This window comes from Helianthus annuus, chromosome 15 (assembly GCF_002127325.2).
Source record: "Helianthus annuus cultivar XRQ/B chromosome 15, HanXRQr2.0-SUNRISE, whole genome shotgun sequence".
Classification (NCBI taxonomy): domain Eukaryota; kingdom Viridiplantae; phylum Streptophyta; class Magnoliopsida; order Asterales; family Asteraceae; genus Helianthus; species Helianthus annuus.
This window is the reverse complement of record NC_035447.2, coordinates 136,180,011-136,252,099: the sequence shown is the minus strand read 5'-3', so window position 1 is coordinate 136,252,099 and position 72,089 is coordinate 136,180,011. Positions and strand designations below refer to the sequence as shown.

General features: G+C 39.8%; 1 protein-coding gene and 1 long non-coding RNA gene across 2 annotated transcripts; one reads left to right on the top strand and one right to left on the bottom strand.

The window, feature by feature from the left end:
* Positions 1 to 34,902: 34,902 nt before the first annotated feature.
* LOC110910532 lies at positions 34,903 to 37,787 on the bottom strand. Its single transcript, XR_002576235.2, has 3 exons — positions 37,453 to 37,787; positions 36,419 to 36,508; positions 34,903 to 34,960 (listed from the first exon to the last, which is right to left on the bottom strand). It is a non-coding gene; the product is annotated as an uncharacterized LOC110910532 (long non-coding RNA).
* A 24,037-nt stretch (positions 37,788 to 61,824) lies between these two features.
* LOC110912614 (probable LRR receptor-like serine/threonine-protein kinase At4g37250) lies at positions 61,825 to 65,706 on the top strand. The gene is made up of 2 exons (XM_022157383.2): positions 61,825 to 63,721; positions 64,819 to 65,706. Exons 1-2 carry the CDS (start codon positions 62,038 to 62,040, stop codon positions 65,517 to 65,519), a joined length of 2,385 nt encoding a protein of 794 aa, XP_022013075.1. The 5' UTR covers positions 61,825 to 62,037; the 3' UTR covers positions 65,520 to 65,706.
* The last annotated feature ends 6,383 nt before the right edge of the window (positions 65,707 to 72,089 follow it).

Here is a 72,089-nt window from a genome sequence, read left to right as displayed (position 1 = left end):
AATCCGTGATGCCAATCATTAAATCTTTCGAAATAATAGTTCTCCTGTTCATCAAACACCATTGCCATTTTTCGCAAAAACCCGACACGTGTTTGTTGACAAATAAGCGAACCAAGGATGACGGAAAAGCGGACCAATCAGCAATTTGACACAAAGGCGGACCGGTATCTAAATGGGGCGGTGGGCTTAAACTTGTATTGGGCTGCTAAACATAATAGGGCGGTGCATCAATTCAATAAGGCTGTGATTGGATTACATGTGCAAGTGGGGGCGGTGGATCCAAACAACAACAACAACTTGTAGTGGGGCGGTGAACACAAAGAGCTACAATTGGGCCAAGATTTAATCAAGTGGGGCGGTGATGTCAAATTAACATTTCATGGGCTTGTGGGCGGCAACAGTGCAAACCAGAAGCTTACAATTATCACATGGGTGACATCAATTAATGAGCCGGTGCACTTTGTTTAAAGTCCTTTGATTGGGCCTTTATTTGTGCAATGGGCGGTGCAAGTTAGGTCAAAACAAACACGCAGCAGACAATTCAACTCGACCGACAAACTCTTAATAATCAACCGATAACGTCCTGCCAACCAATAATCAATTGTAGCCGACAATGTTTTTTCAGAAACTCACGTGAAGACGACGACAAAAAAGCGATCTATACTGACACTTGGAGCGGACCACAATGTCACATAAGCGGTTCAATAGTTTCCCTATGAGCGGTTCAAAGGGTGACACATGAGCGATTCAACTTCTGACCAAATAAGCGGACTCCTTTTTTTAATCTCTATGAGCGATCCTAAATCTTGTCACATGAGCGGTCCTGAATCTTATCACATGAGCGGTCCTGAACTGAAATTTGACGCGAATTCGGACGAAAAATTTCGATTTCTCCTAAACGGCATGGAGTTTCGAGCTGAAACTTGGTAGGGTTTTAGATCGGGTCTATGCGCACAACATATCCAAAAATCAGACGAAACGGACCGTGAAATCACGTTCAATTTGTCGAATTTTCGTAAAAACCGTAAGAAATGAATAGAAGATGAAGAAATCGATGAAATCGGATCTGAATCGGCTCTGAAATCTGGTACGAATGATGTGTTTAATCTTGCAATCGAGCTCTTAGCTCTGATACCAATTGTAGGACCGGTTTTGCGACCGTTCGATTGCGTAACGAACGTTTCACGTGCGGAATCCGTGAACGAACGTGACCGAACACACGATAACGTACTACTAATGTGATTCCATTGCTAAATTTGACGATTCCGGTACAAGATTCACGTTTACAATCACTTTCTCTTTCTAGACTTTCTCTCTCTAAACTTGGATCTCCAAAACCCTAAATGTGGAGGAAAGTCTTCAACTTTTCACTAACTACTAATCTAATGACATAACAAGCCTATTTATAGCCCTTGGAAATTAATGAGGATTCTCATTAATTACCAAAACGCCACCTTGTTATTTCTAATTGATTGGACATTATGATCTTGATTTCTTCCGGCTTTTCGCTACTACTTTGATTTCTTCCGGTTTTTCACTACGACTTGAATTGACGAAGGCGATAGACAAAATATGCATCAACACCACAGCCACCTCCCGAGCCTCCAAGGCAACGGAGGAATGCACGCATGTCAGTGTGAGGATGTCACACCCCCAAAATCCACCTGCGGATAACACCCGCTTCGAGGGCGTGACTGACCAGGATCCAGCCACCAATTATACTGAATAATTAAATTGATAACAAAAGTAATACTTACTAACCATAAGATTAGCAAATATCAAGTTCAGAGTTTAAGGTTTCAAGTTCAAACAGTATTAAGTAGCGGAAGCATAAATAAACAGTTTTAAACAATGTTCATAAGGTAAGCATGATAAATGCCCAACACACGGGCAGACGACCACTACACATCCCAAGCAGCTGCTCCAGTCACTGGCCACCTGCAAGCATGCAGTAAGGGATCAACAATAATGCTGAGTGAGTTCACTAGTTGTCCAGTTTTAATTACCAAAAACTTGTTTCACCAGTTAATTTATCCATTTATACATGCCATGGGGAGCTACCCCAAAAGTTAGCGACTAAACTGTTTTTCCAATACCGAACACTAGGTAACCGTTTGCGTTTCCGCAGGATGCCCCGATGTCAATGTTCTATCATCATTGACGGATGCCTGAGTACATTAGTTCACGACCGATCCCATACCATGGCACGGTGTGAGGTTGGTAAAACCTAAATAGCGCTATCAACTAATAACCCGTTCGCCTGGCCCCGGCGACTAATCGGTATTATGTAGTAGGGACTTGAGTGATAGAGTTGCGTTTAGTGCCGTTTGGTTGCATTCCGTATAAACAGTAATTAACTAAAAGGTTTCCCAATACAAGGGAAGGTAAAGTAAGTTTGTTCCCAGTAACTAGGGAAGGAATGTAAATGGTATCCCCTTTACAAGGGGATAGGGTTGTTTTAGTCTCGTGTCCCAAACCACCGGGACGCATGCTTTTAAGTTGTGAACTCACCTTGGGTTGCTCGGTAGATATTTTTACCCAGTCAAGTATGTTGGTCACCACGTCCTAACATGGTTACCAAATATGGGTCAAGTCGGGTACAAGTAAACACATAGCGAACACGTATGGCAATACATATAGCAAACACGTATAACATGCGAATACACAAACAGTTGGGTTATTGGTTCAGCCCTAACATATAATCAGCAGTGACAAACATACAGCCCAGTCAACAGTAAGCCCAACAGCACCAAAATAGCCCAGTCGAGATAAGGGTGGTTGCGACTCGCAACCGAGGTTACGACTCGCAACCGAGGTCTCGGTTCATCACGTTTTGGTTACGAGTCGCAACCAGAGGTTACGACTCGCAACTAGCGGTTCCGACTTAGCAGCAGTGGTTACGACTCGCAACCGGATTCGACTCGTGTTGATTGCGACTCGCAACTAGGAGGTCTCGACAAAGCTTGATGTGGTCTCGAGTCGCAACCGAGGGTTCCGACTCGCAACCGGCGTTGCGTGCACCTGAATCCTTCTAGAACCTGTGCAGTGTACTATCCAATGGTATTGCATTTTCATGTAATTTAGTACTATCCAATACAATGCCACAAACATGTTTTGTTGTCTGAATATACACCAAAACAGATCAAACAAGCAGAATTTCAAATATTCATCATGTTCATAACATATTCCAATTGTTCATCAAAATCACCAAATGTTCATCATGTCTAGACTATCCTTTAACCGACCCAAAACAAGTATTTTCCACTTTTCATTGTAATATTATCGGCATTTCTAGCAGCCCTACGTTACAAACATCCAAAGCATTCGAAACATGCCAAGTTACCCAACTAGATTTCATACTTGATCCTATTTCTAGCATGTATGACACAAGAACACATAAACACATAATATTCACCCTTTTCGGCTTCACATCTTTAATAGGAATGAATCTTATCACAATCAATAACATTTCTATTAAGCACATAACACTTATTTGGTTAACATAATTCATAAATCAACCAAGAAGTCATCAAAAATCCACTAACCGGTTGATTAAGAGGGATGATCTTCCTAATGAGACGTTCGAGTTGATCCGAGGGCTTGGTGTTTCCGGTTTGTATCCGAGTATGAAGAGGATGAAGGTGAATGTTGGTGCTTGTAGGGTTTTAGAGGGAGTGTGTGAGCAAGAGAGTGGAATGGGGGAGAGTGTTGTGAGAGGAGTGTTATATAGGGTTAAGGGATGGGAGGGTTGGTTTATATAGGGTCACGAGTGGGTTAGGGTGTGGTTGCGACTTGGGCTTCCATATGGCCCAATCCAAACCGGCAACCGGCCCTTAATAAGTGTACAGTTCACTCGAGACCAAGGGGTCTTCGAGTTGGGTCATGGTTTCGGCTCACCTCTCACACATGCACACACTCACACACTTTATCTATATATATAATACATACATGTTATCGACAATTAGCACGTCACGGGGAATCACAAACTTTCAATTAATATCATATATATACAAGTAGGTTGAATACAAGAATGGTTGTCCGGGAAAATCCGAAGTGTCACATTATCCCCAAGTTTTAAGAACTTTCGTCCCGAAAGTTAAGGCAGCCACTGTCAAGCTAGCGTAAGTGAAAGCGTTTCAACGGGGTGTCACATCATCCCCCCGTTAGTTTGGAATTTCGTCCCGAAATTCGGTTGTAGCTTCAGTGCTGGGGTTTTCGTTTGGGAACAACTGGGGATACTTGTGCTTCATCTGGTCTTCCCGCTCCCAGGTATACTCTGGGCCACGTCGCGAGTTCCAACGGACTCGTACAAGAGGTATCTGGCTATGTTTGAGGATTTTGATCTCTCGATCCGTGATCTCAATCGGTTCCTCAGTAAAGTGTAGCTGTTCGTCAATCGTCAGTTCCTTAAAAGGAATTACGAGCGTTTCATCTGACAGACACTTCTTCAGGTTAGATACGTGGAAGACGTTGTGTACCCCACTCAGCTCTTCAGGCAGGTTCAATCTATAAGCAACCTTACCGATTTTCTCAGTAATTTCGAATGGTCCGATATATCGCGGATTAAGCTTGCCCCGTTTACCAAAGTGAACCACACCCTTCCAGGGTGAGACTTTAAGTAGAACCCGGTCACCGACCTGGAATTCCAATGGTTTCCTACGCTTATCAGCGTAACTTTTCTGACGGTCACGAGCTGCCGCCATGCGTTGTCTGATCTGGGCAATCTTTTCCGTTGTGTCCACCACCATCTCTGGGCCCGTGATTTGACTATCACCAACTTCCGCCCAGCAGAGAGGCGATCGGCATTTACGACCGTACAATGCCTCAAAAGGTGCTGCCTGAATGCTAGTGTGGTAGCTGTTGTTGTAAGAGAACTCTACTAGCGGTAGATGCTTCTCCCAATTCTTGCCAAAATCGATCACACATGCTCTAAGCATGTCTTCTAGGGTTTGGATGGTGCGTTCGGACTGTCCATCCGTTTGCGGGTGATAAGCAGTGCTCATGTCTAAACGTGAGCCAAAGGATTTGTGCATAGCTTGCCACAATTCCGAGGTAAAACGAGCGTCTCGGTCAGAAATAATTGAGGTTGGCACTCCGTGCCTCGAAACTACTTCCTTTAAGTAAATCTCCACCAAGGTAGAAAACTTGTCTGTTTCCTTAATGGCCAGAAAGTGTGCGGACTTGGTCAATCGATCTACTATTACCCAAATAGTGTCATTTCCGCGTTGAGACCTAGGTAGTCCTGTAACGAAATCCATGGAAATTTGCTCCCATTTCCATTTCGGGATTTCTGGTTGTTGGAGTAGACCTGCTGGCTTCTGGTACTCTGTCTTGACTCTTGCGCAAGTCAAACATTTGCTGACGTATGTTGCGATGTGGGCCTTCATACCAGGCCACCAATACGTAGTCTTCAAGTCGTGGTACATCTTGTCCGAACCAGGATGTACTGAGTAGCGGGATTTGTGGGCTTCATCCATCACGAGTTCACGTAAATCTCCATAGAGTGGAACCCAAATGCGCCCTGTTACATAGTAAGCACCATCTTCTCTCTGTTCTAGTCGCTGTCTCGATCCTCGCAGAGACTCAGCCCTGATGTTTTCCGGTTTTAATGCTTCAACCTGAGCATGTCGGATCTGTGTAGGGAGGTTAGACTGGATGGTAAGTTGCAATGCTCGCACGCGCTTTGGTATAGTGTCCTTTCGGCTGAGGGCGTCTGCCACGACATTGGCCTTGCCCGGATGGTACTTGATGGCGCATTCGTAGTCATTCAAGAGTTCGACCCATCGACGCTGTCGCATGTTCAATTCCTTTTGCCTAAAGATATGCTCGAGACTCCTGTGATCGGTGTAAATAGTGCACTTGGTACCGTACAGGTAATGTCTCCATATCTTAAGAGCAAAAACCACTGCTCCCAGTTCCAAGTCATGCGTCGTGTAGTTCCTTTCATGCGTCTTGAGTTGTCGAGAGGCGTAAGCGATAACTTTCTCACGTTGCATTAACACGCAACCGAGCCCATGAATAGACGCATCGCAGTAAACCACAAAGTCGTCAGTGCCTTCAGGCAATGAGAGAATAGGAGCGCTACAGAGGTTATCCTTAAGCCTCTGAAAAGCAGATTCCTGCGCTTCATTCCACTTGTAGGCGACGCCTTTCTGAGTGAGTATAGTGAGGGGTTGTGCAATCTTTGAGAATCCCTGAATGAATCTGCGGTAGTAGCCTGCCAAACCCAAGAATTGGCGAACTTCAGTGGGAGTCTTAGGCGTAGGCGTAGGCCAGTTCTTTATTGATTCGATCTTAGCAGGGTCGACGTGAATTCCGTTCTTATTAACTACATGGCCGAGGAAATGGACTTCTCGAAGCCAGAAGTCACATTTAGAGAATTTGGCGTACAGCTGCTCGTTGCGAAGGAGTTCCAGAATAAGGCGTAGGTGTTGTTCATGCTCCTCTTGACTTTTTGAATAAATTAGGATGTCGTCGATAAACACAATCACGAATTTATCGAGGTAAGGCTTACATACGCGGTTCATAAGATCCATGAACACTGCCGGCGCGTTGGTCATTCCAAAAGGCATAACGAGGAACTCGTAATGACCATAACGAGTCCTGAATGCAGTCTTAGAGATGTCTTCATTACGAACTCTCAGCTGATGATAACCTGACCGTAGGTCGATCTTAGAATAGTAGCTCGATCCTTGCAGCTGATCGAATAGGTCGTCGATGCGCGGGAGAGGGTAACGATTCTTGATGGTAACCTTGTTTAGCTCACGATAGTCGATGCACATTCGGAATGTGCCATCCTTCTTCTTGACAAAGAGTACTGGGGCTCCCCAGGGTGATGAACTGGGACGGATAAATCCTTTATCCAATAGTTCCTGTAATTGCGTAGAGAGTTCCTTCAGTTCTGCAGGGGCTAAACGGTACGGTGCACGAGCTATGGGTGCTGCTCCAGGAGCTAGCTCGATTTGGAATTCGACCTGACGGTGGGGAGGGAGTCCAGGTAGTTCCTCAGGGAATACCTCGGGATAATCACGTACTACAGGAAAATCTTCAATCCTCTTTTCCTTTTCGTGGGTGTTGGTGACGAGTGCTAGGATAGCGGTGTGCCCTTTCTGCAAACACTTCTGGGCTTTTAAAAGCGAGATAATGCCTGTGACTTCTCCACCTTTGTTGCCTTGAACGATGAGGGGTTGGTCAGAACGACGAGGTATACGAACTGCTTTCTCTTGACAGAGGATCTCAGCGCGATGTTTGGATAACCAATCCATGCCAATGACGACGTCGAAGCTTCCAAGTTTGACGGGGAAAAGATCGATACTAAACGTATGGCCAGACAATTTTAGTGTGCAGTCGTGGATCATGTGCGTGGCCTCAATGTTCTTACCATTAGCTATCTCGACGACGTGCTTAGAACTTAATAATGCAGGCGGGTGCTTAAGTTTCTTACTAATGCGAAGGGATACATAACTGGCATCGGCACCGGAATCAAATAACACAGAAACATAACGATCATCAAGTAGGAACTTACCCGCCACGACGTTGGGATCGTTCCTTGCTTCACCAGCCCCAATCACGAAAGCTCTTCCCCTTGCACCATTCCCAGCATTGTTGTTTTGCTCATTGTTCCCAGCTCCCTGATTGTTGTTGCGATTCTGATTCAGTTCAGGGCAATCCTTTCGCATGTGCCCTGTTGCCCCGCATTTAAAACATGCTCGATTGTTTCCCTGCTGCTGTTGCTGTTGGGGTTGTTGCTGATTCTGTCTTGCTGGGAACTGACTTCTACAATCCTTGGCTTCGTGCCCCATCTTGTGGCATCGCTGACACTGGCCCTTGTTACATGCCCCATTGTGGTGCCTGTTACACTTGTTGCACTTACGGTAGCTTCCCCGGTAGCCACCCTGTTGCTGAGTGCCTTTGTTGTTGTCAGTTTTCCTTTGCTGAGCTGGGGCCTGAGTAGAGTTGGCATCCTTGCCATGATTTCCATCCCACTTTCGTTTACCATCACTGGAAGTTCCTTCCGCAGCACTGATCCTTTTGGGCAACCTGCCCTCCTCCACAGCCTGGTTAGTGAGTTTGTGGGCAAGACGAACCACGGGCTGTATGGCAGTGAGGTTGGCCGAGGTTACATGGCTCCTGATTTCCGGGACTAAACCCTTGATGTACAATTCGATCCTTCGGTACATAGGTCGGGACATGTTTGGACAAAGAGCAGCATAGTCGTTGGACAGCTTGGTGTAGGTCTCAATCTCTGACCCAACCATCTTGAGTTCATAGTACTCGTCCTCGAGTTTGTGGATGTCATCCCTGTGACAGTACTCTTCCTTGATCATATCCTTAAAATCTTCCCATGCAGTAGCGTTAGCAGTCTCCAAACCAAGCATTTGAATTTGCGCCTTCCACCACGAAAGCGCACTACCCTCAAGGGTACCAGTAGCAAACTTCACCCAATTAGCAGGGGGACACTCGCAGACTGCGAAGACAGCTTCGACCTTCTCGATCCAGTGTAGGAGACCTATGGCACCCTCAGTGCCACTGAATGGAAGAGGCTTGCAATCCATGAAGGTCTTGAAGGTACAGACACGTGGTTGCACAGGCGCAGGCTGACCTGTTGTGAGGAGTGAAGCGAAATAGGTTTAGAGGCGAAAAGACGATGTGGCGGTAGGATCTAAACATCCTAAAACAACGAGCTTACCTATAGGGTGAGCTGCGAAAGCTGCAGCCACCGTGTTGAGCAGGTTAGTGAACTAAGCCTGAGTCATGTTGACGTTTCCTCGTCCGCGTCCACTCATTGTCTTCATAACCAGAAAACATAGTATGAGTGTGATGTCGTAATATAGCGAGAATGAGATAGAAGAAGGGAAGCGTATCTATCTAATCAGACAAACTAGTACGTATAGTAAAGCAGAAAGCATAAGACATGTAAGCAAGTATATGGGTCCGAGCTATGAGGTCAGATAAGTCGAGCCTTGCACTTGGAGTGTAGTGTCGTCACGAGTCACGGGTTATAGTCTGGTTTTTCTCAAAAAGATTTTCCCCTTTTTAAAACCAAGTTCACTATAACCAATGGCTCTGATACCAATCTGTCACACCCCCAAAATCCACCTGCGGATAACACCCGCTTCGAGGGCGTGACTGACCAGGATCCAGCCACCAATTATACTGAATAATTAAATTGATAACAAAAGTAATACTTACTAACCATAAGATTAGCAAATATCAAGTTCAGAGTTTAAGGTTTCAAGTTCAAACAGTATTAAGTAGCGGAAGCATAAATAAACAGTTTTAAACAATGTTCATAAGGTAAGCATGATAAATGCCCAACACACGGGCAGACGACCACTACACATCCCAAGCAGCTGCTCCAGTCACTGGCCACCTGCAAGCATGCAGTAAGGGATCAACAATAATGCTGAGTGAGTTCACTAGTTGTCCAGTTTTAATTACCAAAAACTTGTTTCACCAGTTAATTTATCCGTTTATACATGCCATGGGGAGCTACCCCAAAAGTTAGCGACTAAACTGTTTTTCCAATACCGAACACTAGGTAACCGTTTGCGTTTCCGCAGGATGCCCCGATGTCAATGTTCTATCATCATTGACGGATGCCTGAGTACATTAGTTCACGACCGATCCCATACCATGGCACGGTGTGAGGTTGGTAAAACCTAAATAGCGCTATCAACTAATAACCCGTTCGCCTGGCCCCGACGACTAATCGGTATTATGTAGTAGGGACTTGAGTGATAGAGTTGCGTTTAGTGCCGTTTGGTTGCATTCCGTATAAACAGTAATTAACTAAAAGGTTTCCCAATACAAGGGAAGGTAAAGTAAGTTTGTTCCCACTAACTAGGGAAGGAATGTAAATGGTATCCCCTTTACAAGGGGATAGGGTTGTTTTAGTCTCGTGTCCCAAACCACCGGGACGCATGCTTTTAAGTTGTGAACTCACCTTGGGTTGCTCGGTAGATATTTTTACCCGGTCAAGTATGTTGGTCACCACGTCCTAACATGGTTACCAAATATGGGTCAAGTCGGGTACAAGTAAACACATAGCGAACACGTATGGCAATACATATAGCAAACACGTATAACATGCGAATACACAAACAGTTGGGTTATTGGTTCAGCCCTAACATATAATCAGCAGTGACAAACATACAGCCCAGTCAACAGTAAGCCCAACAGCACCAAAATAGCCCAGTCGAGATAAGGGTGGTTGCGACTCGCAACCGAGGTTACGACTCGCAACCGAGGTCTCGGTTCATCACGTTTTGGTTACGAGTCGCAACCAGAGGTTACGACTCGCAACTAGCGGTTCCGACTTAGCAGCAGTGGTTACGACTCGCAACCGGATTCGACTCGTGTTGATTGCGACTCGCAACTAGGAGGTCTCGACAAAGCTTGATGTGGTCTCGAGTCGCAACCGAGGGTTCCGACTCGCAACCGGCGTTGCGTGCACCTGAATCCTTCTAGAACCTGTGCAGTGTACTATCCAATGGTATTGCATTTTCATGTAATTTAGTACTATCCAATACAATGCCACAAACATGTTTTGTTGTCTGAATATACACCAAAACAGATCAAACAAGCAGAATTTCAAATATTCATCATGTTCATAACATATTCCAATTGTTCATCAAAATCACCAAATGTTCATCATGTCTAGACTATCCTTTAACCGACCCAAAACAAGTATTTTCCACTTTTCATTGTAATATTATCGGCATTTCTAGCAGCCCTACGTTACAAACATCCAAAGCATTCGAAACATGCCAAGTTACCCAACTAGATTTCATACTTGATCCTATTTCTAGCATGTATGACACAAGAACACATAAACACATAATATTCACCCTTTTCGGCTTCACATCTTTAATAGGAATGAATCTTATCACAATCAATAACATTTCTATTAAGCACATAACACTTATTTGGTTAACATAATTCATAAATCAACCAAGAAGTCATCAAAAATCCACTAACCGGTTGATTAAGAGGGATGATCTTCCTAATGAGACGTTCGAGTTGATCCGAGGGCTTGGTGTTTCCGGTTTGTATCCGAGTATGAAGAGGATGAAGGTGAATGTTGGTGCTTGTAGGGTTTTAGAGGGAGTGTGTGAGCAAGAGAGTGGAATGGGGGAGAGTGTTGTGAGAGGAGTGTTGTAAAAAAATGGTTAAGGGATGGGAGGGTTGGTTTATATAGGGTCACGAGTGGGTTAGGGTGTGGTTGCGACTTGGGCTTCCATATGGCCCAATCCAAACCGGCAACCGGCCCTTAATAAGTGTACAGTTCACTCGAGACCAAGGGGTCTTCGAGTTGGGTCATGGTTTCGGCTCACCTCTCACACATGCACACACTCACACACTTTATCTATATATATAATACATACATGTTATCGACAATTAGCACGTCACGGGGAATCACAAACTTTCAATTAATATCATATATATACAAGTAGGTTGAATACAGGAATGGTTGTCCGGGAAAATCCGAAGTGTCACATTATCCCCAAGTTTTAAGAACTTTCGTCCCGAAAGTTAAGGCAGCCACTGTCAAGCTAGCGTAAGTGAAAGCGTTTCAACGGGGTGTCACAGAGGAGGACCTCGTTTTAGTTCTCCTCGGGGTTCGAGTTCCTACCCTCCTATTCCAGAGGACCCACAAATGGGTGGGCCCTCGAACGCGACACCGGAGATTGATCCTCCGCCAGCTTCTTATGCACAACCTTAGCCGCCTATGGGTTTTGACAACCCTATCCCGCCTTACCCAGGTTCTTCTGGGTATAATCTTTTTGAAAACACATCGGGATATCCATCGGACTATGGAAACCAGGATCCCTACCTTACCGCTGCTCAATACCATCATCTTTACCCTTCTTCTTACCCTCCAGTTTATCCAACTGGATACCCAATACAGGATTATCAGTACCCGTCGTACCAGCAACCTCCTCCTCCCCAGCAGCTTCAGCAGCAGCAGCAAACTCAAGAAATCCTGTAGAGGTTAGATAGGGTTGAACAGAAAGCTAGGAAAAACAAGGAGAAGCATAATAGCTTCATGAATGGCCTTGCAAACCTTATCAAAGGGAAGAAGAAGTAGGGGATTGTTTAATTTTCTTGTGTTGTTGAAATCATGTCTTTGTGAGGACATTAGTTTAATTTTAGTATCAAAGTCCCTGCGTGGACTTATTTTCCTATCTCTGTAGCCCCTACGTGGGCAGTTTATCCTTTCCAAGTCCGTTTAGGGCATTTGTACTCGTTTCAAGTTTAATGAAGTTTATCTTTGGTTTTTGAGTAAACTGCCATTTTGGTCCCTGAGGTTTGGTCACTTTTGCCACTTTAGTCCAAAACTCAAACCTTTTGCATTTGGGTCCCTGTGGTGTCAGTTTTATTGCCATTTTGGTCCAAAAATGAAATCAGGTCATATTTATCTTATAAAATCCTGCAATTTTTTCATTTTCCTCAGGGGCAAATCAGGTCATATTTGTCTTATAAAATATGGTATTTATTTATAAAAAAGAAATGATCATTTTACCCCTGCGGAAAATGGCAAAATAGCAGGATTTTATAAGAAAAATAAGACCTGATTTCGTTTTTGGACCAAAATGGCAATAAAACTGAAACCACAGGGACCCAGATGCAAAAAGTTTGAGTTTTGGACTAAAGTGGCAAAAGTGAGCAAATCACAGGGACCAAAATGGCAGTTTACTCTTGGTTTTTAAATTATGTATTTTATTACATCCTGTTATATCTTTTCAATTTATAATTGATCTGCCAAGGAAGTTCTTAAAGGTATAACCTAGCCAAAATTATTAACTGGCTATGATGGTACAACCTTTTTAAGACAATAGAATCTCTGTTAACATCTGAAAACATGTTAGCATTCCTAGCTGTATGGTACGTAAAATCACACAAGCTTCCAAAGTGTACTTGGATTTTTCCAAGTCACTTATATATATAGCCTAAATGATCAATGCGAATCATGGCTAATAAACATCAATATGATGTATAAACCAAGACATCCATTAGAGATGTAGGCTTATAAGCAAAGGTGTAATAATGACAACAAAAGTTTCATTCATAAACTTCTTGCCGAAAAGGCGATGAACTTCGTTCGACCCTTAAAAGATCATTGATCCAAGAGATCGTTGATTATATTCTAATCGTCCCTGTGACGAGCTTCCTAAGCTATTTAAATGTCCTTCGAGACAAGCTTAATGTTAAATGTCTTATACGACATTGACAGTTGTGAATTTTATTTTCCCCTGTCTAATAAATATAAAGAATATTATATTCTATTGATCACTTAATTTGGTCTAAATGGTTTAATAAATACCAAGGCCATCTGATCATCAATGCGATGAACCAATATATATATATATATATATATATATATATATATATATATATATATATGTAATTTAAATATCATTATTGTTTGATATAGTACTCAGAAATGGCTGGTTCGGATGAGGCAAACAGTCATCCCGCAGAGGGCAACACCAGGATTAATATCACGGGTGCTGAGCTGCAAGCACTGATCACCGAGGCAGTTTCTCAGGCGGTAGATGCTAAGTTTAAAGAGCCGAGTGTTGTTCGGTCTCAAACTCATTCAAAAACCCATTCTAAACCACACACTCATAAAAAGAGTGAGTCTCAGCACTCATCTAACTAGGGTAGTGAACCCAAGAAGCAGTTAATCCTTGAGCCAACTCCTAGGTACGCCAAGGGTTGTACCTATAAGTATTTTGTCTCCTGTAAGCCGAGAGACTTTACAGGGGAAAGGGGGCGATTGACTGTATGAAATGGCTAGACGAGATGGAGACTGTAATAAACATTAGCGGGTGCGCTAAGGAGGATGTGGTCATGTTTGGATCTCAATATTTTAAGGGCGATGCCCTCACATGGTGGAATGCTCTAGTGCAGTCCACTGGGAAGGTTCACTTGTACAATCTCTCCTGGGAAAAGTTTGTTGATTTGGTTAAGGACACCTATTGTCCTCAGCATGAAGTAGAGCGAATGGAGACCGATTTCCTCACCTTAGTGATGAAGGATCTGGATTGTAGATCCTATGTGACTAGCTTCAATTCCATGTCAAGGCTTGTGCCATATCTAGTCACTCCTGAGCCCAAACACATTGTGCGTTTCATTGGTGGTCTGGCCCCTGAAGTAAAGGGAAATGTTAAGGCCTCTAAGCCAGCCACCTATAGATCCGCTGTGGATCTATCATTGTCCCTCACTTTGGATGTTGTGAGGAGTCGGGCGAAGAAGACTACTGAAGAGGGAAAAAGGAAAAGAGAGGATGACCAGTCTCCTCAATCAAACAAAAAGGGCAAGGGGAACTCTGGTTCCAAAAAGGGGCAGTCAAATGATAAGCCCAGGTGCAAGACATGTCATAAGAGGCACTTTGGAAAGTGCAACCGGGACCCACAGGCCAAACCATGTGGGATCTGTAAAAAGAAGGTGCACAAGTCTGTTGAGTGCCGGAATATCAAGGATGTAACCTGCTATGGTTGTAATGAGAAGGGGCACATCAAAACCAATTGCCCCAAGAATGCAAAGAAGCCTGAAGAGGCAAAGAAGAACAATGCCAGAGTGTTCCAGATGCAAGCAAGGGAAGCGGTGAATGACGAGAACGTCATAACAGGTACCTTCCTCATCAATAATATTTATGCTAGAGTCTTATTTGATTCCGGTGCTGATAAGTCCTTTGTAGACCATAAGTTCTGTAAGTTGTTGAATTTGCCTATTAAGACTCTAGACATAAAATATGAGGTAGAGCTTGCCGATGGTACCTTAGAAACAGCTTCAACTCTTCTTGATGGATGTTCTATATCCATTAAGGATCATTCTATTCCGCTATCCCTCTTGCCAATGAAATTGGCCGGTTTTGATATAGTTTTAGGCATGGATTGGTTGTCACATAACCTAGCCCAAATTGCCTGTCATAAAAAGCTTGTCCATATCAAAACCCCTCCGGTGAATCAGTCACTTTTCAGGGAGATACACAATATGGGTTGCCCAGCAATGTGTCTATTCTCAAGGTATCGCAGTGTTTAAAGAGTGGATGTGCCATCTACCTGGCACAAGTGACTATGAATGATCCGAAGCCTAAAATTGAAGACATTCCGATCATCTCTGAGTATCCTGATGTCTTTCCTGACGAGTTACCTGGATTACCTCCTGAGAGGCAAGTGGAGTTCAGAATAGACATCCTTCCAGGATCTGCGCCTATCGCACGGGCTCCATATCATCTAGCGCCTACCGAAATGAAAGAGCTCAGAACTCAATTAGATGATTTACTGGAAAAAGGTTTTATCCAGCCCAGCTCTTCGCCTTGGGGAGCTCCTATTCTGTTCATGAAAAAGAAGGACGGATCAATGCGCTTATGCATTGATTACCGTGAACTGAATAAGGTAACGATCAAGAATCGTTATCCTTTGCCCAGGATCGATGATTTATTCGATCAACTCCAAGGGGCGAGTTATTTCTCAAAGATTGATTTGAGATTTGGGTATCATCAACTCAAGGTTCGAACTGAAGATGTTCCGAAGACAGCATTCAGAACGAGGTATGGACATTTCGAGTTCTTAGTGATGCCTTTTGGGCTCACTAATGCGCCTGCAGCATTCATGGATCTCAGGAATAGAGTCTGCAAACCATATTTAGATAAGTTTGTCATTGTCTTTATAGACGACATACTTATTTACTCTCGTAGCCAAGTGGAACATGAAAAGCACCTTCGGTGTATTTTAGGACTGCTTCAGCAGGAGAAATTGTATGCCAAATTCTCCAAGTGTGAATTTTGGCCTCGCAAAGTCCAGTTCCTTGGACATGTTGTCAGTGAACAAGGCATCCAAGTAGATCCTGCCAAGGTAGAAGCTGTTATGAATTGGGAAGCACCAAAGACACCTACGGAAATTCGCAGCTTTCTAGGTTTAGCTGGATATAATAGAAGATTCATTGAGAACGTCTCAAGATAGCTGCACCATTAACCTCTTTGACCCGTAAGAATGTGAAATTTGACTGGGGTCCAAAGCAGTAGGAATCTTTTGAGATTCTAAAGCAAAGATTGAGTAATGCTCCGGTATTATCTTTACCGGAAGGAATTGAAGAGTTTGTTGTATACTGCGATGCTTCACACACCGGCATGGGGTGTTTACTTATGCAACGAGGCAATGTAATTGCCTATGCATCGCGACAGCTAAAGGTGCATGAAAAGAATTACACCACCCATGATTTGGAATTGGGTGCCGTTGTATTCGCACTAAAGTTATGGAGACATTATTTGTATGGAACAAAATGTGTAATCTACTCGGATCACAAAAGTCTCCAACATTTGTTCAATCAGAAAGAGCTCAATATGAGACAACGTCCTTGGATGGAGACTCTGAATAACTATGATTGCGAGATTCGCTACCATCCAGGTAAAGCGAACATGGACGCTGATGCTCTAAGTCGAAAGGAAAGAGTTAAACCAATTAGGATTAATGCCAAGAGCATTGAGTTGAAGAATAGTCTGAATGAAAGACTACTAGCTGCTCAGAAAGACGCTATTTTGGAAGTTAACTTTCCCAATGAGAAGTTAGGTGTAACTGTTGAATAGTTAGCACCTGGGAAGGATGGAATCCTCATAATGAATGGAAGAATTTGGGTTCCTATTCAAAGAGGACTTCGAGATGTGATCCTCCAGGAAGCCCACAACTCCAAGTACTCAGTTCACCCTGGAGGTGACAAAATGTATCAAGATTTGAAGTCTAATTATTGATGGATAGGTTTGAAGAAATCTATTGCCACACATGTAGCTAAGTGCCTGACATGTGATCAGATTAAAGCTGAACATCAAAAGCCATCAGGCCTACTTCAACAACCAGAACTCCCTAAGTGGAAGTGGGAGATGGTAACCATGGATTTCATAACCAAGTTACCTAAAACAAAACACGGAAATGACACCATATGGGTTATTGTTGATAGACTGACAAAGTCAGCACATTTCTTACCCATTAAGGAGACTCATAGCTCCGATAAATTAGCCCAGTTGTACATAGATAATATTGTAGCTCTTCATGGAGTACCGGTGGCTATTATCTCTGATAGAGATACTAGATATACCTCATACTTTTGGAAAAGTTTCCAACAATCTTTGGGCACACGTTTGAATTTTAGTACTGCTTACCATCCTCAGACCGATGGACAGAGTGAGCGTACAATTCAGACCTTGGAAGACATGCTTCGTGCATGTGTTATTGATTTAGGTGGTAGTTGGGATGACCACCTGCCATTGATCGAGTTCTCCTATAACAATAGCTACCATACAAGTATTCAGGTTGCGCCTTTTGAGGCATTATATGGTAGGAAGTGCAGAACGCCTGTCTGTTGGGCAGAAGTAGGAGAAGCTCAGTTATCAGGACCTGATATAGTCCTTGAAACGACGGACAAGATTGTCCAGATTCGTGATCGCCTGAAAGCTACCAGGGATAGGCAGAAGAGTTATGCCGACAAGAGGCGAAAACCTCTAAAGTTCGAGGTAGGCGATAAGGTTCTATTGAAGGTGTCACCCTGGAAAGGTGTGATGCGTTTTGGTAAAAAGGGAAAGTTGAGCCCTAGGTATATTAGACCCTTCGAGATAGTTGAATGTGTTGGCAGTGTAGCTTATAAGCTAAACTTGCCTAAGGAGCTGAGTGGAATTAACAATGTGTTCCACATTTGTAATCTCAAGAAATGTCTAGCCGATGAATCGCTAGCTATATCCCATAAAGATGTTCAAATCGATGAAAGCTTGAGATTCGTTGAAAGACCTATATCGATCAAGGATCGACAAGTTAAAAGGCTCCGAAGAAAGCATGTACCTATAATAAAGGTCAAATGGGATGCTCGCAGAGGTCCCGAGTATACATGGGAAGTCGAGTGCACTATGAGGCAGAAGTACCCTCACTTATTCCAGTAAATCTCGGGGTCGAGATTTCTTTTAAGGGGGTGAGGATGTGACACCACGTAAAAACGTGTCCAAATTATATATAGACACGTATCCTGAACTTTAAACATGTGGAAATTTTGTGAAGGACTTAAAATGTCAACATGCCAAACTTGAGCCTTTGATTGACACTGCGTGGATAATATATTCTTAATCGAAAGATTAATTGAATACAAGAAGCCATCTGTGTATATATATGAAAGATGATAAGGCTACGGGAACTAAACGTGTCAACATGTTAAGTTTACCTCTAAGTGACCTTTTTAAACATTCCCCAAAAGCTTTATAAATTATATTATACACATTGATAAATGGTTATTAGAGAAATTATAAACCTCAGCTATTAGTGATAGTTCATACTTCAATTCTTCAAATTTGAAGTTCATGTGTAATACCGACAAATCTTCATATAAGGCTAACTCCTATAAACTCCAAGGAGACACATTGCATGGCATGGTTATTTGAGTATTCAGAACTGACCATTTGGACTGATACATGAAATTATTGTTCAAGATTCGGACATTAGAAATGCATGGAAAAGTGTATGAAAGTTTTAAAATTTTTGTCCTCTGGTCAACGGTTACGGACCGTATGGCCCTAGGCTTACGGTCCGCAAGGAGGTAACTGGGCGATGCAAACCAGGTTCGGTTACGGACCACATGCTTTGTGACTTACGGTCCGTAAGATCCGGATACGGTCCGCAAGACTTTTAGCTTACGGTCCGTAAGCTCGTCGCTGGGCAAAATTATGGACAGATGTATGTTTCAGCTGTTTAACTGACTTTAACTGACTTGTTTCGAAACAAGGGACCATTGGACGGAAATATTAAACCACTAGGACACCTAGGGTTATGTCACGGCCCCCGACCCGGTTTGACCCGTTTCAGGAGCCGCGGGACAGAAATCCTGCGGTATTTAATTTAGGCGACAGCGGAAGTTTTTTTTTTAAAACAGGATCTTTAGTATTAAAACTGCTCGTTACATAATTTAGGGATAAAACCCAGTAATTTACAATAATGTGATTTCCATGGAAATCTTTATTTTTAAAACATGTTCTTTTATTTATTTACACTGAGCCACTTTTCTAAGCTGGTAGTTCTTCCTGGCACTTTTCTTTGCTCACAACAGATTACCTGAAACATGTTTGAAAAAGGTTTTGTCAGCGGGGAAATACTAAGTGAGTTCATTCAGGTTTTATGAAATGACTCTTAGTTATAAATTACAGCATAAGAGCGATTACAATGGTTCACATCTTATCTTTATCTGGCTTTCTGCCACAATGGTGACAAGTCACAATGGTGACGATGGTCATACCACTATTAGGTCAATGAACTCTAATAGTGACGTTCCTCCCTAGTAGGTCAATGAACCTAACTGGGAGAAATAGTAATGTGCACAATACCCCACTAACCCATAAATCAAGATATCCACGACTTAGTCCCTGTAATTATAACTTCTGAAAATACTTTGAGGTATTGTAAAACAGTTTGAGAAAAAGAGAATGACTCACATTGCAAATTTAACGAGCAAGATATAAGCCTACTGATTTGCCTGTGATTAACCTAATTTAAATAATAATACACACACACACACAAATGGGTTAGTAACTAATTCAGCAGTTACGTCAATTCACGAGATCAAACTCTCACATCGATTAACAAGTGCGATACTTAATAATTCAATCAGATTCACAGCGAATAACAGAGCATAGTTCGAATTCGAACAGCACTCAAGTATTCAAGTCGAAATCACGATGAATAATCAAAGTACAAGCTCAATTTGAGCAGCACTCGGACAATCGTTGGATAGTTATAATCGATCGGACGTTGAATCGTAATAGCGATCGAGTTATTACCCTGATTACGGCAGCGATTCGAGATCTGTGTGTGTTTTAATAGTATACAGGCGATATCTCCGTGTGTATTTGGAGTTTTATCGTCGTTTCAGTGCCCAAAATCAAGTCCTAGTGTCCTCTATTTATACTAATTTTTGGGACATGCTTACCTACCTGCTTGACATGCCTGCCTACTTGCTTGATTGACATGCCTACCTACCTGCTTGACATGCCTACCTACCTGCTTGACATGCCTACCTACTTGCTTGATTGACATGCCTACCTACCTGCTTGACATGCCTACCTACCTGCTTGACATGCCTACCTACCTGCTTGATTGACATGCCTACCTACCTGCTTGACATGCCTACCTACCTGCTCGACATGCCTACCTACTTGCTTGATTGACATGCCTACCTACCTGCTTGACATGTCTACCTACCTGCTTGACATGCCTACCTACCTGCTTGACATGCCTACCTACCTGCTTGACATGCCTAGGTGTCTTAATTATGGTTTCCTTATTGATTAATTATCATCCTAATTATTGACTTTAATGAGAGTTGTTACAGGTTATCCTAGGGCCTCCCATAACAGCTGGAGATGATCCAAACACTTGGGAGTTACTATATAAGAGGCACTAGTCTTAAGTTCATATGCACTTCATTTGCAAACATCTTCAAACCAACTTCTGGAGCATTACAAGGACTTGGAGAAGACTTAGAAGTGTAGAAAAGACAGCTTGGACCTATAGTAAGCTCCTAATTACCTGTTTAGTCCTTATAATTAGCTTAATTACTCTATAGTCAAACATATCGTAAATTTAGTTTGACTTTCGTTTTAATTACATATGGTTTAACCACTGATCAAATTGAAAGTGGTTATAAGACCACATTAGTGTAGGTGATTAACCCTTAAAAGGGTATCCCCTAATATTCTCGTTTAACTGGTCAATTGTCGGGTCAAAGTAGTTTGACAAAAGTCAAACTGGACAGAATGGTCAAAAATGATTAAAATCAATAAACCAAAGGTTCTAAATTATATTTTAACATTCTAATGACTTGGTAATTGATATTAAAACATGTTTTATCTGTCCTAACCCAACAATTAATAGTCTAAGGTCAGTTTATAACCGAAAGTCGTAAAAGCTTGACTTTTGCTTTGACTTTCAGTTCTGACCCGTTTAAACTTAATTCTTCCATGTTTTAAGCTTCCATTAGAACCACATTATTCAGTAGTATAACCCTCTGAAGTTATATTGCATGATGCCTAGTGGTTTGAATTATATGCACTTGATCGTAATTATGCTTAACAATGCCTTAAATGCCCTTTTGTCATATAATAGGAGTTGTGCTCAATAGCGTAATTAAGGAGCTTTTTATTAATTAAAAGGCGTAATTAGCATAAAGCCTATCTAAACCCGATTGTTGACACCAAACTTTTTACTTACTTATGTAAAATAATATTTTGGGATTTTTGAAGATTTTTATTTATTTTTAGGCTGAGCGTAATATAGGATTATAGCTTGATTTCGATAATTGTCGGTTTTACCTTTTCATGCATAAAATGAGTTTTACATAACTTTTCAATTCCAAACCTTTTGCTACTGATTCTATATGATAAATAGAATATTTTGAACCTTATAAACTGATCAAAAACTCAGATTTCCTACTTTAAGCCGAATATCCCTTTAAACCGACTTTCAAGCATTTTTAGCACCTAGTATGGGTCAAAACTATTTTTGGCATACAAAACTTATTACCCACTGATGTTTTAAGCTAAATTATAAAATTTTACAGTAAGCCAAAGTTTCAAATTCAGAAGTGTATTTTAACCTTTAAAGCCTAGGTAAAATTACCAAAATGCCCCTACGGTGCATAGTTCGGTTATATAAGATAAATTTCATTTATATAAAGTACTTTACTATTATAACTTGTAAAAATATATATTTTTACTAATTAGATCAGACCTGAAACTCAGTTTAATAATTAAACCCTTTTATGAGCATTAAAATTACCAAAATGCCCTTGTGGGACTTATTTTGGTTTAAATTACTTTTTGGGCATATATGTTAATATATTACTGATATATTAACATATCTTGAGCATAATAATGATTAAGACCTGTATATAATTTATTTGGTTAACCGTTACACGTTTATGCGTTCGGATCGGTTTACGTGACTAGTTTGCGTAAAATAGCCGAAACGGGCTTAACCTTATCATTAAGTTCTCATTTTCCAGCATGTGTTTAGTTTACCCCTATTATACAAGTATCCAAGCTTGTCGGGTCTAAACCACATTGTATTCTGGTCTCCGCTTAATCTAGCATTTAGAACCGTAAGGTTTCCTTCTAGTAAGCCGGTCTAAGTCCTTGACTTAATTAAAGACCCGTTAGCATCCTAATAGGTTAATTAAACCTTCTACACAGATTAAATAACTTCCGGTAAAAGGTGCCTTCAAAAGCCTTAGGAATTTTACTGCTAGCACCAGGTAAATACTTTTAACTTGTTTTCCCTTATACGGGCTTGGGATACGGTATTATAATAATACCGCTTGGTCGGGTATGGGATTATTTAGTCGGATTGTAATTTAATAAATCCGCATAGCCCGTTTTAATCTGTATTGTTTGATAACATAAACATTTGGGGGTTAACGACCGTGTCCTGGATATCCTCGGCTCATTTAAGTTATTAATGGCCACGGCCTATGCACGGGGTGCAGGCATGCACCTGACAGATGCAAATGCTAAATATTAAAATTATCCACAAGTTGGGGATAACTCCTTTGTGGGTTTTATAAGTGGTGAGTCAGTTAATCATGTCCGGCTTCCAAACCGGCCCCACATGTATGACAAACATGTAAAACTGTATACAAGATTTTATGAAAATTGTCCCAAGGTATAAATGAATTGTGCCACATGCACTCAAATCAATTTTCATAAATGTTTTCAAAATGAGTCAGTTAAATTGTATTTACCAGTGTAAACTGACGTATTTTCCTAAAGGTTGATTGACAGGTACTTCTCAAAATAGGTTGGAGCTATTGGGTGTCATAGAGGATCTTGCAAATCCATAAAATACCTGAAGTCTGTAGTTTTTGTTTCTTTGTACATTATGATCCGCCTGTGGATCTTATTACATTCCAGTCTGTATTATTCATATACTCGAACACTCAGACAGTATGGTTTGTAATAGTTTATTTACCCAGCCTTCCGCTGTGCTATATTATTTTGTGTATTGACAATGATGATATCAACTATGTCACGATACTCCCCACCAGGCCCACCGGTAATATGTGGAAATATTGGGGTGTGACATTAAGTGTCAAAACATGATTTATAACATACATATGATCAGATTATAACATTTACAAAAACTGACCCGTTTGACTTTTTAAACAATAAAACTCTGACCTGTTAATTGACCTAGTTAACGTGATTTTCAAGAGGTGCCCTTTTGAAGGATTAACACCTACCTAATTACGACCACGTAGCCATATTCGACTCGAGCAATGGCAGGATCATAATGGTCTAAACCTAAAGTCGAAGCAATTATCGAAATTGCTAGACTTTGGCTGTTAAAGCCCAAAAAATGAAAATGAAAAGGATGGAGCACTTACAAGTGGTTCAAGAGACTTAAAATAACTTAGTGGGAAGCTCCTTTCTATTCAAGAACCTCCAGAGGAGAAGTAGAGATGATTTTAAGAAATGGTGCACTTGAAAATGAAGTTTCAAGGCCCTTTTATAGTTGAGGATCATGATTCTGATCATCACAGGTGTTAGAGACCTGCTAGAGATCATTACAAATGTCTTGGGCCATGAAGCCCCTTGTTTTGATCTAGTGGTTTTCTTGGAGCCCAATCAAAAAATATGCCAGCAGAACCGCATACGGACCGTAAAGCCGATGGCTTGCGGTCCGTAAAGGGTCCTCAGCAAAATTTATTTTATAATTTGACACTTTTGGCCCCTCCATTATCAAACTATTATATATTATCAAAAATAGTCCCTCTCATCCAACAATTGGCACATATGAGAGTATGTTGGGATTGAACCCTACCAGAGGAACTGTTGGACCGTGTGCGACCCTAAAAGGTCAGTTAAGGCAGTTCATCTTCGTGTACAAAGGCGGAATCAATGTAAACAAAGTCACAACAGCTTTTCCTTTCAATTTCCTTCTCTATTAATGTTTTCTGAGTAAATTTTGACAGCAATTCGACACCTAGCACATGACCTGATTTCGCTCCAAACGTTACAAATGAGATCACACATAGGGTATTTATACTGATGCTGATTTCGCTCCAAATGACAGGAGCGAAACCCCATGTGATCTATTTAGGGCGAAATCACCTGGTAAGCTTTGGAGCGAAATCTCCTAGAAACCCTAGGAGCGAAATTACAATGTTTCTGATTTCGCTTCAAATTACACAAGTGTTATTTGGAGCGGAATCACCCTCTAAAACACCTAACTTGATTTCTGTGCTCTAATATAACCTATCTAGACCTAAGACTCGATACAGACGCAGTAAACAGACATTCAGTGCACCAACAGACTCCCAATTGGATGTTGACGAAGTCTTTGGCGTCAAGTCTTCAGTCTTGGTCTTTTCTCCAACTTTGTCTCCTCATTGTAACAACTTTATCTTCACAGGTTCAGGAACTCATCCTAGATCCATCTTCAATCTCCCCTTTGACTGTTGATCCAGAACTCTAGACTCCCTCTTTCACAGACTCCCCCTCTCGGTATGCTGGGATCTAGGATCTTGATCTGGTTCAAACTTTGACTTTTTGAGCCACGGAGATAATAGAATCTACAACCTGTTACTCAACCAATAACATTACAATCTATTGATTTTAACTATAAATCACAAAATTTTAATCAGCTTTAGAAATCCACTCAAGTATTCAGGTCCAAGTTAATGACCCTAAATACTCAATTAATCTACCAAGTCCAACTTAATGACCTTGGTTGATCATTATACAAACAAACTGATTTTTTATCATCATTTTCAAGCATTATCTGAAAATAACAAGCATCAAGTTAATGAACTTGTTTTGACTTTTTCAATAACCGAAACTTTATCAACATAAGCTCTCCTCATTCTCCAGTCCAGAACTTCTCCTGCATCTGCTTCAACTTTCGAGAATCCAACGATCAACTCTCCACTTTGGTTTGACGGAAAATAAAACAGAAATAAAATCTTTTTGAATTTTTAATAATGTTTCTAAACTAGAAAATGAAATACAAAAATTTAAATTGCAGAAAGTAAAGAAAGTTAACTATTTACAGATATATTTTTGGTGAGCGTGTTAGGGAATCATACCAGCTTATTAGACAAGTTACTAGTACGGTTAAGCTTCATTTCATACTCAGAATTAAACAATTCACATCGATTGTCGATATACTGATCCACTTTAAATTCTCACACAATTTTCAATTTATTCAGGATACGAATTAGATGTTTTAGGAACTTAACTCATTCATGTGTCCCACCTCTTGAATATACTCCCGTATCCAGAATCCCAATATTCAGTCTTACAGGTGAGTATACCACAGATGATATCTGTAAGGGGTTAAATGCGAGGGCCGTGAGAGCTGACGGCTTCGACTTTTCGGTGTGTCCCCTATAGAGGATCTTTTGTTTCAACAGCAATGACTATCAATTTTATTGTTTAATCAAGTTGCTGAGGGCAATGCTATGTTTCAAGCATTTGCGTAAAGTATTATTCGGGGACTAGGTCAGAACTTCCATTCAGCAGAAGTGCCGGAATAATACCCCAGAAATCACTGAGTATAAAGACCTAGTATCTCAGAATAAGGGACCTTTCAAACGAGATTTCAGGGGTTACCTATATATCCAAGTAGCATTCCCCACGAAATAAGTTTCGTTTTGAAATTTTAGGTTTATATCCCGAATAAATCTACTAAATGTGTGAAAACCTATCGACACATCATCAGCGATACTGTTTAACCCTTTTAAACTTTACAAATCTTTAGCATACTGTAACTGGCAAGCCGATGTGCTATCATTTTCCCTTTTTACACAAGCTCTTTTTCAATTTTCTATTGTTTTTGGATTTTGAAATTTTATCATGTTTTTGTATTTTTGAATTTTACTGAAAATATATTTACTCCCCCTAAATACCAAAACAGGTAAAAAATCGACAAACCATTGCAGATTGTTTCTCATTTTCATCTACAACAGTACCTTCATCAACACCAATAATACCATCCGACACCGAAAGAAGCTTCATACCATTCAGTTTTAAAAGATATTTAAAACGTGTTTTATCAAAAGCTTTGGTATGTAAATCAGCTTTCTGTTCGTCAATGTGGATTTTCTCTATTCGTATCAACTTTTTCTCGAAACAATCGCGAATAAAGTGATGACGAATTTCTATATGTTTAGTTTTAGCGTGATGTACTGGATTTTTCGTTATATTTATTGCGGCCTCATTATCAACAAAAAGAGGTGTGTTAAGAAACTGCAAACCGTAGTCGCGCATCTGTTGCTGTATCCACAGGATCTGAGAGCAGCAACTGCTAGCAGATACGTACTCCGCTTCACATGTAGATAGCGCCACAGACGTTTGTTTCTTACACTGCCAGGTAACCAAACGAGGTCCAAAGAACTGGCATCCTGCAGTTGTTGATTTGGAATTGACTTTGCAGCATCCGAAATCCGAATCGGAATACCCTTCGAGCATAAAGTCGCCTTTTCTAGGATACCACAACCCCAATGAAGGAGTTCCTTTCAGGTAGCGTAATATCCTCTTCACGATAATCATGTGCGAAGCTCTCGGGTTAGATTGATATCTTGTTGCGAGGCACGTTGGGTACATTATATCAGGACGTGAAGCAGTTAAGTACATCAATGAACTGATCATGGAACGATAGAATGTCTCATCAGCCCTGTCTCCGGTGAGATCTGGGTGAATCCCATGGTTTGTTGCTAGAGGGGTAGCAGCTGGAGTAAAACTTGACATCCCAAATTTCTCTAGAATATCACGAACGTACTTCATCTGGTGAATGAAAATTCCCTCAGGTAGTTGTTCAACTTGTAGTCCCAAAAAGAATTTCATCTCCCCCATTGATGACATTTCGAATTTTTGCTTCATCACTGATTCAAAATCTTTGCATAGATTCTCATTCGTTGACCCAAAAATTATATCATCCACATAAATCTGTACGATTAGAAGATGTCCGTCGACTTCTTTAGTGAAAAGAGTGGCATCCACTTTTCCGCGAATGAAGCTGTTGGCTAGTAGGTGTTGAGACAAAGTCTTGTACCAAGCTCTTGGGGCCTGGTGTAAACCATACAGCGCTTTGTCCAATAGTAGACCTTGTTTTTGTGGATTGGGTCGGTGAAGCCCGGCGGCTGACCTACATAAACCTCCTCTTTAACTTTCCCATAAAGAAACGCCGATTTCACATCTAGCTGATATACTTTGAAGTTCTTCCAAGATGCAAATGCCAGGAAAATTCTGATTGCTTCTAGTCGTGCCACAGCAGCGTACACTTTAGTAAAATCAATCCCCTCCTGTTGACTAAAGCCCTAGACAACGAGTCGAGCCTTGTTTCGTACAACAACTCCTCTGTCGTCTCTCTTACACTTAAATACCCATTTCGTATTGATTTTCCTGTGACCATCCGGCAAATGCACTAGCTTCCATACTCCACTTTTCAAACTGACTTAACTCTTCTTGCATTGCAATGACCCAAGAACCTTCAGTAAGCGCCTCTTTGTAAGTTCGCGGTTCGATCTGCGAAATAAAACAACTCAATGAAAATTCAGTTTGTAAAGGTGCTACTGTAGAGTAAAAACATGTAAGTCCTTGGTAAATTTGACGTCTCGTGCGAACGCCCATTTGCAATTCTCCAATGATCAACTCCTCTGGATGTATGAAAGAGTTCGCGGCATTACTTCGCTTGGAACATCCACATCGCCTTCCAGATTAGTAACATTTTGATCTGCACCTTGTTCACTAATTTGGTTTGTTTGACTTGATTCCTGAATCTGCTCCCCCTCAAAATCTGTATCACTGTGATCAAATATCGGCATGTTCTCAGATTCTTGATCATCATTCTCTGCCGACTGATTACCATAAGCAACTTCATCATCGTGTTCACCAGCATTACTCGGACCTGCTTCATCATCATTTGAAGTTTCCCGTGGTCTTCTAGAATATTCAGCTGGGAACCTGTGTTATGACTCGTATTCACGCAAAATATCCAGCTCATCAAAAAAATCTTCTTCTTCCTCTGATTCTTCTCTCATGTCAAACGAATCCCATAACTTGTCATAATGATATCGCCATGAATCTCCAGGATTCTGCGGCATTGTATAACCTTGACATTCAACATTTGCAGCTTCAATAATCCGCTTCTCACTTGGAACAAAGACACGTCGCATAGGGCTTGGATAACCAACAAATATTCCCTCAATGCACTTCGGACCAAATTTTCCATGAGGCTCCATAACAGTATAGGGTGACCCGAACGGTTCTAGATACTTCAAATTCGGTTTGCGGTTATTGATCAGCTCAAAGCATGTTTTGTTGAACTTCTTGACAGTGAGAACTCTGTTGAGCATATAGCATGCGGCGGAAACAGCTTCAGCCCAAAAATTTATCGGTAATTTTGAATCTGCGAGCATTGTTCTAGCCGTCTCGATTAGTGTCCGGTTTTTGCATTCTGCGACTCCATTCTGCTGCGGAGTGTACGGAGCACTAAACTCATGCAATATACCTCTTTCATCACAAAATTCTTCCATCTTGTTGTTCTTGAATTCAGTACCATTACCACTTCTGATCCTTTTGATACGCCTTTGTACAGATTCTCAATCTTCTTGAACAACGCCATCAAACTGTCATTAGTTTCATCTTTTGACTTCAAGAATGATACCCACGAAAATCTGGAATAATCATCAGTAACAACCAAACAGTAGTAGTCTCCTGTAATACTTTTGACATTCACAGGACCGAATAAATACATGTGAAGTCTTTCCAGAGGTCTCGAAACTGAATTGACTTGCTTTATAGGGTGTGACTTTTTCTTCTGCTTGCCTTTGACACAGCTAATGCACTCCCCTTCCAGATGAAAACTATCACACCCCCAAAATCCACACGCGGAGTACCACCGCTTGGAGGCATGACATGACCAGGATCAAGCCACCAATCATATTGAACAACATAAGTAAATAGTAAAATCCAACCCGTCAATATAAAAGGTGTTCAAAACCAAACATAGTTTTCGTATTCAGCGGAAGCATAAATGTAACAACCCAATCATAATTATTAAGTTCACAAAAATGTAAGTGTATGACATGGAACTCAACAGTCCATGTGCCCACAACGATCGTGCCTCCCGTGCAAGCTCCATGAGTACCTATGGTCCTGCAAGGCATGTAATAGAGAATCAACAACTAGTTGAGCGAGTTCACAGTAAGTAAGTTCGCAATAGTAAGTTCATTGCATCACCATGCATTATTAACTAAGTCAATTGTATGTTCATTTAGTGGGGGCTTCCCATGTGTGTATGTACTAAACTGGATGTAACCATAAGTGTTCTTCTAATCCCGAGAACAGTAGTACGTACGAGATTTACGTAGGTTTTACGTATGTGTCCTTCTTAACCTGAGGACAGTGGTACGCGGGGGTTTACGTAGGTTTTACATAAGTGCCCTTCTCAACCCGAGGCAGTAGTAAGTATAAGGTTACGTAGGTTTTATGTAAGTGTCCTACGCAACCTGAGGACAGGGGTAAGTACAAGTATACGTAGGTTTTACGTATGGGTCCTTCACATCCGAGGACGATGGTAAACAGTCCAGTAACAGTGTAAGTACAAGTAATTGTTCAATCCCATTTCTTCATTCACATTCCCTACCCACCGGGAATCCCATGCCTTGGTATGAGTGTGAACTCACCTTGGTTTGCTCGGCAGATACACAGAAGGTTACTTGAGCTAAGGGGTCAACCACGTCCTAACATGGTTACCATACAAGTCAGGTTTTGGTTTCAAGTAATGCACGTATGTTTACACATAACTAATAGGTTACGAACACGTGTAGATCATGGCAAACACATATTTTCACGTTAACAGCCAAAACATAACATTCTCAAACTTGTGCGACTCGGATGATTGGGCCGTTGAGCTTGTGCGAGCCCAATCATCTTGTGCGATTTAGATATTGAAGCCCATTCAACCTTCGGCCCAAATGGTCACAACGTTGGTCTTGTGCTACCCGGTTGGGCTTGTGCGGCCGGATTGGACTTGTGTTGGCACGAAGCATAAGCAATGACCTTGTTGCGCTGCATTAACACACATCCAAGACCCTGAATGGATGCGTCGCAATAAACCCCGAAATCGTCCGTGCTCTCTGGCAATGAAAGAATAGGTGCGCTGCATAGTCTATCCTTTAAGTGCTGAAAAGCAGTTTCCTGTGCATTGCCCCAGCGATAAGTGACACCTTTCTGTGTCAGTAGAGTAAGCGGTTGTGCAATCTTTGAGAAGTCTTTGATGAACCGTCTGTAATAACCCGCCAAACCCAAGAATTGGCGTATTTCCGTTGGTGTACGTGGTGCAGGCCAGTTCCTGATCGAGTCTACCTTGGATGGATCGAAATGAACCCCATCCTTGTTTACCACATGGCCTAAAAAGTGGACTTCACGAAGCCAGAAGTCGCATTTTGAAAACTTGGCGTACAGTTGTTCTGTTCGAAGGAGCTTCAAAATAAGTTGTAAATGCTGCTCGTGTTCCTCCTGACTTTTGGAGTAGATCAGAATGTCGTCGATGAATACAATCACAAACTTATCTAGGTAGGGTTTACACACCCTGTTCATAAGATCTATAAAGACTGCAGGCGCATTCCTTAGCCCGAATGGCATGACTAGGAACTCGTAGTGGTCGTAGCGAGTTCTAAATGTTGTTTTGGAGACGTCCTCATCCCGGACTCTCAGCTGATGGTAGCCTGACCTCAGATCTATCTTTGAGTAGTAGCTCGACCCTTGCAGTTGGTCGAACAAGTCATCAATACGTGGAAGAGGATAGCGGTTCTTCACTGTCACCTTGTTGAGTTCGCGATAATCTATGCACATCCTGAAGGTACCGTCTTTCTTCTTCACGAATAGTACTGGAGCTCCCCAAGGCGAAGAGCTAGGACGAATAAAACCCTTATCCAAGAGTTCTTGCAGTTGTTTAGACAGTTCTTCCAGTTCAGTTGGAGCTAAACGATATGGTGCGCGAGCTATTGGTGCTGCTCCTGGAGCTAGTTCGATCTGGAATTCGACCTGGCGATGAGGCGGTAGACCAGGTAAGTCTTCAGGAAACACTTGAGGAAAATCACGTACAACTGGGATATCCTCCAATCTCTTCTCTTTCGTTGATGCGTCAGTAACAAGTGCCAAGATGGCAGTGTGGCCCTTTCGTAAACACTTCTGGGCCTTCAGGAAGGAGATGATGCCAACCACTGCACCATTCTTGTCGCCTTGAACTTCGAGAGGTTCTTTACCAGAACGGGGAATACGAACTATTTTCTCCTTGCATAAGATCTCTGCTTGCTGCTGGGATAACCAATCCATACCAATGACGATGTCAAAACTACCCAAAGCTATGGGAATGAGGTCGATCAAGAAAGTCTGACCAGCGAGGATAAGATTACAACCCTGAACTATGTGTGTGGCCTCTAGACTTTTACCATTAGCTAACTCTACGACATGTTTAGTGTTCAGAAGTGTGGGTGTGCGCTTGAGCATTTGACTAACTTTCAAAGACATATAACTGGTATCCGCACCCGAATCAAATAATACAGTAACATAAAAGTCGTCGAGAAGAAACTTACCCATAACCACGTTGGGATCATTTCTGGCATCACCCTGCCCCAGCACAAAAGCACGTCCCATAGCGCCGTTGTTCCCATCATTGTTATTTCCCCCGTTGTTGTTTCCGTTGCCTTGTTTATTGTTGTTGTTGTTGTGGTTCTGGTTTTGGTTTAACTGGGGGCAGTGTCTTTTGAAGTGACCTTCAGCACCACAATGAAAACATCCCTTGTTGCCCTGTTGCTGATTCTGCGGTGTTTGCTGCTGCTGCTGGTTCTGAGTTACAGGCCGTGGGCTCCTACAATCCTTGGCCTCATGACCCATCTTGAGACACCTCTGACAACGACCCTTGTTGCACTGGACACTATGGTGTCTGTTACAATTGTTGCATTTGGGGTGATTTCCTCGATACACACCCCTTCCCTGATTGCCCGAAGATTGTTGACCAGGGCTCTGATAGTTGTCAGTTTTTCGTTGCTGAACCTAGGACTGAACTGTAGCTGAAACCTTGCTGGAATCCCCATCCCATTTCCTCTTGTTGTCACTAGGAGTAGCAGAAGTGGTAGCGGTAGTAATACTGATACGTTTTGGCAGCCTGTTCTGTTCCACAGCCTGATCCGTGAGGCGATGAGCAAGACGTTGAATGTCCTGGATATTATCGAGGTTAGCCGATGTCACATGGCTCTGGATTTCTGGCACTAGACCCTTGAGATACAACTCAATGCGCTTGATTGGAGGGTCCACCATAGTTGGACACAAGATGGCCAGCTCGTTTGACCGTTTCCTATAAGCTTCAATTTCCGACCCTGTCATTTTCAGATGAAAAAGCTCCACTTCCAGCTTGTGGATGTCATCACGTGTGCAGTATTCTCGTTTGATGAGTTCCTTGAAATCATTCCAAGGGGTGGCGTTAGCAGCTGCCAGCCCTAATATCTGAACTTGCGCATTCCACCAAGTCAGCGCAATTCCTTCTAGAGTACCGGTGGCGTACTTCACCCTGCGAGCCTCAGGGCATTCGCACATTTCAAATACCGACTCGAGCTTTTCAAACCAATGGAGGAGTCCAACTGCTCCTTCAGTTCCACTGAACGTGCTTGGACGACAGTCCATGAAATTCTTGAAAGTGCAAACAGGTGGCTGAGCGTGTTGACCTCCTGCTTGTGCGGCTGCAAGTGTCGCAGCAACTTGTTCGTTAATCAGAGCCGTCAACTGGGCTTGTGTCATGTTAACGCGTCCACTCATGATCTTCATACCAGAGGGAACATAAGTGAGAGAGGTTCGCGAAAAGTGCGATGACAGAAGAGAGTAAGCACACAAGTGTTCTCAGGCAATAGTGGTTATGTGTATCTAAGCATACCATGAGCAAAGTTCTATATAATCTAGCAAGTAGGCAATAAAACATATCCCATATTACCTAGAATGTTGAGTCTTGCACGTGGAGCGAGGCGTCGTTGTGGATCGTTGAGCACTGTACAGGTTATAGTCTGGTTTTAATAAAAACGTTTTCCCCTTATTAAAACCGAGTTCGCTATAACCAATGGCTCTGATACCAATCTGTCACACCCCCAAAATCCACACGCGGAGTACCACCGCTTGGAGGCGTGACATGACCAGGATCAAGCCACCAATCATATTGAACAACATAAGTAAATAGTAAAAGCCAACCCGTCAATATAAAAGGTGTTCAAAACCAAACATAGTTTTCGTATTCAGCGGAAGCATAAATGTAACAACCCAATCATAAGTATTAAGTACACAAAAATGTAAGTGTATGACATGGAACTCAACAGTCCATGTGCCCACAACGATCGCGCCTCCCGTGCAAGCTCCATGAGTACCTATGGTCCTGCAAGGCATGTAACAGAGAATCAACAACTAGTTGAGCGAGTTCACAGTAAGTAAGTTCGCAATAGTAAGTTCGTTACATCACCATGCATTATTAATTAAGTCAATTGTATGTTCATTTAGTGGGGGCTTCCCATGTGTGTATGTACTAGACTGGATGTAACCATAAGTGTTCTTCTAATCCCGAGAACAGTAGTACGTACGAGATTTATGTAGGTTTTACGTAAGTGTCCTTCTTAACCTGAGGACAGTGGTACGCGGGGGTTTACGTAGGTTTTACGTAAGTGCCCTTCTCAACCCGAGGCAGTAGTAAGTATAAGGTTACGTAGGTTTTACGTAAGTGTCCTACGCAACCTGAGGACATGGGTAAGTACAAGTATACGTAGGTTTTACGTATGGGTCCTTCACATCCGAGGACGATGGTAGACAGTCCAGTAACAGTGTAAGTACAAGTAATTGTTCAATCCCATTTCTTCATTCCCATTCCCTACCCACCGGGAATCCCATGCCTTGGTATGAGTGTGAACTCACCTTGGTTTACTCGGCAGATACACAGAAGGTTACTTGAGCAAAGGGGTCAACCATGTCCTAACATGGTTACCATACAAGTCAGGTTTTGGTTTCAAGTAATACATGTATGTTTACACATAACTAACAGGTTACGAACACGTGTAGATCATGGCAAACACATATTTTCACGTTAACAGCCAAAATATAACATTCTCAAACTTGTGCGACTCGGATGATTGGGCCGTTGAGCTTGTGCGAGCCCAATCATCTTGTGCGATTTAGATATTGAAGCCCATTCAACCTTTAGCCCAAATGGTCACAACATTGGTCTTGTGCGACCCGGTTGGGCTTGTGCGGCCGGATTGGACTTGTGCGACCGGATTGGGCTGTTCGGTCGGATTGGGCTTGTTCGGTCCAATAACACATGTTAATTCTAACGTTGAGTGTGTGGCCCAAGCCTTGTGTGATCAGCACTATCTTGTGCGAACCACAAGGTCTTGTGCGATCATGCAAAAGCTGTGTTGTACGCCGTGTTTAATCAGTTGTACTTATCTTGTGCGATTCAACTTGTGCGATCAGATCTTGTATGATCTGATCTTGTGCGATCGGAAACATATGCGATCGAGAGAGGGCTTGTGCGATTCATTTTACTTATCCGGATATTATGCTATTCGGTTACAATCATTCAAAACTTTCCAAACTTTCATCCAATCAATCAATGCTAACAGTTTCTGTAACACCCTAACACGTAATTAACGAAAGTCGCAGCGGAAGTTCATGCCATAAAAATTCTTTCATTATAAACCTTACGTCTTACTTGAAAGTTCGCTTTTATAATAACTCTTTTATATCGAATACGACAAACTGACTCAATTATAGAATAAATCATAGCTTATGTACAACAATTTACATCCTTAGACAACCCCGTACAATCCCTTAAGTGACTCGGTCTTCGATCTTTATTCCTTGATGATCCTCCGTGACCCGCACAACCTGCATTCACCACATACATTCAAAAACATTAGCACACAATGTATAAACAAGATCATTCGCATACACTTCACATCTCGTTCTTTATCAAACTTCAAGCATTTCATCTGTGTATCCATTTCCTGGCGAGGCTTCATGAATGTACCTGCATTACTTATCATTCTCAAGGTACACCATTAATAACGTTAATCCTCAATGTGTCTAAATCATACACATATATGTACTTACATACCCACATACATATACATCTACATACGTACATACACTCATACATACCCTTATACATACCTACATACACAACTACATACTTACATATCCTTCCTACAACTAGACATACGTACATACACTCATACATATCATTAAGCATAACTACATATCCTACTACATACGTACACTTGTAGTTATAAACATACATACATGTATGCCTACATACATGCTTACATAACTTCTACATACGTATACAAATACATACAAACACACAAACTTGCTTATCTACATATGTACATACTTTAACGAACACGTACTAGATCACGCGTACCCCTTATATAACCATACATTATTAACGTGTGTCTTAGACTTAGCTTTATAGCCCATAAACATCCAAGGAACCTTCAAAATCATGTTTGGAAAGTCCGCCGTAGTCCACGGATATCAAACCGAAGCCCACGGTACATAAATTAACTTAAATAACAAGATTTCAGCTTTTGGGACTTGGGAAGGCCGTCACCGACGCCCCTAGGGCCGTCGGCGACGGGCCTTGCATTTACCCGTAGCCCAAAAACCCGTAGACAGGTAATTAACCCGTCAGCACAAAAACTGATTTTCTAGAGCCCGTCGGCGACGCCCCCATGCCCGTCGGCGACGCCCTCTAGATTTTGCATTTTTCTGCAGCTCCGTTTCGTCGTCCGTACGCACTAAAATGCGCATAACTTTTGAACCGTTTACCCGTTTGACCTCCCGTTTCTTCCTACATGCTTGTAAATTCACATTCTATCATATGAACTTAAAATCCCATATCCGGATTAAGGAAATTCTTAACTTACACTATCGGCTTATTATTCACTTATGAATTATTTGACCCGTTATGGGTATTTATACATTAAAAGGTCTATAACATACAAAACCCTATACTTCACTTTCATACTAGACAAAGACATTACTCTAATCGAATAGCTCACTTCCAAATGACTTTTAAGGTCGTTTACCCGAAATCCCCACCAAGGGCGTTTTTGTCAACTTTGCCCCATTATTAACAACAAGCACTACCTTGCATAAGCAACCAATCCTACTACCTAGTTACGATTCTTAATCACGCATACCTTGCTCGGATCAAAGCTGAGATCCGTTTAATACTTTATCAATATCATACCATTTGTTCCTATTCGACCTCAATTACCATACCTAGTTAAGTTGCATATAACTTTACATAAATAACTAATAAGTGATTACAGAATCACTTACCTTGAGCGTCCATTTTCGCATTGGCTTCCTTGTCCCCTCTTGACCCGTTAGTCTTTCGTGCTTGAGTCCACGTCCACATGATCCCTAATGCTTTCATGTTACCGCAATCACATCCTTGTTAGTGTACACGATTTCACATATAATGATCATATCAAAAGCGTAACTCACATTTGACTTTCATGGTCAAGTCTAATAATCATAAAGCATACATCCAAAACCACATCTTTCTAGACTCATGCAATCCGTCATGTTAACGCATAAAACACATATTAATTTAGCACCTACCATACGACACTATGTACATTTCGTACTTATGATGCTAAAGTACTTACACCCACATGATCACATAATCATACTCGCATACACATTCGCTTACATATACTTTCACATATCATACACCTTCGCTCTTAATCACCTTGATTCAAGCACATCTAATACAAGGTGAGCATTACACCATTCAAGCACAAGGTACAAGCTCCTAATGCATAAATTTGACCAACATATACTTTCAACCCGAATTCGTATACGAGTTCCATCTAAAGCATATATTTCAAGTTAGTAAACTACTACTTTTATCACAACCGCTTTCTATACATGCAAACTCACAATTTTCATACAATTTCACTTTCTAGCTTCACCTAGTCATTTTATCAAACACTTGGTGTGCGTACAATCTACTATGCATAGTTTACAACTAGTTCAAGCATAGCCATTAACTTCTAAATTCTAATCACCAAAAGAGTGTTCAAATCACATTCCATTCTTACAATTCACCCTAAACTAACATCACAAAACCCAATTCAAGCTAGTAACAAATACATCAAACAAGGATTGGACATGGGTAGAACACCCATGTCGCTACTTCATTCAAAATTGTGGGTTTCTTCTTAAATCATCAAATTAGTTGGAATCGTACATAATACACGTTTTATATAACGATTCTAACACATAATCACGCTTAATTTCATACCAATTCGTGGATTAATCAATAACCCACTTCATACAAGATGATCAAATCATAAATTGGAACTTACCTTATGATCAATACACTTAGATTAAGTTGTACCTAGCCTCATGCATTCGATTTCTTCTCAAAATCAGGTTCAATTTTTGAGTTCTTGTAAGTAGTTGAAGAACAAGGGTTTCCCCTTGTTCCTGATCATTCTCACGCACACACACACCTTGTGTGTGTTAGATTTTTGTTTTAATAAATTAACTTCCAAGTTTGGCACTCTAAGTCCCTCAAGTTTTAACTTACTATCATATATGCCACAAGTTTCATCATTTAGCTTATCTAATAGGCATTTAACTAGGTTTATTAACTTAGTTATTGTATCTCATTTTATTAAACATGGCAACATGCTAACGAATTTAATAATTCGAATTTTGGGGTGTTACAGTTTCAATCATGCACAATCTCGATCAAACCAAGCAAATCTTCATTATTTCATATGAACCCTAATCATATTCTAAACATAAGCATCGATCATAATCATCAACACGGTTCATAAGCTTGATTACTAGTATGCATCCTACCCGCACAACAATCATTTGAATATAGGCATATCACACCCGATTGACACAAGCTCGGTTCGATTAATATATTAACACATCTTGTTTCATCATTTATCAAATTAATCATTCTAACAAGTCGTTTGTGCTAAATCTCATGAAGTTCTAACCTTAACTATTTCATTCACAAGAACCCTAACTATTATACAAGATCATGACAATCACAATATCAATCAACATGAAATCATAGAAATCGGAACATCTTGCACTAAGCAAACAATAGTAAAACACTAACCGACTGAGGTAGAATAAGGATGAGCCGAAACTAAAAGCTTTGAGAAAGAGAGGTGCTACTGCCGTCGAGTTAGAGTGAGAGAGAGCAAAAGATATTTAGGGTTTGGTGACTTGTGAATTATGAGAAACTAATCCCTAAGGTGGGATATGTTTTCGTGTAGGTAAGGGGTGGGCCGAACCCTTCCTTGGGCTGCCCTAATGGTTTGCGTACAAGGGTGTGGCCCAAATGGGCTTGTGCGATCGGTTCGATTACAATCGTTACACATTGTCACACAATCATAACCATAACATTCATTTAATCATTTAAATTCACACAATCACATAAGGTTCAAACAATTACATAAGGTTCAAACGAGTTACACTAAGTACAAAGAGCGGTTTTGAAATACGAGTTGTCACATTATCCCCAAGTTGAAAGAAATTTCGTCCTGAAATTTGGTACGTACCCACTGAGGAAGCTAGTTAAGTTGCATGGTTTTCCTGGGGTGTCACAAAAACCTTTGACGTGAACTCCTGTAACCAAATCATTGTGCACCAAGTGATTCATTTTCCTTAGATGTATATGCCCCATCTTGCGGTGCCACAATCTCGATTCTTTCTCAGTTGCTCTTGACACAAAACAATGAGCCTGACCCATGGTTGTAGTAGCTACACTCATGTCCAACACGTATAGATCATTGACTCTTGGTGCCCTCATGATAATCCAATCCTCAGGGATAACAAATCCTGGCTTCAAGATCAAACATTCTTTATCAGTGAAGTGAATGGTGTACATCCTGTCACAAATCTGCGAGATACTCAGCAGATTGTTCTCCAGCTCAGCAATGTAGTTAACTCTTTCAAACGTCACAATCCCATTGGATAACGTTCCTTCACCAATAATCCTACCACCTTGATTACCCGCAAAACCAACATAACCTCCATTTATATTCTTCACATCATACAGCAACGCAGTTTTCCCTGTCATATGTCTGGAAGCTCCACTATCCATGATCCATCTCGATACAAGTTTGGAAGATCCTGCACATAACACAAATTGATTTAAAAACTTCAATAAAGATGTCGATTCATGCTTCGCGATCCAGGAAGCTCCGGCAAACACCACACACACTTAGTTAGACTTGGAAGCTACCCAAGCCTGTTTTGACTTAGGTAACTCAATTGGAATGTGAGATTTTGTGGTGTAAAGTGGCGGAATTTTTTTGTCGTTCATTTTTAGACTTTCTTCAGACCCAACCTCAACCTTTTTATATAAGAAAAATTCATCTTTTTGTGGTTGACCAGATGATTGGTTTTTCTTTTGAACACTTTTCTTTTCAGAAACCATGGATTTTTCAAGTTTTTCATAATAATCCAAAGGTAAATCCATCTTCACCAATGTGGTAGAAGATGATTGTTTTTTAGTCTCAGAAACCTTTGGTTTTGGAACACTTTCAGCAACTTTTGGCTTCCATGTTTGTTGAGATGAAGCAACCCGTTTGTAAAATTTGTTATTTTTAGTTACCACTTTCATTACGGGTTCAGTTTTGACTTTGGTATTGTCATTTTTCAAACTCTTTTTCTCAACAACCAATGGAGCTTTTTCCATCACATCAACTTTCTTCTTTTGAATTTTCACAACGTCAGTCTTAGGCTTCACGTTGGTACACTTTCGTGCAATATGCCCAACTTGATTGCATCTAAACCATGTTCGGGTGTCAGCTACCCGACTTGTGCCTTCAGACCGAGGTTGTGAAGCTTTCTTCTCAAAGAATTCTTCATTTGATTTTGAAAAAATCTTTTTCTCTTCATCAGACAATGAACTCGAACTGTTCACAAACACTTTCTTTTCGACAAACTTTTTGTTTTGACCATTTCTTTTCTGATAAAACTTACTACCCTGATAACCACCCGACCAATTGTTTTGGTTGTTGTTGTAAAAACGCGGTGGAACAACAGGTTTCTTATACTAAGCTTTATCTTTCTCAAAATTCATTTGTCTCTTTGTTTGACTCAAACTGTTCACTTCTGACAACTCAACTTCCACCAATTTGAAAACGTTTGTTAACTTTTTCACATTAACATTCTCAATGGGAAACTCAGAATCCGAAAACAACTTATCAGATCCCGACATCTTGTACATGACAAGAGTAGGTTCATCATTTAAGTTGTTCTTGGACTTTTGTTTCGGAATGTATTTGTCCAAGAAACATCCATCATCCTCAGTAGTGTCACTGTCCGTTTTTAGCACATTTTCAACAACACTTTTTACAACATCCGTTTGGACACTATCGTCATCGGAAGATGTAAAAGTAACATCAATGTTATCCGGAAGTTTCACTTAATTTTCTTCTTCAGTTTCAACCAACCCCGATTGCTTTTTCGAATAATTGTCAAGAACTGGTGGTGGAACTTGATGAAAACCCACCGCGGTTCCATCAGAGTAAACATCTTCGCCAGCTTTGTTTTCCCCGATGGGTTTGGGAACAATGTGTTGCAAAACAAAGCTTGCGGAGTTGTAACTCTTAAGCTTCAACTGGATTCGCTCGTTTTCAATTTCAGCTTCTTGAACTTTAAGTTTCAATTTAGCAATTTCATCCAGTTGTGGGTTGATTGATTCCTCTTTTAACCGAAGCACTGTTTTTAGTTGAACATTTTCTTTATAAGTTTTACCGTTTCGGTCATAATTATCTTTCATTGTACTTTTAAGTTTCTCAAACTTTTCAGTGATTTGACGGTTTTCAAGAACTAACCTTTCATTTTCTTGTCTTACCTTTTCATGGTCAATTTTATCATTTTCAATTTTGCTAGTTAATTCTTTTAACCGTTCAGTTGAAGCTTTCACCCTTTTATCACGATCAAGAATTTGATCCTCAACGCTTCTAACTCTAGCAGTCAGATCCTCAATTTTCTTACCATTGAGATAAGTGACTGTACTACAAAATTTGCATTCCTTGATGGAATTTTTGCAGTCAACATCACCATTGACTTTCTTACCTGACTCAGTCGTTGACATGTTTGAACTGACCTGGTCTTTAGATTCAGAGACGGATTTAGAATCTACCTCAAGCGCCTTAGCTGGCAGCACCTTGTCAGCCATTTTTCCAAGATTTTCATCATTCAACTCCTGCGTCGTGTCAATGATCCCAGTATCAACCTTCTTAGACTCTTTCTCTTCTTTCTCTTTCTCTTCTTTCTCTTTCTCGTCTTCGCTTCCCCACCATTTCTTCTGCCAATAATCATCATCATCTTTAAACTCTTTGATTATGGCTTCTATATCAAGAGTGTTATGACCAACAGCAATGTTTCCATCTGGGTCAAGATAACATTCCCTGTCTGGATCCCATCTTCTTGCTCTTTTTGCTTCCAAATAGATACCAGATATTCTGATCAATCTGTTCGTGGCTAGCATCCTTCTGTAATTATACTTCTGTTCTTCAGTTCTGTTATCTTTCCAAGGAATAGGTTCTGTTTTTGCCATGAAAGCATATCCAACCGCATCCTCCTCAGGTAACAACTCACTCTAGTCGTACCCTTCGTCATCGTGAATTACAGCAAGAGCTCTAGACCTCTCTTTGTTCTCCTCAACCAGTTTCAATCTTGGCGGCTCAGATTTATTCTGATGATAAATCGCCTTCTTGTAGTAATCTTCTCTGAATAGGTTCTCAGACTCATCGGCATACGTATTCCGGCATTCACATTTGAAGTGACCTTTCTGCTTGCACTTGAAGCACGTCACCTTGGACTTGTCAAACCCCAGCTTGGTAGATGGTCCACCAATTGACTTCCTCCCCGTGATCTCCATAAAACGCTGTGCACGACGAACTGCACTGGCCATACACCACCGTATGTCGATCAGTTCCATCTCTTCAGGATCAATCTGATCATAATCTTCTTTCGTCAGGTTGGTGTTACCTATCTTCCCTCCTACAAGACTTTCATAGGATTCTAACACCGACGCCAAGAAAACCATCTGCTGCTTTGCCGACTCTTGAAATTTTGAGCGTTCTTTAAGTCTACAGCGATGTTGCATTGAAATAGATTCTTTGCATCAGACTGATTTGAATTTGATGAAGATCCACTGTGATATCCACTGTGATATCCACTGCTTTGACTGCTTTGACTTTCTTTGCTTGTTGTGGACACATTCTCAGCAGAAAAAGCAGTCTTGGGAGATGTATTCTTTGGCATCATGCTCTTTGGATAATACAAATCCAAGTTCTGCTGGTAAGATGAGTGATTGACTTTGTATGTCTTCTTCAATTCCAACTCGTGACTATCGAGTTTCTCAATCAGCAAATCTACAGTCAACACTTCAGGTGCCTTGATAGTATTTTTCAGTATCAATGCATAATATTGCCAATCCATCTCGTCTGGCAACGAATCAAACAATTTGTCAACTAGCTCATCTTGAGAATAAGTAATTCCATGTCTAGCTAGTTCCAGCTTCAGGTGCCCAAACCTCTCGATCATTTTACAAACTGATTCGTTCTTTAAACACCCAAACATATCAAACTCTTTCCTAAGTAGTTTCTTTTTGTTTTTCATGATTTCAGAACTTCCTACACATTTGTTTTTCAACTTATCCCAAAGATCTTTAGAACTAGAGTATTCGATCAAAGATATTATATCTTCTCGAACAGACTGAAACAGCAGTGCAATGCATTTTTGCTCGGCGACAAATGCCTCTATCTCTTCAGCTGATGATAAGGTCTCACCACTTTTTCCTCCACTATCGTATCCATTTTTTAGACTCTTCCATCTAAGAAAAGCAAAAGCTCTCAACCAATCTTCAAACTTCTTCGCCCACCGGCAGTATTCTTCGATAGCCATCAACTTCGGGGGTTTATTGTAAGTTCCGAACGCGCTTTCAACTTCCAAAGCATCCGATAACTTTTTCTTTGCATTTGGTGTGTTTTCATTTGTGTTGCTCGAAGAAGTATCGTCTCTAGAATTTCCAGCGAATGCATACATATCACTAAACGGGTTCATGAAAATATCATCCATCTTGAACGTACCTGAAAAATCAGCAAACACTTAGAAAATTTTCAAAATTTTGAAAAACAGTGATTTCGAGCGAAATCAGCTTTTGAACGAAATCAACTCTCGAGCGAAATCAACAGAACACGTTCGAGCGAAATCAGAAAGTAATCTGATTTCGAGCGGAATCAGATATGCGGTTTTAAGCGAAATCAAAAAAATTTTGATTTCGAGCGAAATCAGAAGAATCTTCACGAGCGGAATCAGACAGTTATGCTTTTTCGAGCGAAATCAGAGGTTTCGCTCCTAATGACCCAGTGAATTTTCGAGCGAAATTAGAATTTTACCGAATAACCTTCCGAGCTAAATCAGGTTTTTAGGTTGTTTTTACCATTTTTAATCTGAATTTTAACCTGAATCTTTCTAGGCTTTGTTAATTCTATGTTTTACACGATATACTCGAAATTCGGGCCATTTCAACCGTTGGAACTAGTTCAAATCAGAAAAATATGCGAAGAAGAGATTAGAAATGAGAAAATCTGGTAGAATCAAGCTGCTATGGTATGAACTCCTCGTCCTGAGCTCTGATACCACTTGTTGGACCGTGTGCGACCCTAAAAGGTCTGTTAAGGCAGTTCTTCTTCGTATACAAAGGCGGAATCAATGTAAACAAAGTCACAACAGCTTTTCCTTTCAATTTTCTTCTCTATTAATGCTTTCTGAGTAAATTTTGACAGCAATTCGACACCTAGCACATGACCTGATTTCGCTCCAAACGTTACAAATGAGATCACACGCAGGGTATTTATACTGATGCTGATTTCGCTCCAAATGACAGGAGCGAAACCCCATGTGATCTATTTAGGGCGAAATCACCTGGTAAGCTTTGGAGCGAAATCTCCTAGAAACCCTAGGAGCGAAATTACAATGTTTATGATTTCGCTTCAAATGACACAAGTGTCATTTGGAGCGGAATCACCCTCTAAAACACCTAACTTGATTTCTGTGCTCCAATCTAACCTATCTAGACCTAAGACTCGATACAGACGCAGTAAACAGACATTCAGTGCACCAACAGGAACAGATAATGAAAGCGAAAACCGAATCACTAAAGTGGATTAATGATAAGCAGTTGTTTACATTAAGCTTTCCCCTTGACAGTGACTCCAACATCTGATATGCTCCAAGCACTGCCCTTATCAACAACTGCTGATCCTGTAAACTACTGATAAGCCAAAGCACTGATGAAGTTTAAAGGCTGAAGCTCAATCTACTGACGGAATCCAAGCACTGCTGAAGAATTAAAGCACTGCCCATTCAAGGTCTGATCATCCTTTTAAGAAAGCACTGTTGCTCAAACAACAGTGGTTAACTACATCAGTGGAATGAAGAATCAGTGTTTATACATCAGTGTTTAGAATGTAATCAGCTTCTGTATGGTCAGTTGTTATAGAACAGTAGATAGAGTTTGTTAGTTTGTTAGATGTCACTTTCATGGTGATGTCAGCTGAGATGCCTCAGTGGTTTGGTTTGCCTATAAATGGAGCAGTACTCTGTACTGTTACATTTGATCGTTTTGGGTGAGTTCTTCTCCTCAATTCAATCCTTTCATCTTGTGCAACCAACCTTGGAGCATCAGGCTGAGGGGGAGTTTAGTTTTGTAAGCATGCTTTGTAATCTTTTGCTTTGATTTGTAATCTTCCGACTAGTGCAAATCATGTGTTTATCAAAACTACTTTCTTCATTGATTGTGTTTAAAAGTTGGTTTTCATTTCCGCTGCACTTAATCTTAATCTATATCCATTGATTTGTCATATTCATACCAACAAGCACAATCATGAGAGCCTCCGATCCTAACAATTGGTATCAGAGCTTGGACAGTCAAATTCGATCTAACAATCAATTTGACGTAACAGTTCAGCTCAAAATTCATTGATACTAAGGTTGATTGTATTTAGTTGAAAAACAGAGTAATGAGTATGAACGTTCAAAGTTGCTATTCAGATACTCTGTAAAACAACCAAGATGTCATAAGACACACAAACTTCACATAACAATGTGATATCATGCATAAAACACCAATAGTGCTCAGATCTGAAAATATGTCTGATAACTATAGGTATAACCATTTCCTTTGCAAAAAAGTGATTTCAAGTGTCTATGTGAAGTTTGTGTTGTTTCCATCATGTTTAACACTAAGGTGTGAACCTTCTTTCAACAAAAACCTAGTTTCATAAAAACATTAGTGTTTTTGTTAACATAAAAGGAGGGAAATAAAAACCTTAGCTATTACATCTTATGTGTTGAAAAACAGGTTGAGAATCCTGTTAAAAAGGATCAAATCAACTCATCAACTCTGTTAAGAACACATCGAGAAAATCACATGAAAAACAGACTAAATCATATGTGATGTGAGATTTGACATAAGCATGTGAAAGAATGTCCAAGTCTCTCCAAACATTGCTGTAAAATGATTCTGGTCTGAGTATTTCCTCAATAAAACCTACCAGTAAGTATTTTTGTACTTATGAATGGGAAGGGTAAAAAGGGAAGAAGAAAATTAACAAAACTCAAAAGTGTGTTTATCTCAAAACTTTTGAAATCAAAAGAAAGGAGTATAAATATAAAACACTTTAGAGTCCAAAGTTGGGTAAACAGTGGTCATCAAGCAATTTTGTGCATTCACTGATTCAAGGAAGTTCATGTAACAATGGTATCACCAATGATGAAACTGATAAGAGGACTAGACAAATTTCCTCACATGTTTCCTCTTCTTGCAATCAATTAACAAGGAAATGGTCACACAAAATAGTCATTTCAAATCATTGACAATTTTCTTAAAACTTGAGACTGATATGACTATGAGTTTTAATTGGAAAATATACCAGAACTCCTTTTGATGTTTGTTTTCAGAATAACCTTTAATTATTTTTTGAAAAGGTTTTTCTCAATAAAACAGGATATATTATTCTTTATTTTTTTGGAATAATATATTTTGTATTTTTACTTGTTTTTTATTGTAAAAATATCAATCTCCTGTCAGGATATAGAACCTCTATTTTTGTTGGTGATATTATCCTTAAAAACTGATCAAAACTAGTGCCAAGGTCAAATCAACCTCAAGTTTGTTTTGTCACAGACTAAAAATTGATTGCTAACAGATTTTAAACTACTGAGATACTCATGTTCTAATTCAAATAATTAGACACAAAATGAGTAGCCTTAGTAAAAAGATTTTCATCATCTGGGATACTAAACCATTGTCAGGAATTTATAAAAGTTTCAAATCTTGTAGAAAACATGTGGTAAAACCTTGAACATAAATCCCTGAAAAAACTGCTGACAAATTAAACTTGATAAGTTGCATCTAAAATGTAATTTGTTAAGTATAGCATTTCAGCAGATTGACAGGTGTTGGACATGATATTGTGTTTACACAAGACAAAATCAATTTCCACATCTAAACAAGCAGATGCTCAAATTTTAAACTGTCAAAAGTTCAAACACTGTTGCACTAACAGTTGCTGAGCTAATGGTCTTTCATTTTTCTACCACTGTCTTTCCCTTAACTACTGTTGTGCCCAAACATCTGCTTTCTAAAGTCTGTCCACTGCTGAAAGTCATCCCCTGTTCCCATATTCCTTGATAAGCACTGTTGTACAAAATCAGTGTTCTATCCACTGATGTGCTATCCACTGATAGTATAAAACACCCACTGTTCCATTTGTTACCGTTGTAACTACTGATGTTTGATCCATCAGTGGCTCTCAAAACAACTGTCCTCCATTATTTAATCTTTCATCAGGGGTTGGCACGTGTTCAGTTTTTAGCCATCAGATCGTTGTAACCGCTGCAACATTAGCATTCACTTTTTCCCTAAATAAAACCCTGATCAAAACCCCAAACAGGGTTTCACTGTCGAATTGAATTCCAAAATTCTCTTCACAAAGCAGTTTCCCACTCATCATTCCAAAAATCATTCTTCGATCTTCTTCATCAAAATGACGAAATCAAAATCGAAATCAAAATCAAAACCATCTTCTTCCTCTGCTTCCACAGACGCCACTCAAATGGCCGCTGAATCCATTGAAATCCCATACAAATCCCCTCACAACTACTTGGGTCTACTCACAAAACCCACTTCCACCAACACTTTCGACTCCATCATCGACACCTTATCTGCATCAAAGTACAAAACTTTGCTAACAGCAGATGCTCCCATTTACCAACAAACCCAGAGAGAGTTCTGGAAAAATGCTATTCTTGAAAAACAAGATAACATCATCATAGCCATTAACTCCTCTATATAGGGTAAAGCGATTCAAATCACTCCACAATCCATTTCAGAAGTCTTTAAACTCGATGATCAGAAAGGTAAAACTTCTTTTTCTAAAACCGAGTTGAAAAATGATTTCTTAAATATGGGGTATGCGGAACAACCAAAAAGGGATACCTTACAGAAAGGCTATTTTCCTTCTGCACCTAGGTTTTTATTTCACACTCTTTTGATGTGTGTTTCAAATAAGACAACTGCTTTTAACGAAATACCATTAAAGATCCAATGTCTGGGATATGCTATTCTAAATAATGAAAATTATAATTACTCCCAGGAGATCTTTAATGACTTGGTAAAAAATGTTGATAGCAAATCATTCTTGCTTTTTCCAAGGTTTTAAGCTACTATTTTGAACAAAAATTTGGAAAAGAAGATGAAATTTTTTTCAAACAAGGTACCTATTTTCAAATAAATGGTTTAACACCTGAGACATTTTCAAGAATGTTAACACCTTCGAAAACAAAAGCAGAGGTTCCTGAGCAGAATTTAGCAGTTACAACTGCTCCTCAGGTATCGGCTGTTGAGCCCACTGCTCCAGGTGATCATAGCAGCACAACCACTGCTTTGAAACCCACACCTGCTACTACCAAAAGGACCAAAAAGAAAACATCCAGAAAGCCCCCCAAACCCAAAACAAAGGCACCTCTGGAAGATGAGATCCCAGAGCCACTGCCGGTGACAACACAAATGTCACCAATAACCACTGCTGCTACTTCCTCACAGCAGATGGAAGAAAGATCTCCACCCTTGCCTCAAACTCCTCGTGCATCCTCACAAAAGGATCAGGTTGTAAACATAGGGACCCCACATTATGAAGCTCTGGACACTCAGATCCATCTTCCTCAGTCCTAATCCCAAGGACATGTCTCTTTTAACGCCCTTATCCTCACCCCCCCCCCCCACATTACCTTTGTTGCATGCAGTTGATATAACTCAGACACAAACCAGTTCCTCTCAATCGCATATCACTGAGAGTATACTCCCACAAGTGACTGGGTCTGATGTTTATACCTCTGTTACCCTAGCAACAACTAAGGAGGTTATACTGCAAGAGTTACAAGTAACTCCTGTCAGTAGTTCAGGTGGAGCAGCCACTACAAATGTTGAACCCACTGGTTTACATTTGGACAGTGGTTACATTCATAAGACTCCCTTGAAGGCAATTTCTTCAATAGCACCTCTGAGAACCACCAGTGAGTTTGTTATGCCCACTGGTACCTTTAAAAGGTTATCAAGTGCTGAAGAAAGAAGTCCCCGGTACCAAGAACAAGGGGCATCAATGAATGACTTTTGGGATTCAGTTCCTAAGTCACACATTGGTACAACCACTGCTGGTGGGGAATCAGATGATCCCATTAACTTGGGTGATGATTCAAAATATCAGGAATTGACGGGCAGAGTTGAAAATTCAGTTGCTGAAATAAAGGATATGGTGCAACAGCTGTTAAAAGCTCAGAAAGCACAATCCACTGCTGTCCCAGCTCAAGCACCTACACAACCTACACCTGCTGCAAATGAGTTATGGAATGTATTCCAACCACTGCTTGAAAGATAAAAACAAATGGCTGATCAGCAGCATGCAATACATGTACAGATGCTGACAAACATGGTGGAGTCAAGGTTTAAAGATACTCAATCAGACATCAAAGCTATCAAGGCTCATATTCAAAGTACCACTGGAAAAGTTCCTCCCACTGTCCTTTTCATGAATGAACCCTTTCCAGATAATGCCAAAAAGGGGAAGAAAATCAAGTGGAAGAAGAAGGGAATTGAAGATGGTATCTATATTGAACCTGAAAAAGATAGCCAGACCAAAGCTGCTGTATCAACACACACCACCTCACCGCACACCACAACAACTGCCTTACCACCACCACCATCACCACCAAAAACAACATCTCCACCATCACCACCTGCCATAAAGCAGAAGACGACAGATGTTACAACATCTGTTGTAATGACAACAGTGGTTGAAACACCAGTTGTTTCAACAGCTGTTAGTCAACCATCTACCACTGCTCTCACCATTCCTACATCACAACCAAAATTCCCTTCACCCATAAAGCTTTACACCAGAAAAAGGAAACCAATTTCGGCCGATGAGGACATACATGATACTATTGCTGCGAAATATCCATTGGAACTAGAAGCTATAAAAAATGAGATGAGACAATTCCACACCGAGGATGATCCTTCAAACAAAAGATTTCCTTCTCTCATAGGCTTCATAGTCCCAGAAGATATGGATGAATATCTCAAGCTCAAAGCAAGGCAGGCTAAGATAAGAGCCAAGATTGAATGTGAGGGTCAAAGGGACGAAGCCATTTCTGAAAAATTGGAATTTTTCCTCACTAAAGTCAAGCAGATGGAAGACTATGCACAAGATCTAAACAAAGAAAAGACAGATCAACGAAATAAAATGAGAAAAGAATATCGTGCATATATCATGAAAGAAAAATTCTCTCCTGCTGAAGAAAAACAATTTGAAGAATGGCCAATAGTTGCTTTAAAGCATGAGGCAAACAGGATTGAAAGAATTAAAAACGATCCAAGAAAGAAGAAGGCAGCTCCAAATTGGAACAAATACAAAAAGCTCATTGCTGACCTTACATCTGAGTATAAAAGAAAAAGCAAGAGCTGGTGGATGCAAAGGTGGACACTGCCACTGCCATAGCAAAATGGACAAAGCAGTACACCGATAAGGCTTATGAAAGGCTTAAGAAAAGGAGGATAACTGTCTCAGACACTCAAATCAAGCCCGACTACAAAAAGCTGGAACAACAGATTAATGCTCTTCAATCACTGGTCACATCAGTAGATAACCCTATCCTTGTGAAAAACCAAGAAAAAGGAAAACTGTTGACCAGTGAAAAAGATAAAGAAAAGGAAGCTGAGTACTTTACAAAAGCCATCAAGAAAATGGATCTAAAAGAAGATAGCTCAGTAAAACTACAAAACCTTGTCAAAAAGGTATTAACCAAACCTGCATCACCAAACAACTCAGCAGAAATATCAGACATTGAGCCAGATCAACAAAAGAGACAAGAGCAGATTGAAAAAGAGATTGCAGAAGATACAGCTGCAGCAAATGATGTCATCGAAATGGCCTTCAAACAAATGTCTGAAAGTTTAAAACTTTTCACAAGGCCAATATCTCCAAACTCATCTATGAATAAATCTCTCCCAAGAAACCCATTAGGATCAAAAGTACTAAAATGGATGTCTGATCAAAAGACCCATGTATTAACCCTGGTCAGATCCAATGGTGAAGTGAAGTACATATCAAGGAAAGAAGGACTAGGCCTTGGTGTTGAAGATTTGCAGGATCTCCTTGAACTTACACTGTGCAGGGATGAGGATGACTCAAGTTCCAAAGACTTTGAAGAAGAATTTAAAAGATAAGCTAGGGAACTTCTGATGAGAAATAAAAATCCAGAATAATGAAGGGTTTTGGCATTATCTGTTCCAGGGGGAGATTGTTGGGATTGAACCCTACCAGAGGAATAGAAAATGAAAGCCAAAACCGGATCACTAAAGTGGATTAATCATAAGCAGCTGTTTACATTAAGCTTTCCCCTTGACAGTGACTCCAATATCTGATATGCTCCAAGCACTGCCCTTATCAACAACTGCTGATCCTGTAAACTACTGATAAGCCAAAGCACTGATGAAGTTTAAAGGCTGAAGCTCAATCTACTGACGGAATCCAAGCTCTTCTGAAGAATTAAAGCACTGCCCATTCAAGGTCTGATCATCCTTTTAAGAAAGCATTGTTTCTCAAACAACAGTGGTTGACTACATCAGTGGAATGAAGAATCAGTGTTTATACATCAGTGTTTAGAATGTAATCAGTGTTTGTATGGTCAGTTGTTATAGAACAGTAGATAGAGTTTGTTAGTTTGTTAGATGTCACTTTCATGGTGATGTCAGCTGAGATGCCTCGGTGGTTTGGTTTGCCTATAAATGGAGCAGTACTATGTACTGTTACATTTGATCGTTTTGGGTGAGTTCTTCTCCTCAATTCAATCCTTTCATCTTGTGCAACCAACCTTGGAGCATCAGGCTGAGGGGGAGTTTAGTTTTGTAAGCATGCTTTGTAATCTTTTGCTTTGATTTGTAATCTTCCGACTAGTGCAAATCATGTGTTTATCAAAACTACTTTCTTCATTGATAGTGTTTACAAAGTTGGTTTTCATTTCCGCTGCACTTAATCTTAATCTATATCCATTGATTTGTCATATTCATACCAACAAGCACAATCATGAGAGCCTCCGATCCTAACAGAGTATGAACATGATCGTATAGCATCAAGCTAGAGATCCGTAAAGGGTCACTCAGAGGTATAAATTTAACATGTTGACACCTTTAGTCCCTCCACATTCATACTTTCAATAATTGGCAAAATTAGTCCCTCCCGGCCAACATTAGGCACGATTGGGATTATGGACACGTGTCAGTACATTACTGGACACGAATTTGCGAGGAGTTACAGGAACATGTAGAATATTAGATATGTTAATTAATTTTTTGAGGAATGATTTTTTTATAAACCAATATGACGCATAAGGAGACCGTTACCAACACGAAGGAAGTCATTACCATGATATGCCCCAGAATGGTTTAGACTCGCCAATTTTGGTGTGACGTGATCGGTGGCTCTAGTGTTAGGATGCCACATGCTATATCCGGATGAGTTAAGTTGGGACTGTGCATCAAAAGAGTTGGTTGTGGAAATAAACTGATTACGGTGAGGACAGTCTGAAAGGAGATGTCCAATTCCACATTTGTTGCAGGACCCATAGATAGTGTTCTGTGTAGAGGCCCAAGAAAATTGGTTGTGACTACAAGTCCACGACCACAAGCTCTATTGTAGTTGTTGTTGCTACTGTCACACCCCAACCGATGGCGGAAACATCGGAGTGAGACGAAAACTAGATTGCAAGAGGCTTCATAACGCTTCATAAAAAGAAATAAAATTTCATTTCATTAATAACGGTTTAATACAAAGTTTGGAAATAAAATACAACATGTTTGAAAACAAGGTACGATACGGCAAGTATTAAAGTTTAAGTGCGTTTCTAGGCAATCCTACCAGATTCCTTTCATCATCAATCCTGCAACATGTATTAAAAGCATAGATCAATACAAAAGTATTGGCGAGCATACAAGTTTGAATAAAAGTATAAGTACGAAAGTTTGTTACAATCCAACATGGCCACTTGTATTCACGTCCTAACTAGCATACATAGAAAATCTAAACATAACGAATAGCATGGATACACAAATTAAAAATTGACATGCATAAAAAATCTAAAAACATCAAATGGCATGGAAATACAAGTTGAAGCTATCATGCATAAACCTCCTAAGTATAACGAGTAACGTGTTCGTTGGAATGCACAATTGTGTATGTTTGATTGTACAAGTGGATTTGTTAATTAATACATGTTACACCCAAAAGTGCATAAAACGTAAAAAAGGGTTGAGTATGCTCATAGTTTCACAACGCACTCCATGTCTCGTGGAGAGTTGAAGAGTTGAAGGATGGGACACCGAGGTAACCTTTCAGTTCTTGAAGAACACGAGTCTTGTTCTCGCATAAGTGAAGAATTAGAGCATTGGAAGTTATAAAAGTGTCAACATAAAATAATATATTCGTTTATATTTACTTTATAAACTTCATTAGAGTTTCGATACGTTTTTATTGGTGTTTCGGCTATAATATATATATATATATATATATATATATATATATATATATATATATATATATATATATATATATATATATATATATATATTCACGAAAATCGGACAGAGTTTCCTCTGTTTGTGGAGGATCCCGATAACACAAGTTGTCGCTTATATTTGTCAAAACGCAACAATAATCAACGCAATATCAAAATATATATAAAATTTCCATCGATGTGTCAAAACATAATTAATCAATAAGTGTATCGTATCGAACTCGGTTTTAAACTAGATAACATATACAAACAATATAAATAACTTAATAAAATTTACGTCGTTAAAAGTTTACCGAGCTCGCGTTGACTGAGTTTGACCTCAGCTGACCGGAGTTGACTGAGTAAGAACCGACATGCCTCGAATCTGTCCGTTGACCTGCTTTGACTGTGACTGACCAGTTGACCGGGTCTGACCTGAACTGACTGAACCGAGACTGAAACTGACCTGAACCGAACAACCTGACTTTGAATCATCTCGAACCAAACCAAACCGAAGCACCTTAAAGTTGACCCAAGTCGGACCGTGCCTCAAAACCCGTCCGGAAACAGATCTGCTGGAACATAATCACCACCGTTACATCATCAACACGCCATCACCGGCGTCGTTGTCGTTTCTGACGTACCACCACCGTGAAGTCGTCGGAAGGACACAGGCACCGCGGCCACCATCGCCGCTGCAGACGGCTTCATCATCGGCGTACGTCGTCAAGCCACAGCCGGTTACCCCTCTTCGCGTTCTTTCTTTCTGTCTCTTCGTCTCTTTTTCTTGTCAACATGCCACCACCAGACGGCGGTGGTGGTGGTCGGCGTTCGCCGATCAATCAACGAGGGGGAAGGGGTGTAGAAGATGAGGTTCCTGATCTTAGTATGTGTGTATTTGGTGAGATTGGGTGCAGAGAAATTGAAAGGGGATTTTAAGTGTTTGTTTTGAATAAAGGTTAGAGGATAAGAGAAAGTGGGGAAAAGCTTTCAGAAACAGCTGATAAAAATGGAGATTTAGGGTTTTGGTTTCTTATATAGCTAGGTTTTTCTCTAATGGGCTTAGGCTTGGGCCCAAGGCCCACAAGCCCAATCCCCGTGTTTTAAGTGGCCCAAACGAACTTACGAATCCGTTTTCAAAACCTGAATTCCATAAGAGTCATAAATTAGTGTTTTTAATATAAAAAGGCGTAAAATAGTGTTAGTTTTCAACGTTGGACACGTTCGTTGTCGGTTGCGTTAAAAGCGCGTAAAAATGCGTCGTTTGACGTTTTTCTTCCGTTTTTCGATCTGATTTTCTAAAAATAGAAAACGAACTTGAATTTTCTAAAAATATAAAAATACGAAAATACGAGGCGTTACAGCTACCACAGTAAGATCCTCACCCACCTCTACTATAGCCACCTTTTTTTGTTAGAGGTTCGGGAATTGTAAAAGGCATGCGGAGATGGAGTTTCAGCATTGTCATTTGGCATGAGTTAATATCCATATTGAGAAGCCATTTGTTGGAGATTCAAGAGCTACTAGGAGATTGAACAAGAGTGGTAGAGGAAACAAAGGCTACAACTTTGATAGGTTGTGGAAGTTTTGTAACAATGTAGTCGTAATCTGTGAGTAGATCAAATAGCTCATTGAATTCCAAAGGAGTTGCGTCACAACCCCCGACCCCACCCTGGGAGCAGGAGCTGTGAACCAGTCATGTGGTATCGGTGTTTATTAAATTTTGCAGCGGAACGAAAACATCAGGATCGTAGTTAGGAAATAATTTCAGAGTTTGTAAAATACCAAACTTTTTACATTAAACATATGGGCTATAAACCCATATTTCATTTATAATGTATTTATAGGGATAAACCCTAATTTGCTAAAAACATAAACTTCTTCTTTTATTATGGTAACTACAGCCACTTTATTTAAGCCTTCAGTGCTCCATAGCTGGCTTCTAATAGCTTCACATCAAGTTACCTGAAATGCGTTTTGAAAACATTTTATCAGCAAAAAATACTGGCGAGTTCATTCCATTTTAATAAAAATACATGGTTATAAATTTACAGTATTAAGGGTAATTACAATGTTTTTATCTAACAAAAACTCCAAAGTATTTGTCACTCGATGGATCTGTGACTATGGTCATATCACACATTGGCTAACCCATTGTCCAATTGTGAAGATTATCAAGTACTGTATACAAACCCCATAATACTGGCAGTAATTGTAGAATACAAAGACTTAATCCCTGTAAGTATAACTTGAAAAACATTTAAAGTTTGTAAAGCAATTTGATAAAAAGAGAGAATCACTCACTTTGTAAACTTAGGTAACGTTTGGTATGAAAGAATAGAAGACGGAATGGAATGGATCATTCTATTGGAATAAAGGAAACATGTTTGGTTGTCAAGTGATAATGGAATGGAGCATTTCACAAGGAATGTAAACCTTCTAAATATAATAATTTTCATTCCTTGGTAAGGTGGTGTTTTTTTTTTTCATTCCTTCAAGGAATGGAAAGATATATTATTATTATTATTATTGTTGTTGTTATTATTGTTGTTATTATTATTATCAATATTTTTATTATTATTTTCACCATTATTATTATTATTATTATTATTATTATTATTATTATTATTATTATTATTATTATTATTATTGGTTTTAATAACTCACTCACGGGCGACACCACTACTGCCATAGCTGCCGCCGTGACTACGGTCGCTGCCGTCACCCACTTCCGCCGCCACCACCACCCACCTCCACCCCAGCTGTCTCCCGCCACCACCCACCTCCACCCCAGTCGTCACCCAACTCCACCCCAGTCGCCACCACCTACCTCTGCCCCCGCCACCACCCACCGCTGCCACCTCCGACCATCGCTACCATTGCCACTTATCACCACCCACCACCACTGACTACCGTCACTCATCACCGATTTTATTCCTTCATCTATTCTTTTCTACCAAACAACACAAAGTAATGATTCATTTCATTCTCACATGGTAACCAAACAAGACATGGAATGGTAATGATCCATTCCATTACATCGTCCATTCCATTACCTTGTATATTTCATTCACCCGTCTATTCCATTACGCCATACCAAACAGACCCTTAGGTTTTTACTACAAGCTTCCTGATAATATTTTCTAGTGATTTCTTGAGTTTCTAATAAAAATATACAATGCACACGTGTTAGTATAATAACCCAAATTCAACTTTATCAATACATCACGAGATCAGAACCCCAACGTAGTTTACAAAGCATAGCCTTTATCAGGCAGCGCCTTGACATCCGTTGCTGGGTTCAAGATCGATCGGACAGGGTATCGAATCAGTGATCAGGGGTTAAAACACTTACAACGGGCAGAGCTTTGTGAATTTAGGGGTATATTAAATGAATAATGTTCGAGAGAAAGAAAGAAATGAACGAGTTGAAACTGCTGAACGAATGCTCTATTTATACGATTTTTCAGACCCTATCGCGGCCCGCGAAACCATAAGCTAATCCTGTTGCGGCCCGCGAGACCCTCTAGCTAGGGTTTAGGTTTGACTAGTCACCAGTGTAGGTGTGACACGTGGATGACACGTGTCCCAAGATGTGACCGGGGAGGTATAACCCTTTCGCGACCCGCGAAAGGTTTTCATTAGTCTGTCGCGGCCCGCGACAGACACATAATTATAATTATTTTTCATTTTTTCAAACTAAATAACGTTACACAAGTTTGGTTCTTCGATTACGGAGTGTTTTAGGACATTTCTGAAGGTTGTTATAAGTTGGATGAGCTAGAACATTTGTTTTAAGACCATTGTATTCATCACGCAAGCCATTTATCACTTGTAGGACCAGATCTTTGTCTTTTACTGGTTCATCGATGTTGGCAAGAGCAGATGCGATCTCTTGTGTACGACTGAGATAAGCAAGTGGTGTTTCGTTCCCTTTCATTTGCAGCTTAAGAAGTTGTGTATTAAGTGTATATTCCCTGGTGGCAGTATATGAAGCATAGGCTCGAGCAAAGGAGTACCATAGTTCTAAAGTAGTACATCCTTGAACATGGGTAAACGATTCTTTAGATACAGTTGATATATTGATCATAGGAACATGTGCATCATTTACGATCCAGAATTGATAGTTGGGATTGGTTGTGACCGTAGATGAGGAGTCAGATATTACGGTGACTGTAGGATCTAGGCAAGGAATAGAGCCATCAATGTAGCCAAATAAATTCTTTGTGATCGGAAATGGTTCAACCATGGTCTCCTAGTAGCCATAATATGTTGGAGAAAGAGTAAAGACATATTTGTTTGAATTGTGAGATGCCCTTTTAGTTGAGGTAAAAGTTGTATTTATTGTCCTTGTTTAAGAATCTGGTTAAGAACTGTGAATGTCGCCGGTTAAGGAGAGTGTCACCAAAAGTGTTTCTAGCGAATGTCACCAGGAAACTTTGAACAACAGTCAAAGACGCTAACTTGCGTTAGCTGAGAGTGTCGCTAATGCAAATCTTTGTGAGAGTTGTGAGTGCTGGTGGCATGTCGGTGGCTTGGCTCCGATACAAAGTAAAACACCGTTAAGTGTGTGATTGTTATTTGTATTTGAGATTATGTAAATAAGAGATTGCAAGGAGAGGAGTATTATAGACCATAAATTTACACAATACCACCACTAATATTTACATAATCAACCTCTAACTATCCATAATTATTTTGTTGTCTAATACATCCACATGTAATGTGTCCAAAGGGCGTTGATGATATTTGAGGCGGGACATTTCTTATAAACTCAACATCTCTCATGTTCACGTCGGCATGCAACTTACCTAGAGTCTTACCCTAAAACTTCCAACTCTTCCTACTTGGGCACAACATAACTAAACCATTTAAAACATTTTGTATTAAACCATTTTACAACTAAACTTTGGCATACTTGACTTGATCTAAGACATTTCACAAGAATGCAATAAACCAAAATCACACACATATCAATTATCATCTAAGAATGTGTTAAAATCCAAGTGACATAAAAGTATATGGCACAAGACAAACTAAACCAAAAGACCATGGCCCCCAGGGTGCTTCCAAAGTTGTACTACACAATCTGTAAGAAGATAATTATATCAACCAAGGCTGAGGCTGGTACCCAACAATCCCAAAACCATTAATTGATATGCATGCATACACCAACTATATATTTAAGCCGTACAGATTAATTACCATCTCTATCCCCACCCTTTCAACCATTTATATCCATAGGGGTCATTTTTGTCATTTCCTCTTTCTACCTTAACAAAACTTCCAAACCCTTAGCTTTCTCCACTTCATTTTCATGAAAAAGTAATTTGTCTTCTTCACATGTTAACTTAACGCCCACTTTTTCATGGATAAGTTGAGATTGTCCCAGCAGGATTTTATCCTTACAAGCTTACTGTATTTGGTAAAAATATTCTTTTTTAAAATTTCATAAGTTTTGCATTTTTCTAACGGATAACACACACCCTCTTTCTTGAGTTGTGAATTTACGAAGTTGTATGAACTTAATACATAATTTATGGTTTGAGTTTAGCATCAGCGGCTTCAGTTTAAGCCTACAAATATATTTAGCTAAACAAGTCGGTGTTGAGTGACCTTGGACGCGTCGATACATTTAATTTAGTAAATTTTTAAGCTAGGTGGTTATGTTACGTTGAATTTAAATGATAAACAAGAAATTAGCCTCAGGTATGTAATTTGATATTTTGATCGTAATTATTTCACATTCATTTATATATGAGTGCAAATTTGTAATGTTAGTAGTAATATGCCAGAAAAGATTTTTAAAAGTTTCGGGTTAAATATGTCATGTCATGTATGTTTTCGTTTAACATGATTTTCAAGTTCATGTCATATTCGGATTCGTGAACATGACCTGTGTTCCCCTTTTGTGTGATGTTTGGCAACATCTGAATGGTTAAATGTTGAACCAGTAAGAGTTTTGAACCATTAAGTGTTGAACTAGTAAGAGGCATGAGCGTAGCATAGTGGGGGCGGGAGGGGGCAGCCGACCTCTCGAACTTTTCGCTCAGTAGTGGAGAGTTTGTAGTTTTCGTATAGAAATTTTTGGTATATACGTTTCGACCCCCCATTTTATAGAAATTTTTTGGTATATACGTTTTCTACCCCCGGTCGGAAATCTCAAGCTTCGCCACTGGTTTGGTTTAAAAAAGTGTGAGGCGCTCCGAAGCGTTTTGGTTCCAAAAACTTTAGCGAAGCTTCAAGCGTGAAGCGAGAGCTTCACGTATACGAAGCGCTCAAAATAAAAAATAAAAATAAAAAATATTTGTACATATCAATATGATATATTCTATTTATTAATCAATAATAAACACAAAAACATGATTAAAAAAACACACTTAACACATAAAAAAACATAATTAAAACATAAATTAAAGTCGATTATTGGAGAAAGTATGAAGTATCGATGGAGAAGAGGGAGGGAGTGGCTGAAGATGTTTACTAACGTTCTTTTTTTAGGGTAAAGAAGTAGTGGGCATCAATTAAAGCCTATTAGAGACTGTTGGGCCTAAATTAAAAACATAAATCTGACCTGATTAGTCTGTAACGTCAAACCAATGGCGCTTCGGGCTTATAGCGCGCTTCAAAACGCTTCACGTGATTTGTCGCCTCAAAGCAAAAAAAGCGACAACCCTAGCGCTTCATCGCCTCATGCTTTAAGCTCACTTTTTTAAACCAAGGCCACTGATAAGAGGTCTGAACCATTAAGAACCAGTATAATACTTAACCATTGAGAGGCAAATGTTTGACAATTTCAGATTAGAGGCCTTAACCATTCAGACTTAGTATAATGCTTAAACATTCAGAAGCAAATGTCTAAACCATTCAGACATTTGTTCACGAAACAAACAGTCTGAACCATTAAGTGTTGAATCAGTAAGAGAACTAAACCATTAAGAGCTTTATCAAAAGCTAAAAAAACAACCCATAAGTCATTATTAGACTACACGGTAGAGGGGTCGTCCCCCTACCGTCTTCCTCCGACGCCCCATCCTCACACCCATCCTACGTAGATCTTACGTGGCGGATCATTCTCCAAGAGAGGACCATTACTATACCGCATAGCCTTAGTAAACAATATTATTTAATATGTGTGTGTATTTAATACGGATGATAGATAGATCGAAATTACATCATGATTTAAAAAGTCAAATGTGTGACAAGGGTCCTGACTACTGAAATACATCTGATGCTATCTTTAGTAGTGTCACTTAGTGAAGATGCTATTTTTCCCTTTTTCACTATTAATTAATTGCTTGTCGAGGATAAATTTAGCATAACTTTTGCCGTTTTTCGTCTTTTTTCTTAAATATCGAATATAAGTAAAAAAGAATCACAGCTTTAATTACTTAATAACTCATACATTAAAATTATTTGTGTTTTGTATGTTCAAACTTAGGTGATTATCAAAGGGGATGGCTATATGTTGGTAACAGTTCACTGGTAACATCCGTCTGTAAAGTTTTGTGACGATGAATAAAAGTACTTTGCCGTTCAAAAAATTAAAAAAATAAAATAAATAACTCATACATTTAAATCCTATTTGTCACCTTTTTAAGAAATAAAATCTTTTTTTTTTTCTGCTAACCCGCCATTAAACTTAATTTTAAATAACATCTAGATGTGCATATAGAGGGCCGGGTTCGTATAACCTAACTCTAACTGAGACATTTAGTTAATCATGTAAAAAACTTGAACACTATTTGGACATTTTTCTAACTGAGACTTTAGATCATGTTTCTAACTAGTTTCCTGTCTTTGACCCTTTAAAGTTCGCTTGTTTATCTCATGTTGTACTTTAGTTGATCCAATTGTTTAGCAGGATATTGGTGATGGTTGTAAGTTTACCGATAACGGGATAAAAAGTTTAAAAGAAATTGGTCTTGCTTCGACATGTTTGGATTAATCGTATTGGGATGTTACAAATGGGTTAACCAGATTAACCCGTATCTAATCCAGCCAGTATGATTTGTTTAAGGGACTAGTTGTATTATCTTTTTACCAGAACTCAAGAACCCGTTTGGCATTAACATGTTAAAACTCCAAAATATTTGCTTTTGTAATCTACTAAAATATTTTTCAAGTGACATACGTCTTGAAATTAACCAAAAAACATTCTGCTTACAGTTGTTTATGCTCTATGTTAAAAAAACAGAGCAATGTCTTGCTACTTTTTGTTTTTTTTAACCATACAAACAGAGCAATGATAGGAGATCCAGGGAAACCTGGGTTCGATCCTTAAGCCAAACGAGTTTTACTGGTAATTTCACCGTCGTGCCTATGAGCGGGTGGATTACCGGGTTTTCCCCAGAATTGGTGGTGGACTCAGGTTACTCTTGAAGTACTCCGTTTAGTTCAGTAGTTGTCCCAAAAATGCTCAGGATTGATTCTATTAAACCGTTAAAAAAATATAATAAATAAACAACATAAATTTGTTGATAAACTGGTACCAACACCAGTCTCAAGGTTCATTGATTGCATCTCGATGATAAATAATCTTTGTTTATTATCTCAAAAGGTCTGAACAGATAGCATATTGGTTTGTGGATTTGTAGTTTAATTTGGTCTTGAGGTGAGCTGTTGCCTCTTGTCTCATTATTTTATTTCAACTCCCCCCCACATGGCTTCTGCTTGTCATAAATCTCACTTAATATTCTACCACCCCTCTCCCTCTCCCTCTCTCTCTCTCTCTCTCCCTCTCTAAAAACGAAACAACACACATCATGCATTCTCACTCTCAAACACCATGAATGTTCATGTTCATGTTCATGTTAACATTAACAAGTAACAACATGAATGGTAACACCCATTTACTCCTTTCTTTTCTAGTCGTGGTCATTGTTAACACATGTTTCGGGCTAACAACAGATGGTATTCTGTTGCTAGCCTTCAAATACTCTGTTCTAAATGATCCGTTACGGGTGTTAGACACCTGGAATTACTCCGATCAGTCACCGTGTTCATGGAACGGTGTCGTTTGCACCAGTAACCGCCGTGTAACAGAACTCTCACTCCCTAATTCAAAACTCGTGGCTTCCATTCCCGCCAACATAGGGTTGATTAAACACCTTAGCAAACTCGATTTATCGAATAATTCGATCAATGGGTCTATCCCGTTGTCGTTATACAATGCTACAAAGTTGAAGTTTCTTGATGTCTCAAATAATCTAATTTCCGGTGAGCTTCCGGAGCTGGTTAAAAAGTTGAAAAGTATTCAGTTTTTCAACGTTTCCGGTAACTTGTTAACCGGAAAGGTGCCGGAAAACCTTGGTAGCTTAACAAACTTGACCGTTGTTTCTATGAAGAATAATTATTTTCATGGGAATCTTCCGGATGGGTTTAATTCGGTTAAATTTCTAGATCTGTCTGCCAACTTTATAACCGGATCATTACCTAAAGATTTTGGAAGTGGTGCTCTTATATATTTTAACGTTTCTCATAACAACATTTCCGGTGAGATTCCGCCGGAATTTACCAACAAAATCCCTACAAACGCAACCATTGATTTGTCTTACAATAATCTCACCGGACCGATACCGGAATCCAGTGTTTTCTTCACCCAAGACGAGAATTCTTTCGCCGGAAACTCAGAACTTTGTGGGAAGCCGTTGGATAGCCTGTGTTTAATCCCCTCATCTGCTACAGTACCACCCAACGTGTCCTCACCGGCGACATCTCCTCCGGCGATAGCCGCTATTCCAAAATCCGCTGAGTCAACTCGTTCAGGCAATTCGTCGAACACCTCGAGTGCTTCTTCAAAAACCGGTTTCAAAACCAGCACACTGGTCGGGATAGTTGTTGGAGACATCGCGGGGGTTGCAATTTTGGCTTTGATTTTCATCTACATATTGAAAAAACGCAGAAGAGTTGCGTCAGACAACAAACATAAGCATGAAAACGAAGGAAATGAGGAACCCAAAGAGTACGACTGGGCATCGTCGTCGGAAGACCATGAACGCAAATGCTTACGTTCGTGGCCATGTTTAACAAGAGTAAAAGATAAGGAAGATACGGATGAGTCATCAATCGAAAGCATAGGTTCGGAAAACGAGGAAACCATAGTGACACAAGACAGCAAGTACGAGAATTCAATGAGGAAAGAACCCGAAAAGAAAGGCGAGTTGGTGACAGTAGACGGTAGCGGGAAGGAGCTAGAGCTAGAGCCGCTGCTAAAAGCATCGGCTTATATACTCGGGGCTACGGGCTCGAGTATAATATATAAGGCAGTGCTGGAGGACGGGACGGCGTTGGCGGTTAGACGGATTGGGGAAAGCGGGTTGGAGCGGTTTAGGGATTTTGAAAACCAGGTTCGGGTTATTGCTAAGCTTGTACACCCGAACCTGGTTCGGATCCGCGGGTTTTATTGGGGTGTTGATGAGAAGCTTGTTATTTACGACTATGTTCCTCATGGAAGCCTTGCCAATGCACGTTATCGTAAGTTTTCCTCTATTTCTTTGGAGTTTTAGATTAATGAAAAATAAGATGACTATTGTACTAAGTAAAAAAAAAAAAAAACTTTGTTAGTATACCAACTATAATTCTATTAATAATTTTAATAACAAATTACTGCATTATGCAACAATTTTTTAGACATAAATATTACTTAATCTTGTATTTGCGTTTATCTACACACTACTAGTTCATGGGGTTGGGGGTAGGTTCTAATAGGCAAAACCGGGAGTTATAAGTTTATGCGGTGTTGTTCTCCTTGAGGTTAAGGGTTTAATCCTGCCGAAAAGTAATTTTGTGTAATTTAAACTGTTAAAACATATTTTTCCTAACAAATTACTATAGTTAGTAAAAAGTGTGTGTATATGTATATACACTAACCTTTAAACTTTTTAAAAAGTGTGCAAGTTAGCATTTCTAGGTGCACAATAGCATGAATGCTTTTAATGATTTTTTTTTTCTGCAAAAGAGGAAAGCTGAAGGTTGGATCCAATGGTAGATTTTTTAATTTAATTTGATAATTCCATTACTAAAAGCATCTTGGACATGATTTAATTAATAGTTCCGAGCGGGTTTTAGCTCACCGCACTGTCCTGTCTTCGGGTGAATGATCAAGGGCTTCGGCCCTAGGTGAGGGTTTTCTCTGATTCAGAGGCGACTGTATCCCGATGTGGTGAATTTCGTCAGCAGCCTATTTGAAGGATCGTTAGCCGTTAAAAAAAGTTATTGAATTACCAAATATAGTAGTTAGATCAACAAACATATGCCTATTCACATGCGCAGTGTAGCTATACCTATTCACATGCGCAGTGTAGCTATACGATGTTGTTGCTGGCTAAGGTGAGCTGACGGTGGAGTGGTTAACTTTTGTTGTATTAATAATAATGCACCAAGTGGTACCCACAAGTCAACTCTTACGTATCAATTACGGAATTACCTCTTGCCCATGGTGTATAATGTCTCAAAATTGCACTCCATGGACCATGGTGTCCACTCTAATTGAATATGGCACATCTCTCCCCACGTCTAGTTGTTTTATTTACTTTTAATCATTTGACACTTTCCTTTTGTACATTATGCAGGAAAAGTTGGATCTTCACCGTGTCCTTTACCTTGGGAGATGAGGCTCAAGATAGCCAAAGGGACGGCTCGCGGGCTAATGTACATACATGACAAAAAACAAGTACATGGGAACCTCAAGCCGAGTAACATCCTATTAGGCTCTGATATGGAACCTAAGATAGGAGATTTTGGGCTTGAAAGATTAGTGGTGGGCGAATACAGTTGTAAAGTTGGAGGTTCATCTAGAAATTTCGGTAGTAAGAGGTCAACTGCATCCCGTGATAGTTTCCAGGATGTAACACTCGGGTCAAACCCTAGCCCGAGTCCTAGTGCAATGGGGTGCATATCGCCATATTACGCCCCAGAATCCCTTAGAAGCATAAAGCCCAATGCAAAGTGGGATGTGTTTTCATACGGTGTGGTGTTGCTAGAACTTTTGACGGGAAAGGTGATCGTCTCAGACGAGTTTGGGCCCGCTAGCATGACGTGGAGTTCCACATTGACGGATGAAGAGAAAAACAAGGTGTTGCGAATGGCTGAAGTGTCAATTCGCGGTGACATGGAAGGGAAAGAAGAGGCCTTATTTGCAATCTTGAAATTAGGTTATAATTGTATATCTTCGGTTCCTCAAAAAAGACCACACATGAAAGAGGTCCTTCACACACTCGACAAGTTCCCTTGTGCTTCTTCTTCTTCTTCGTGGTCACATATAAATTATTAGGTGGAAATTAATAATTGGATTTTTCATGTGAGACGTGTATTTATGAAGAAAATGAAAGGTAGGTGATCATGTATGTTTCTTTTAAGATAGTATTGATTGCAATTTGTTTAGAAGTAGGGTTCTTATGTCTCTGATTTGTTATTTTTTTAACATTATATCTCACCTAGTTTTCTCATTTGGCGACTAATATTTCTTTTTCTCAACAATATTCACCTAAGTTTTATTTATTTATGAGAGTGGTATAATAAGAGGAGTCAATACATATACAATATAATATAAATGCACACACATGAGCAGAAGCAATAAAAAAAAATCGGTTTTTAAGTAAAAATATAAGAAACCGGATAATGTATTTATACATAGTGGTCTAACAATGTCTAACAAATAGAGTGACATAAGTGATTGTATACAGTGAGATTAATGATTGTTTAGTAGAACTTTTTTTTTTGAACGGTCATTAAAAAACCTAGTAAGACGCTAGAAATCAACAACACAAGAAGAAACAAAGCATTACATCGGACATTTAGTCCACTCCGTCCAAACTAAATCCTTACACGGTGATCTATTCTTAATCCAAAGGAAGCTACACGATTTTATGTCTTCCACCGCTTTGGTAACGTTCAATATTCCGGAAGAAAAAACACACTCGTTCCTGGTCTTCCATATAATCCAGCAAGTCGTGAGAATGATACCGTAAAAGATGTTGCTTTTGATTTTTGGCAGATTGACATTCTTGTATACATTAAGAAGCTCAGGGACTGGAAACGCGTATATGGGGGAGACCTTGCACCAAGAAGAGTCTGCTGACCAAATATGAGCAGCAAATGCACACTCATTCAGCAAATGATCACATGATTCTTCACCTTCTGAACAGAGAGAACAAATCGCCGCGACGTTGACGTTTCTTTTACTTAATTCCATCTTAGTAGGGATCCTATTTTGGTTTGCTTGCCATGCAAAAATCATGACTTTTTTGGGAACCCATTTACTCCAGTTGAGAGGATGATTTGATACCTGGTTGGAGGCATCAAACAGAAGGTCCTTCATATCCGAAACCGAGAAAGCCTCACTACTTTTGCCCAGCCATTTCCATTTATCTTCTTTGTCTTGAGTATGGCAATTGTTCAACATTCGAAGGCAATCTTGTAGTTCCATGTTCTCCTCGACATTCAAAGTGGTCCTCTTCCAGTTCCACTTCTATGTCACCATACCGTTTAGTAGAACTAGTTTTGCTATTTAGAGCATCACCAATAGATATGTATTTGGGGGATGTTTTTAGTTGCCACATGAGCTTTGTCCAACCAATAGAATAGTTTCTCTCACTTGCCATACTCACACAAACATAACTTCTCTCTCCTCTCTCCTTCCTTATCATCATCTTTCTTACATAGCATTCATACTCTCTTTCCTCCACATCATCATCTCTTTCATCCACCTCATCTTTCTTTATCTTTAAAAACATACAAATACATCCTATTGTGGATGGTCTTAGACCATGTGTAGTGGAAGGGGAAGATATTGCCCCCACCCGAGGGTATTTTACGCCATGTGGCGGTTCAGTCAGTAAAGGGGTATTATTGGGCGTTTTCTAAAATGAGTGTAGTGGGGATGGGGCATTATTGGGGCATTAAATAAAATAAAGAAAAAACACCTAAAAATCTTATTGGCCAAGCAAATGGAATCTCTAATCTGATTGGTCAACATTTCCCCCCATGAGCGTGCTTTAAACAACGCGGACCCATTTTTTTTTCTAAAAAAGCCCAAAAACGCCCTATGTAATGGGATTTGGGTGTTTTTCGACGTTATTTTTGAATTTTTTTTTAAAAACGCCCCACTACGGGGGTCTTAAAAGAGTGTTACGGACTTATGGTGCACCTCGTTGCTTATTTACCAATTATTCTATTATAATTTCCTAATGATTTGTAATATATTAGTTAAACAACCAGCATTCTATAATAATAAAAGTATTATTAATATTAATAAGAAAATTAAATTGTAACATCAAATTCAAAATAAATTGTAACATTAAATTCATCATCCAGATATGATCTCCCCTCTCACTATCATTTGTGGGCCCGTTAAAATAGCATAAATTAGGACAAAAATCATCAATTTCAACCTAACTCCTATATCTCCATTCTTTAAAATAAAAACTAAGTTTTAGATTCTATTTTTCAAACTCAAAAGTGATATTGCTTTTTTTTTTTTTGCTTTTTCAAACCTCTCATAATATTTTAACTTTGGACAAATTGCCTGATGCCTATTGCCTAATCGTACATAAATAAAATCAAGAGTAAACTATAATTTATTTTCATGTGGTTTGGATCACTTTTGACTTTGCTTTTTTATTGAGTAAATTGCCATTTTAGTTCCTGAGTTTTTTTCAAATTTGTCATTTTTGTCCAAATAGTTTTTTTTTGCCTCTGGTCCCTGACTTTTCCCTTTTGTTGCCATTTTGATCACATACACTAACTCCATCCAAAAACTCCATATTTAACCAGGGGTATTTTGGGGATTTTCATTTTAAATGTTTTCAATTGCCATTTTGATCCAATTCCAAAAAATCAAAAAAATTCCAAAAAATTCTAAAAAATCCAAAATATCCGTTTCGACCCGCACCGTTTTGACCCGAACCGTTTCGACGCGAACCGTTTCGAGCCGAACCGTTTCGAGCCGGACCGTTTCGACCCGTACCGTTTCGACCCGAACCGTTTTGAGCTGAATCGTTTCGACGCGAACCGTGCCTCGAAACGGTACGGGTCGAAACGGTACGGGTCGAAACGTTCGCGTCGAAACGGTTCGGCTCGAAACGGTTCGCGTCGAAACGGTTCAGCTCGAAACGGTACGGGTCGAAACGGTTCAGCTCGAAACGGTTCAGGTCGAAACGGTACGGGTCGAAACGGTTCGCGTCGAAACGGATCGGGTCGAAAGGGTTCGGGTCAAAACGGTACGGGTCGAAACGGTTCGCGTCGAAACGGTTCAGCTCGAAACGGTTCGCGTCGAAACGGTTCAGCTCGAAACGGTACGGGTCGAAACGGTTCAGCTCGAAACGGTACGGGTCGAAACGGTTCGCGTCGAAACGGCTCAGCTCGAAACGGTTCGGGTCGAAACGGTACGGGTCGAAACGGTTCGTGTCGAAACGGTTCAGCTCGAAACGGTTCGCGCCGAAACGGATTTTTTGTATTTTTTTTAGATTTTTTTAGAATTTTTATGATTTTTTAGAATTTTTATTATTTTTTTGAATTTTTTGGAATTTTTTTGATTTTTTGGAATTTTTTTGATTTTTTGGAATTAGATCAAAATGGCAATTGAAAACATTTAAAATAAAAATCCCCAAAATACCCCTGGTTAAAGATGGAGTTTTTGGATGGAGTTAGTGTATGTGATCAAAATGGCTACAAAAGGGAAAAGTCAGGGACCTAAAAGCAAAAAAAAACTATTTGGACTAAAATAGCAAATTTAGACAAAACTCAGGGACTAAAATGACAATTTACTCCTTTTTTATTTCAAACACATTTTATTCTGCATCATAAAACTTCAATTTTCTTGCAATTGGTCATCTCGTGGTTTCAATTCTATTAATCTATTGGTTAAGTTTTTGTGAAAATACCAAATTATCGTTTCATAACTATGTGAAAATACCATATTACCCTTTCAGTTTGTACTGTGCATTTATACCAATCTCGCTTTGAATTTCCCACCAAAATCAGGTTTGACTTTTGTTACTACAAATTATAAAACTGAACATGCATTGACTTTTAAAGTCAAACCAACATGCAAATCGGCTCTAAATCGTAAACGAAACAGATAACAGTATACGAACAAGATGAATAATAACAAGACTAACAATAATATAGAGTAATTATACATGACCGTGTAAATCATCCAACTTAACCATCCAAGTACCATAGCTTCGACTTTCATTTTATATAGCATTACTTTTTTGTTTTGAATAATCATTATTTGAGTATAGAGGGAGTTGTAGTCTGATAAAATGTCTTATAAAAAATCTGAAACAAAATTTATGTTCTTGTTGACAATTATTAAACACATTTATGTTTTTTTTTATGAAGCACCACCTTGCTATCACGAGGTTTAGAGCACAGGGCCGGACCTACAAGCTTTCAAATCTAGGCAATGACCTAGGGACCCCAAAATACAGGGGCCTCAAATTTTTAAAACATCTTTATATAACATTTGTGTATTACAATATTAGGCTCAAATGAACAAAACTAAAACTATATATGTTCAAAGGCCCAACAGAAGAACCAATTATAAAATAAAAGTGACCCAATTCAAACTCCAAGCAATATGCAATTCATATTTAATTTAGTCCGACGCCGTCATTCTCGCTAACTGTAACCTCGCACATACTCATTCCGCTCAATGGCGTTGCCGATTGGGGAGAAATTAGAGGTAAAATTAGTGGTGTCACAAGGATAAAACAGGTTGGTTAACGGCTAATAGAGCACGTCGGTGTCATATGAGGATATGAATATCAAGCAAAGTTCATGACAACTAGTGATGCAAACCCCTTCGGGTCCATATAAATCCTGATACTATGAATGAGCCTCAAGTCGAGTTACAACTATGACTGTAATTTGTGAGTTAATTCATCATAGATTGTCACCTCTACGTACTAACAAACAACCGAACCGAAGAATCACATTGAAAATTGAAATACCAAGGCTAAAAAGACCAAGTAGAAAAATACAAAATTACTTCATGGGCTCTAGTTTCTAGATGGAGCACCAAAAACAAGCCTATCCGTTTATATGCACACCTCAAGGCCCGAACCCAAGAAACCCAATCTTAATTTTCTACGATCCAACTATCAAAGTATTCTGGTTTGCCAATTATGTCTTTGATTAAAAATTCTTAACATAATATTAGAATCACATAAACGCTTTTAAAAACTAATTTTAGTTTCTGTTTTATATAACAAAGAAAAAAAAAGAAAACTAAACCGTTTTATACAAACTTGGTTGTTAAAGCAAATAATCGTTAATGTGAAACACTTCAAAGTTTAAATCTCCTGGTTGAATCTAACATAATTTCATTAAGTTTCTGTTCAAAAAAAAAATATTAGGATTTAGGATATGATAACAATTTTATCAAAGATTCAATTCTATGTTAACAAAGTTTATATTTATTATTGTTTTTAAGATTCTCAAAACATATTCAAATAAATTTGTTTCAAAATTATTGTTACAGTCTCATATAAATCACCATTTAAGAATGCACTAAAAATAGTCTGTTTTTCCTTAATAAGACAAATAAAGATCTTTATTCGGTGAGAAAGCCAATTAGGACTAGCTCAGTTGGAAGAGACTATTATCTCTAAGGTCATGTGTAGTAGTTCTCGGATTCATTTCCCAATATGGAATCATTTGGCCGGTAAACCTCCTCTTTGCCGACAAGCCCAAAAAAAGAGTTCTCGAATTCGTTTCCAAAACAAAACTTTATTTTGATTCTTGGCTACAAATGTTAGCATTAAAATTATAATTATCAAATAAAAATAAAAAAGTTCATAAAAGACCTTACCAATTTCGGGATCCTCCAATAAGTCAAGCCAAGCCCAGGCTAACGCGTACTCCTCGTCCAACGTCCACACTTGCACGTTTTTTTCTTTTCGACCCGCGGTTGGGTCTTTCTTCTTATGTGAGGCCATTAATTAAATAGGGTTTTAAATATTTATAATCCTAACCGGTTTTAGCGGTTCTTTAACCGGAACCGTTGGTTTTAACCGGAACCGAACCGCGAACCGTTTTTACCTAAACTTTAGAACCGGAACCGGACCCTATATACAAAAATACGGTTTGGATCTAGCGGTTCTGGTTCGGTTCTGCGGTTCTGGCGGTTTGGAACCGTATACTGCTCAGCCCTATATGTGACACCCGTTTGCCTCGTTGGGTTTGCTTCGGTTGTGTCTCCGGGACATAGTCGGGCTCTCCTTGTGGTGACATGTAACCTTGTAACTAGTCGTAACCTCTCATGTTGAAGTTCAGATTAAAACCAAATTGATTTTGGTCTCATGAGACGGGTTGGTTCAAGAGGTTCATGAAACCGGTTTGGTTGTCTAAAAAGTCAGCAAACCCAGTTCCATAGGCGGTTGGTCGGGTGGAAACCAGAACAAAGGGTTGGTTTGGAACGTGGCTTTGGTTCGGGTCTTGCTCCGAACCGCCTCTTGGACGAGGATGACCCAAACGAGGGTTTTAGGATTGCATTTTTTTAGTGAAAGCTTATTTAATAAAATAATAAACAAATAAAAGAGTGAAGAGAACGAGAGATAAGATAGTTATATAAAAATATAAAGTGAATGGTTTATATAGGTTTGAAAATGTTTTTTTTTAAATAAATGATTTTTGACCGTTGAATGGTCAAAAATTCAATAACTTTCAAAATTTCACCTGCTATACTCATTGCGGGGGGGGGGGGGGGGGGGGGGGGGGGGGGGGGGGGGGGGGGAAGGGATCAACAAGCTATAGTGCCAAGGGGTGTTTCAAGGCACCATATGGCATAATGGCCTTGATGGAGCCCCTATAGCGCTTCACTACGCAAGGTTTTAAT

Coding starts and splice junctions, on each gene's coding strand:
- LOC110912614 (XM_022157383.2), top strand. CDS start 62,038: ATGTTCATGTTCATGTTCATGTTAACATTAACAAGTAACAACATGAAT. Junction 63,722..64,818: donor CCTTGCCAATGCACGTTATC/GTAAGTTTTCCT, acceptor TACATTATGCAG/GAAAAGTTGGATCTTCACCG.